This window comes from Chlorocebus sabaeus, chromosome 8, assembly GCF_047675955.1.
Source record: "Chlorocebus sabaeus isolate Y175 chromosome 8, mChlSab1.0.hap1, whole genome shotgun sequence".
In the NCBI taxonomy this organism is placed as follows: domain Eukaryota; kingdom Metazoa; phylum Chordata; class Mammalia; order Primates; family Cercopithecidae; genus Chlorocebus; species Chlorocebus sabaeus.
Window position 1 is genome coordinate 40898298 of NC_132911.1, and position 72089 is coordinate 40970386.

Here is a 72089-nt window from a genome sequence, read left to right on the forward strand (position 1 = left end):
ACAAAGTCAGCACAGTTCCACAGGGCTCCAACCACAACACAAGTGCTAGCTCCTGTGGCACTGGGAATTCCAACCGTGGATGTCTGGGACTATAACCCTGATCTCTAATAGACTACAAATTCAGCAGCATCACCCTTGCATACTCTAACATTTTATGTACATATCCTTTTATTTTTGAATTTTTAAATTTCCCTTTTTCCTCCTTAAGCCCTTCCTAATAAAGGAAGTGAAGAGGAAGAGTTTCCTTGCTTACTTCAACCATATAAACTGGATTTTTCTTTTCTTTTCTTTTTTTGAGACAAGGTCACTGTGTCACCCAGGCTAAAGCAAAGTGGCACAATCATAGCTCACCACAGCCTCAACTTTCTAGCCTCCTATCCTCCTGCCTCAGCCTTCCAAGTAGCTGGGACTACAGGCACATGCCACTGGACCTGGCCTTTTTTTTTTTTTTTTTTTTTTTTTTTTTTGTAGAAACAGTCTTGCTATGTTGCCCAGGCTGGTCTTGAACCCCTGGGCTCCAGCAATCCTTCCATCTCTGCCTCTCGAAGTACTGGGATTACAGTCAAGGGCACCACGTCCAGCCTATAAATTGGATTTCTTTTTTCCCTAAAGAAATTTGTATTGTTTTCTTCCTGCTATCTGGTGTGTTTTAATAAATAGGATGTTTGTCTTTTGTTTGCATATATTCCAAAAACTGTCAGAAACTCAGGGCTTGATAAGTATTTTGAAGAAAGGAAAAACTCCAGTTACTCTTTGAGGTCACAGCATCCTTCAGGTCTGAGCAACTATCACAGAAAACACGACTGTTCTGTTCCTGTCGAGCACAGATACCCCAGGATGAACTGGAACTAGTAGCTTTTTGTTACAAACTGTGTTCAGGCATTTTTTGCTTAGTTGAGGGTTTGTTTCTTGCTTTTGGCAGATGATCCCAATGCACAAAAATAATCCCAAAATCACTATTGTTACCTTGATCTATTATGAACTGGGCATGTTTCAAGCATCCAAAATCCAACTTTTTGAAATGATATTTCCAAATTTGTAGATCTTAAAAAATCAAAGTAAGGAGTTGTTGGACTTTAAAAAAATATTTAGTTTATATTTGTCAGGAAAATAACCCAGAGAGGGAAAGAAGGAGAAGAAAAACATAAAGGAGATAAATCATGCCTTCTCCATAGCTCTTGTTCCAAGCTTGAAAAACTATTTTAAAAATTATGAATTTGTTTTATCAAATTGAAACTAAAAGAAAAGCAATGCCTGCCCCCAAAATAATTAATGAACCGGGGGAAGAGGGTGTTGCTGAGGACATAGATGCGTGGCTTCTGCTCAGGCTCAGGTGCTGTCTACAAGGTCACAGTGACCCACTGAGACACGTTAGCTTCCTTCTAGACTCTCAGTCAGTTTCACCAGCCTGCCTGCAAAGAAATGAAGAGGCAGCACTGGCAAGAGGGTCTGCTGAATCTCAGAGGTCCAATGTCCCCATGCCCCGCAAAGTATTCCGTGATGCCAGTTTCAGAACAGACAGAAGCCCAATCTATACCAACTGCTTAAATAGTCATCCCCAGGCCCCTCTCCAGATGCTTAGAAAAGCAACTCGTTTCAGAATCTTACCAATACCAAGGATAGGTGTGAAGTTCACTGCCGATTGCATCCAGAAAGGATCCCTTCTTTCTGGAAGCTGCGACCAACAGGGCCATCTTCAGCATTCACGAACTCACGCAGAGCCCAGCAATTGCTGCCTGGTGTGGCCAGTCCTTCATTAAATCAGAACCCATGACCTCACTTTCAGGACCTTAACAAAGGAGTAGGCGTCCAAAAGCAAAAAACTTTCATTTGGAAGAAAATAAATTTTTCATGAAACTTTTTTTTTTTCTTTTTGAGACGGAATTTCACTGTTGTTGCCCAGGCTGGAGTGCAATGGCACGATCTTGACTCACTGCAACCTCCGTCTCCTGGGTTCAAGCGATTCTCCTGCCTCAGCCTCCCAAGTATCTAGGATTAAAGCCATGCACCGCCAAGACTGCCTAATTTTGTATTTTCAGTAGAGACGGGATTTCACCATGCTGGCCAGGCTGGTCTCGAACTCCTGACCTCAGGTGATCCACTGCCTCGGCATCCCAAAGTGCTGGGATTACAGGTGTGAGCCATCGCTCCTGGCCCTGAAACATTTTTTAAATGCAAAGAAAGTGCCAAAATGTTTTCAGATTTGAGGCTCAAATGTGGTTCATGAAACATACCAATGGAACTTGCAGCTCTTGTCTGGCATGTGAAGTGCTCCAGGCCTGCCCAGCAGCCCCTCTCTCTCAAGTCAGACAAGGTTCTAAAGAACGGTCCATGAATACTGTGAAGAGACCCTCGAGCCCACGAGGCTGCAAGACACTCATTAATAATAAGTCCACGGGGAAGCAAATCCACCAGGACTGTCAGGCTGCCTCACTGCTCGCCCCACCTCCCGGCCGTTACCTGGGGGTGGGGACTTATGAAGGGGCTGACAGCGTGACTCTGTTACCGTCTGACTGATTAAATCCAGGTGCTCTGTTTACTTTGGAGTGCAAAAAAACACACCAAGAGCTTAAAACTTACATTTACAGACAGGAAATGGCACTCCAGGGACACGGATGTCTGAAACCTGAAGACCAAGACAGGCCTCTTCTCAAACAGGGACTGTTTCTTCCAGGCTGGGGCCCAGGCCTGTGCCTCATGATGGAAAGGGGACCATGGCCTCCTTACATGGGGCAGTTCAAGGCTCCTTGAGTCATAAATTATGTATTTGAAATGTTCTTAGTCTGTCCTCACTCCTTCTATTTAAAAGCAGATGGTTTAAACTTAATCCCAGCCATGCTGTCTCAAAAGAGATGGTCCTTGTAAACTGGCCATTAAAATCTCTCTGAAAGCATATTCTGAATGCACAGCAAGAACAAGGGTGGTATCAGGGCAGCCAGAGAGGGTAGCTGGAAAAGGGAGGATGCGGAGACAATAACAGCCTCATTAAACCTAATCACTTTCCATTGCTTATTGAGACACCGAGATTGGAAGGGGAATTTGTGGAGGGGTTTTCTGAGTCCTTTGTACTAAAGTGATCCCCTCTCCCTTTCCCACTTCCACCCTCATGTACTCACTCACCGCATCGCCATCTCCTCACTTTCACATCAGTAACACTGAGAAGATGATGATGATGATGATGATGATGATGATGATGATGATTACTATTATTATTGAGATAGGGTCTGGCTCTGTCACTCAGGCTGGAGTATAGTCGCATGTTCTCAGCTCATTGCAACCTCTGCCTCCCAGGCTCAAGCAATCCGCCCTAGTAGCTGGGAAGCCCAGCTGGTTTTTTGTTTGTTTGGTTGGTTGGTTGGTTTTTTGTTTTTGTTTTTGTTTTTGTTTGTAGAGATGGGGGGTCCCACCATGTTGCCCAGACTAGTCTCGAACTCCTGAACTCACACAATCTTCCTGCCTCAGCCTCCCAAACTACTGGGATTACAGGCATGAGCTACTGCATCAGGCTTGGAAAGATTATTTTTCTAAAAAAATTTTTTTCTTCTTTGACATATTAGGCACCCTTATCTCTTCTATATTTCCCTTTGATGAAATGAGTCAGGAAGTAAATACAGTATCTTATGGTGTCCTTCAATAATGCCCAGTGTCTATTAAAACGTTAAGCATACAGTAAGTACATGAAGCGCCTCGCTTGCACAGCTAAATGCCTCCAGCTTGTGTACACTGGAGAGCACTCGGCATTAGCAACAAAAATCTCACCGCACAGCAAGCAAGGTGTGCAGGGTGAGTCACAGCCCTTCCAGTGGCCTTCAGTCTCCTCTGCTGTCAAGTGAGGACAGAGGATAGGGTGACCCTCAGGCCATTCCTGCTCCAGAATGACAGTTGCCAGGTCTGCCTCTGCTCACAGAGGCTGCATGCCTCCGAAGCCTTTGGTTTAAGCTCTCTCTCATAGCCCACCAAAGAATGCAAACAATAGAAAAAAAGACTAGAAGGAAACTGGCTAAAACATACCAGTGATGTGTCCATTTTAGAGCTGCTGGTTGTAAGCCCTAACAGTCTACTTTAAACAAGAAGAGTTGGCTGAACTGAATCGAAAAAAAAATGCTGATCAACAGGGTTTTTGGAAGGACAGACGCAAGGGCAGGTTTGGAGAATTTCAGGAGATGGAGCTGTGAACAGCTCCACTGTGTTGCTGATGTCTAAATGACTCATCTTCGTCTGATTTTATTCTTGATATCGTCACTACAGATTCCCATTCCTGGCAGAAAAAATCATTTGGTCCATCTGAATCATGTGCCTGCTCCTTTGGCTACATGGGCAAAGTGCAATGACTGACAGCCCAACCAGGACCACAGTGGAGCAGGGGAGGCCCCCTAAGGAAAGTGGGAAACTCTGGGTTATCATAGATTTCCCTGCATTTTTTTTTTTTTTTTTTTTTTGAGACAGACTCTTGTTCTATCACCCAGGCTGGAGTGCAGTGGCACAATCTCAGCTCACTGCAACCTCTGCCTCCCAGGTTCAAGCAATTCTCATGCCTCAGCCTCAAGAAAGTAGGATTATAGGGATGTACCACCATGTCCAGCTGATTTTTGTATTTTTAGTAGAGACGGGGTTTCACCATGTTGGCCAGGCTGGTTTTGAACTCCTGACTTCAAGTGATCCGCCTACCTCAGCCTCCCAAAGTGCTGGGATTACAGGCGTGAGCCACCACGCCTGCCCTTCCTCTGCTTTTGATGCTTTTCTGTGATGTTTAATTGTTTTAGACATTCAACTCCTACAGTTTTTGCAACTGTATGTGTATTTCTGTGCATATATATGATATACATTCACTATATAATATATAAAAATATACTACACACACGCTTGAGAATATCAACACTGAATTCTTTCACCCTTTAGTATGAGTGCATTTTAATGAAGGCTGTTTTCTAAGAACAGGAGTTCTGTCCAGCACTGAGATGCTGAGAGCCCTGTGGATGGAAATAGTATAACACATTAAAGGTAATATAGGTGTTCAATTGGTTTTGTTAAATAAAAACTGGATGAGGAAAAGCTACAGAAAGGGAAGATACAAGCCAACTACTTCACATGCTCTCCAGTACTCCATCCACCTGCAATGACCCAGGGGATCTGACAACATCCCCCTTCCCCAACTCTACTGCTCTGCCCCCTCTCTTAAGAGGAACAGCTAATAGATTCATAGATTTATTAATGCTTTGAGAATAATTTTTCTATCTTTAACCTATGGTTGCAAATAAAGCAGATACTAAGTCTCCTCCCGCTCCACATCACTGCCAATCCCTTATGCCAAAAGCCAGCCTTACTCCTGTAGGACTGGCATGTTGGACAAGCTCCACTGGTGGAATAGGATCAAAGCACACCTCTATTTTTTTCTCCCACTAACTCGTTAAAGCTTATTGAGCAGGGGAGGCTTTTCCTCTGCCCCAGATTAAAACTCATCAAGTCAATGACTTGTCTTTGTTCACTTTTAGCTTAGAGATAGTCTTGTATTCACTGAGTCACAGAGCATGTTTCTTGAGTTTGAAAAGTATCCTACCCAAAACACTAACCCACACTTCACTCTCCATTATCCTCCTTGATAAAGCCTACAGGTGGGCAGCCAGCCTTTGGGGAGGCAATAGCCACTTCCAGTCTCTTTCTCCACCAGTCTCCTCCCCCATTCACTAGCTGCTATTTGGGAGCCTGCCAAGGTTTGAAGGAGGTGGACAGGGTGGGGATTAAAGGGGAGAGGTGAAGAATAGGACAGTTCTCACCTGGGTGGATGCATCCCTGCTTTCCTGCAGGCAGCTGGTGAAAGTGGACTCTGATGGGCATCTCCATGGGTCCTTTGGGGATTCCCAAGCTGGGGTTCCCCAGATCTGAGCATCCTACTATTCAGATGTGAATGAGGCTCTCCTTCAGCAGACCACGCTACACCTAGGAGGTCCTCTTGGACAGGACTCAAAACAGATCCAGGTGACCTACATGTCAATCATAGGGGAAAGTTACAGAACCTTTGCTCCACCTTTGGATAGAGAATTCTTTCTTCACGCTACTTCTGCTCCTGTCTCCCACACAGATCACTTAATGTCCTAGCAGCAAGCCAAGCCCCAAGCCTGGAGCGCCCAGCTACAACAAACACATCCCTACCTGTGCAGGCCGTCTTGCTGAGGCAGTTCTCTCTCCCTCTCCTTCTCCTCTGTCACTCTCATTTTTTGTTTTGTTTTGTTTTGGTAGAGATTGAGTCTCACTGTGTTGCCCAGGCTGGTCTGAACCTCCTGTCCTCCAGGAATACTTCTACGCCTCCCAAAGTGCTGGGATTAGAGGTATGAGCTACTGTGCCCATCCTGAGTGAAAGAGACAGCACCAACAACCCTTGACTTTTGGAAGGCAGAGTGGGGACCCCACAGATGGCAACTGCAGAAATCCCCTCATCCTTGCCTCTCCCCCCAACATACCCCTGATCCCTTTATTTTCTCATCCTGGGGAAGGGGTTCCAGGGTCTGTGTTTTCAAGTTGGCATTTTAAAGATTTCTCCTGAGTGACATGTTCTCACACTCAATTGAGCATCTAATATTTCACATCTGGGTCAAAATTTGAATTTTAATAGCCTGTCCTTACAGCTTTTACATATGTTACCTATCAAACTGAACCTTTTCAACATTCCGATGGGGTTTTCAGCCCATTTTATAGATGAGAAAAGTGAGGGTCAGATAGTGATGCCCCATGCCTGACGTCACTCACCAGGCAGCAGGGGGAGGCCAGGTTCAAGCCCACACCCTCGCTCTCTCTTCCCTACATTGCATCAAGTTGGCCTTTGAGGAGGAAGAAACGTCTGCCCTGCTCTGCAATATGGGATTCAACCATTCCTGATGGGTCACTCTGGTCTTTGACTGTCATTCGGCCCCAGTAGAAGAAAAATACTTTCCCGTAAACAGTTATTCAGCATTGTCCAGGGGACAGAAATGAGTCATACCTGAAGCCAATCTGCAAGTGCCTCAATACTCATTCTAGAATACAGATCATACAGGTGTGGCTGGCCTTAGGTAAATTCAGAATCCACAATGATACAACAGCTGAATGACAGGATAATACTATTTCTTCTGTAATAAGATCCACCTAAACTTTCCTTCAAGCAGTGAAATTTCCTGAGCAAATTCAATGACTTGATCCCCCAAGGCCTCAGAGCCCTAAGTTCCACATCATAGAACAAGTGCTGTCTTGGGGTGACTCCCTTCCTCTCCTGCTGCCCTGGACCCCACATCCAGTGGCTCTAAAGACAATAAAAGTCTTTTTTTTTTTTTTTTGAGACAGACTTTCGCTCTTTCACCCAGGCTGGAGTAAAATGGTGCCATCTCAGCTCACTGTAACCTCCGCCCCCCCAGGTTCAAGTGATTCTCCTGCCTCAGCCTCCAAAGTAGCTGGGATTATAGGCACCCGCCACCATGCCCTGACAATTTTTGTATTTTTAATACAAACGAGGTTTGCCATGTTGGCCAGGCTGGTCTCGAACTCCTGACCTCAGATGATCCACCTGCCTCGGCCTCCCAAAGTGCTGGGATTACTGGCATGAGCCACCACACCCAGCCAAGAGTCATTCTGAGAAGAAACTGCTCACTTGGTCTAAGAAGGCAGATTCACGGCCCCCCTGGCTATACCCTGCTATGAGGAAACCCTGCACAAAATGGCCCAAAAGGTCCTATGGGTGATAGACACTGGTATATTTTTCTTGCAGGGAGTAACTGTTGCCAAAAAAATTTGAAAGTCTGGCTAGTTTTAAGGAATTTGAACTTTACTTTTTCCCCAGTCAAGGACTTAGCCAAGACAGGGATTTTATAGCAAACAACAGAAAAAGAGAGAAAGAAGATTTGAAAAAAAAAGGAAGAGAGCAAGGAGGACAGGAGGGAAAAAGGAGAAGGGGCCTCAGAACAGGAAGGACATCCTCCCCTGCCTTCAAGATGTCAGTTACCTATTCCCACGCCACCCACTTGTAGCCACACAGGCCCTGTCTTCCCTGACACATGGGCTCCAGAGCCCTCTGGGCTCAGAGCCACCCCTCAAGTCCTCTGACTTAGAACACCTTCTGCCCCCACTTCCCGCTTCAGCCCCATCTCTGCAGACCTCATCTGCTCTCCAAGGCTGCTCTGGAATCAGAGCCATGACCGGCCCAGGGAGCAACTGCTTCCCCTGAGTATGTTCTTCAAAGTCATCACTTCCTAAGGTAAGCTTGTCCAACCTGCGGCCCGTGGGCTGCATGCAGCCCAGGGCGGCTTTGAATGTGGCCCAACAAAAATTCATAAATTTTCTTAAAACGTTATGAGATTTTTGTGGTTTTGTTTGTTTGTTTGTTTTCAGTTCATCAGCTGTCGTTAGTGTTAGTGTATTTTACGTACAGCCCAAGACAATTCTTCCAATGTGGCCCAAGGAAGTTGAAAGATTGAACACCCCTGTCTTAGGTGGTGTGACAATCATTAAGGCTAGGAAGAAAATACATGGAAAAAAAGCAAGACCAGGAGACCCAGAGAGAAGTTTATCAAATACCACTGGCTTTTTCAGAGGGTTCAGCCAGACTCCAGTGGTGCAGGCCCCAACTCCTCTCCTCCATGCGGCCCTGCCCAGGCTCACGTCTCCTCCGTGCACTCCTGGCTGGCTTATCCTCTTTTGTCCCCTCTCCAGGAACACCCATGGTGCATCAGGCTGCAGCAGCACACACTACATTTATGACATCACCTTGGTGCCATTTTCCATGAATTAATCTTGAACTGCTTGCCCAGGTTCAAGAGGGCAGATTCACAGCGAATCTCAAGTGAAGTGCAGATTCACTGGGGTCAAGAGTTCTATTCTGTTCTCTGATCACCGGCCCCCGCAACACTCCTTGCCCCTCCACCTCTACCTAAGTGAGCAGATAGTGGGCCCCCTCAGATATTTTCTGGAGGATTCCATGTCCCTCTTTCTCCACACTGTACCCCGTGGACTCCAGCCCAGCAACCAATGCTTTCAGAGCAGCCCCATCAGAGCTGCGGGGCTGAAGTTAAACCTGCCAATCTGTTACAGGACAGGGATCCCAATCCAGACCCCAAGAGCAGGTTTTTGGATCTCACGCAAGAAAGAATTCTGGGGAGCCCGCAGTGCAAAGTGAAAGCTAGTTTATTAAGAAAGTAGAGGAATAAAAGAATAGCTACTCCACAGAGCAGCCCCGAGGGCCTCTGGTCACCCAATTTTATGGTTATTTCTTGATGATATACTAAACGAGGGGTGGATTATTCATGCTTCCCCATTTAGACCATATACGGTAACTTCCCGACATTGCCATGGCATCTATAAACTGTCATGGCGCTGGTGGGAGTGGAGCCGTGAGGACGACCAGAGGTCAGTCTCGTCGCCATCTTGGTTTTGGCTGGCTTCCTTACTGCAACCTGTTTTATCAGCAAGGATTTTATGACCTGTATCTTGTGCTGACTTCCTATCTCATCCTGTGACTTAGAATGCCTTAACCGTCTGGGAATCCAGCCCAGCAGGTCTCATTTTACCCAGCTCCTGTTTAAGATGGAGTTGCTGTGGTTCACAGGTCTCTGACAAAGCCACAGAGCTGGACCCGAGCTGGGGACTGCCGGGCTTAACTGTTCAGCCATGCTGTCCCTCTGTGTGTCCCCAGTTTGTTCCCTGTCTCGGCCATCAGATGGCACCACTATTCCACAGGTCACCCAGGACAGTCGGCCAGGTTTTTTGGAAGGGGTGCTCACCACCCTGCCGCTGCCCCTCCTTGCGCGGGTGGCATTCCCAGAGCCAGCTATACCCTGTGGGCTGGAGCTGGGCTGGCCCTGCCAGCAGCATGGCACATGAGGGCCCAGGCCCCTTCTGTGTGCTGAGGGCCATGAAGCAGTGGGGCAGGGACTTAGTGGGACCCCCAGTGGCTCTCAACTAGGGAGGTCGAGGAGGACAGCAGAGGAGTCTGACTTTGTCACTGAAACACTGGCTTTAAGGAAGGTTCCTGAGTCCCGATCCAGGCTTCCTTCCTCTCCATCCGCCCCACCCCCACTCCCGCTTTCCTGATTTGAGCAGGAGGTCCAAACCCCTGCTGAGTATTCCCTAATGAGGGTCATGGTAGACAAAGAGGACAATGTGCCTGGAGGACTCCCTGCCCAGGAAGCCACATTCCCCAAATCCTAGAGCATTTTCTTCCTAAGGCCAGTTCGATTAACAAGCCTTTCTAGTAACGCTCAACAAAGACACCATTCTAACATGTATTTTCCCAATAAATGTATTTTGCCAATTGGCCTTTCTCTCCTGAAGGCATAAAAATTGGATGATATTAAATAATCTTGATTTCAAACTAGTGCACCCAGGGCTATTGTCACAACACCCCAAGACTTGTCCTATGACATGAGTATCTGTTGCATTTGACCTTGGCCATGGGTCTCTGTGTACATTCCTTGTTATATAATTCTAGGGCTATAAACAACCTGCAGGGCTTCTAATGGTGAGAAAAAAGAACAAAGGAACACAGCCTTAAACAATTTGCTAATAGCTTAAAAGATACTAATATTTTAACTTAAAAGCCACATGGTCCATCTAGTATATGTGAACTGCCTGCCAACAATCACATAAAAATACAGAGCAGACAGAATGTGCTATTGTAAAATACATTTTTGTTCTTTGACCCCTGTTTCCTGGCATACAACTTCTGAAATCCTTAGAGTCTCTGGAGTGATGTCTTCTTGTATGCCAATGAACTGGTGGCTGGGGGCCCCTGGGTAGCCCTGGGTTGGGAGTTGGACACTAGAAAGAGGAAGGCAGGATTAGAGGGTTGGGAGTTTAAGCCCCACCCCCAGCCTCTTGGGAGAGAAGAGAGGCTGAAGGTTAAATTGATCGCCAATGGCCAGTGGTTTAATCAATCATGGCTATGTAATGAAGCCTCCATAAAAACCCAAAAGGTCACAGTTCTGAGAGATCTTAGGAAACTGAACACCTGGAGATTCCTGGAGGGTGGTGTCCCAGGAGGCATCTGTGCCTTTCCCCTACACCTTGCCCCGTGCATCTCTTCATCAGTGTTCTTTGTACTATCCTTTATAATAACCTGTAAATGTGATTTCCTAAGTTCTGTGAACCACTCTAGCAAATTAATTAGACCCAAAGAGGGGGTTGTGGGAACCCTGATTTATACCTGGTCAGTCAAGCACAGGTTAAAACAACCTGGGGCCTGTGATTGGCATCAAGAGTAGGGGCTGACACTCTCTCCAGGTAGATAGCATCAGAAGTGAATTGGATTGGAGGATGCCCAGCTGGTGTTCACTGCACAACTGATTGCTTACTTGCTGATGGGGAGAAACCCCCACATTTGATCCCAGAAGTCCTCTGTGTTGATTTCTATGGGGTAAGAGAATAGGAAAAGCACTTTGGTTGTTTTTTCTACTCACACAGGGGTTGATCTGTAAGTTGAGCCTTATTTTGAGTCCATGTAATCCCCAAGACAGGCTGGGCACGATGGCTCACACCTGTAATTCCAGTACTTTGGGAGGCCAAGGCGGGCAAATCACTTGAGATCAGGCATTCGAGACCAGCCCAGCCAACATGGTGAAACCCCATCTGTACTAAAAATACAAAAAGTAGCTGGGTGTGATGGCGCAGTCCTGTAATCCTGTTACTTGGGAGGCTGAGGCATAAGAATCACTTGAACCTGGGAGGCGGAGGTTGCAGTGAGCCGAGTTCATGCCGTTGTACTCCAGCCTGGGCAACAGAGAGAGATTCTGTCTCAAAAAAAAAAAAAAAAAAAAAAAAAAAAAAAAAAAAAAAAAAAAACCAACTCCAGGACAGATTGTGAATTTTAGTTTTGTGTGTGTGTGTGTGTGTGTGTATACGCACTCCCACACCCCTGTCTCCCTCTCTCCGTCTGTCCCTATACTCTCTTTTCTTTCCTTTCTCCCTCCCTCTGTCTCTGTCTCTCTCACCAGCCCACCCTTTAACCTAGAAACTAGACGCTAAGGGAAATCTTCAGGAGAGCTACTGGGGTCAGAAGCTGTCTCCGGAGACTCATGGAATATTTTTCCTAATACCAGACTCTAGAGAAAGAGGCTTAGGTAGATGTTGGCATCCCAACTGCTTAGGCTTAAAGTTGATACCTGCGGGTTGGTGCTCATGGTCGGGCACAGACACCACCACAAAACATTGAATCCATAGAAAAACTGACTCAAAGGAACCATAAAACCTCTCTTCCCTCTGGTGCTAGATCTTCCACTTGTGAAAGCCCCTGAAGCTGATGCCTTTTTCTAGCTGCCTCCCACTCCCAGAATAGCTGCAGGGAAGCTGCTGAACTTCTCAGGGCCTCAACCTCAGTCCCTTCATCTCCTGGCTTATGTCTGCTCAGCCTCAGCTGAGGAGCGCGGCTCAAGTTCATCTCTCCATCCAAGGGCAACCAGAGACATGGCACAGAGATGCTTCCCACTCACTTCTGTCTTTGAGCTCTGTATCCATAGCCTGCTCCCTTGGGGTTTCCTCTCTCAACCAAGGTCCTACATTTTCTGGGATTAAAAAATAAATACAGGCCATGTGTGGTTCACACCCGTAATGCCAGCACTTTGGGAGGTTGAGGCAGGGGGATTGCTTTAGCCCAGGAGTTTGAGACCAGCCTGGGCAACATAGTGAGACCCCATCTCTACCAAAACAATTCTGAAAAGTAAATAAAAATAAATTCATAAAAATTTGAAAATTGGTACAGAAATTCCGGAGGGGCCAAGATGGTCAATTAGAAGCAGTTGCAGTCTGTGGCGCTCACAGAGATGAAAGGGGCGAGTGAAATCAGCACCTTCAACTGAAATACCCAGGTTCTCACATTGAGAGTGACTAGGTATACAACTTGACCCTCTGAGAATGAAGAAAAGCAGGGTGGGAACCAGGCCCCACCAAGGGAAGTAGTGAATGATTGTGTTACTCCACCTGGGAAATCATATTTCTCCCACAGATCTTTGCAACCCCTCACGAGATCCCCTCATGAGCCCACACCACCATGGCCTGGGTCTGATACACAGAGCTGTGTGGAGTTTTGGCAGAGCAGCCACTCAGGCACACACAGAGAACCAGGAGTTTTACACACTCCGGCTCTAGGGTCTCCATCAAGGTGGCAGATGCATCCATACATATCCCCAGAAAGGGGGCCGAATCCAGAGAGGCAAGCAGCATTGTTCCATGGGCCCCACTTCCATGGGACCTCACAAGTTAAGACCCATGGCTTGGAATTTTTGTTAGCCAATGGCAGTAGGCTGGAGTCTGCCTGAGATGGGACCAAGTTCCTAGAGGGAGAGGCGGCCACCATCTCTGCAGTTCAATAGACTCAGCCATTCCAGCATGCCAGCTTTGGAGAATCCAAATGGTCTGGACAAGGAAGGGTCCTCCAGGGCATCACAGCTGCCTTGCCAGGTCATGGCCAGACTGCTTCTTTAAGTGGGACCCCATCCATTCTTCTTACTGGGTGAGACCTCCCTGCAGAGGCTTCAGCCACTCCAGCCAGGGTTCTACAGATAGAGCTCTTATCTCTCCCTGGAACAGAGCTCCCAGGGACAGGAGTGGCTGCAATCTCTGTGGTTTGGTTGACTCAGCCATTCCAGCCTGCCAGCTTTGGAGAATCCAAATGGTGTGGATGAGGAAGGGTTCCTCATAATGCAGCACATCTGCTCTACCAAAAAACAGCCAGACTGCTTCTTTAAGTACATCCCCAATCCTGTTCCTCCTGTCTGGGTGAGACCTCCCAATGGGGATCTCCAGTCACCTCCTATAGGTGTGCTCGGGCAGACGACGAGTCAGTATCCCCTTGGGATGGAGCTTCCAGGGGAAGGAGCAAGCTGTCATCTTTGCTATTTTGCAGACTTCACTGGTGATACCTCTGGGTACAAAAAACTCCAAGGCAACTAGGGTCTGGAGCGGACCCCCAGCAAACTGCAACAGTCCTACAGAATAGTGGCCTGACTGTTAAAAGAAAAACAAATAAACAGAAAACAACAACAACAACATTAACAAAAGAGATCCCACAAAAACCTCATTCAAAGATCAGCAGCCTCAAAGATCAAAGGTAGATAAGCCCACAAAGATGAGAAAAAATCAGCGCAAAAATGCTGAAAACCCAAAAAGCTAGAATGTCTCTTCTCCTCCAAATGACTACAACACCTCTCCAGCAAGGACACAGAAATGAGCTGAGGCTGAGATGGCTGACTTGACAGAAGTAGGCTACAGAAGGTGGATAATAACATACTTCGCTGAGTTAAAGGAGCATGTTGTAATAAAATGCAAAGAAGCTGAGAATCATGATAAAACAATACAGGAACTGATAGCCAGAATAGCCCATTTAGAGAGGAACATAACCTACCTGATGGGGCTGAAAAACACAACATAAGAACTTCTCAGGTATCAATAGCAGAATAGACCAAGCAGAGGAAAGAATCTCTGAGCTTGAAGACTATCTTTCTGAAATAAGACAGGCAACCAAGAATACAGAAAAAAGAAAGAAAAAGAATGAACAAAGTCTCCAAGAAATATGGGATTATGTAAAGAGACTGAACCTACAACTGATTAGGGTACCTGAAAGAGACAGGGAGAATGGAACCAAGTTGGAAAACATATTTCAGGATATCACCCAGGAGAACTTTCCCAATCTAAGAAGACAGACCAACATTCAAATTTGGGAAATGCAGAGAACCTCAGTAAGGTACTCCATAAGAAGATCAATCCCAAGACGCATAACCTTCAGATTCTCCAAGGTTGAAATGAAAGAAAAAATGTTAAGGGCAGTCAGAAGGAAAGGCCAGGTCACCTAGAAAGGGAAGCCCATCAGACTAACAACAGACCTCTCAGCAGAAACCCTGCAAGCCAGAAGAGATAGAAGGCCAATATTTAACATTCTTAAAGAAAAGGATTTCCAGCCCAGAATTTCATATTCAGCCAAACTAAACTTCTTAAGCGAAGGAGAAATAAGATTCTTTTTAGGCAAGCAAATGCTGAGGGAATTCATCACCACCAGGCCTGCCTTGCAAGAGCTCCTGAAGGATGCACTAAATGTGGAAAGGAAAGATCATTACTAGCCACTACAAAAACACAGTGAAGTATACAAACCAGTGAGACTATGAAGCAACTATGTAAAGAAGCTAGCATCATGATGACAAGATCAAATTCACATGTAACAATACTAACCCTACATGTAAATGGGCTAAATGCCCCAATTAAAAGACATGGAATGGCAAACTAGGTAGAGTCAAGACCCATCAGTATGCTGTCTTCAAGATACCCATCTCATGTACAAAGACACACATAGGCTCAAAATAAAGGGATGGAGAAAAATTTAACAAACAAATGGAAAACAGAAAAAAGCAAGGGTTGCAATCCTAGTTTCTGACAAACCAGACTTTAAATCAACAAAAATCAAAAAAGGCAACAAAGGGCATTGCCATGACAGTAAAGGGTTCAATTCAACAAGAAGAGCTAACTGTCTTAAATATATGTGCACCCAATACAAGAGCACCCAGTTTCATAAAGCAAGTGCTTAGAGATCTACAGAGAGACTTGAGCTCCCTCCCACAATAATAGTAGGAGAGTTTAACACCTCACCAACAATATTAGATAGATTACTGAGATGGAAAATTAACAAAGATATTCAGGACCTGAACTCAGCTCTGGATCAAGTGGACCTGATAGATATCTACAGAACTCTCCATCCAAAAACAATAGAATATACGTTCTTCTCATCACCACATGACACTTACTCTAAAATTGATCACATAATTGAAAGTAAAACTCTCCTCAGCAAATGCAAAACAACTGAACTCATAACAGTATTTCAGACCACAGCACAATCAAATTAGAACTCAAGATTAAGAAATCAACTCAAAACTACACAATGGAATTGAATAACCTGCTTCTGAATGACTCTTGGGTAAATAACTAAATTAAGGCAGAAATCAAGAAGCTATTTGAAACTAATGAGAACAAAGAGATGATGTACCAGAGTCTCTGGGATGCAGTTAAAGCAATGTTAAGAGGGAAATTTATAACACTAAATGCCCACATCAAAAAGCTGGAAAGATCCCAAGTTAACAACCTAACATCATAACTAAAAGAACTAGAGAACCAAGAGCAAACAAACCCCAAAGCTAGCAGAAGACAAGAAATAACCAAGATCAGAGCTGAACTGAAGAAGATAAAGACATGAAAAACCCATCAAAAAATGAATGAAATCCAGAAGCTGTTGTTTTGAAAAATTAATAAAATATATAGACCTCTAGCTAGACGAATAAAGAAGAAAATAGAAAAGAATCAAATAAACACAATCAGAAATGATAAGGGGGATATCACAACTGACCCCATAGAAATACAAACAACCATCAGAGAATGGTGTAAGCACCTCTATGCACATAAACTAGAAAATCTAGAAGAAATATATAAATTATTGGACACATACACCCTCCCAAGACTGAACCAGAAAGAAATTGAATCCCCAAACAGACCAATAATGAGTTCTGAAATTCAGGCAGTAAATAGCCTACCAACCAAAAATAGCCCAGGACCACAGAGATTCATACCTGAATTCCATCAGAGATAAAAAGAAGAGCTGGTACAATCTCTACTGAAACTATTCCAAAAAATTGAAAAGGAGGGACTCCTCCTTAACTCATTCTATAAGGTCAGCATCATTATGATACCAAAACCTGGCAGAGATACAACAACAAAAATTTCAGGCCAATATCATTGATGCAAAAATCCTCAAAAAAATACTGTCAAACTGAATCCAGCAGCACATCAAAAAGCTTATTGATCACCGTCACATTGGCTATCATCCCTGGGATGCAAGTTTGGTTCAACATATGCCAAACAATAAATATGATTCATCACATAAACAGAACTAAAGACAAAAACCACATGATTATCTCAATAGATGCAGAAAAGGCCTTTTCATTAAAGTCAACATCCCTTCATGTTAAAAATTCTCAATAAGCTAGGTAATGAAGGAACATACCTCAAAATAATATGAGTCATATATGAGAAACCCACAGTCAACATCATACTGAATGGGCAAAAGCTGGAAATATTCCCATTGAAAACCGGCACAAGACAAGAATGCCCTCTCTCATCACTCCTATTGAACGTAGTATTGGAAGTTCTGGTCAGGGCAATCAGGCAAGAGAAAGAAATAAAGCACATTCAAATAGGAAGAAGGAAGTCAAATTTCTTTGTTTGCAGATGACATAATCCTATATCTAGAAAACCCCATCATCTTAGCCCAAAAGCTTCTTCAGCTGATAAGCAATGTCAGCAGTCTCAGGATACAAAATCAATGTGCAAAAATTGCTAGCATTTCTATACACCAACAAAAGGCAAGCAGAGAGCCAAATCATGAATGAACTCCCTTTCACAATTGCTACAAACAGAATAAAATACCTAAGAAAATAGTCAAAAAGGGAAGTGAAGGACCTCTTCAAGGAGAACTGCAAACCACTGCTCAAAAAAGTCAAACAGGACACAAACAAATGGAGAAATATTCTATGCTCATGGATGGGATCAATCAATACTGTGAAAATGGCCATACTGCCCAAAGTAATTAATATATTAAATGTTATTCCATTAAACTACCACTGAAATTCTTCACAGAATTAGAAAAAAACTATTTTAAAATTCATACGGAACCAAAAAAGAGCCTAAATAGCCAAGACAATCCTAAGCAAAAAGAACAAAGCTGGAGTCATCCCACTACCCAACTTCAAACTATACTACAAGGCTACAGTAACCAAAACAGCATAGTACTGGTACAAGAACAGAAACATAGACCGATGGAACCAATAGAGAACTCAGAAATAAGACTGCACACCTACAACCATCTGATCTTCAAAAAACCTGACAAAAACAAGCAGTGGGGAAAGGATTCCCTATTATTATTATTATTATTATTTTAATTATTATTTTGAGTCAGAATCTCACTGTCCCCCAGGCTGGAGTGCAATGGCATGATCTCAGCTAATTGCAACTTCTGTCTCCCAAGTTCAAGCAATTCTCCTGCCTTAGCCTCCTGAGTAGCTGGGATTACTGGTGCCTGTCACCACGCCCAGCTAATTTTTGTATTTTTAGTAGAGATGGTGTTTTACCATATTGGCCATGCTGGTCTCTTCGCCAGGCTGGTCTTGAACTCCTGACCTCGTGATCCACCCACCTCGGCCTCCCTAAGTGCTGGGATTGCAAGCATGAACCACTGTGCTGGGACCAGGATTCCCTATTTAATAAATGGTCCTGGGAGAACTGGCTAGCCGTATGCGGAAAATTGAAACTGGACCTCTTCCTCACACCTTATACAAAAATTAACTCACGATGGATTACAGACTTAAATGTAAACCCCAAACTATAAAAACCCTAGAAGAAAATCTAGGCAATACCATTCAGGACATAGGCATGGGCAAAGATTTAATGATGAAAACAGCAAAAGCAATTGCAACAGAAACCACATTTGACAAATGGGATCTAAGTAAACTAAAGAGCTTCTGCACAGCAAAAGAAACTAGCATCAGAACACAAGCAACCTACAGAATGGGAGAAAATTTCTGAAATCTATCCATCAACAAAGGTCTAATATCCAGAGTGTACAAGGAACTTAAACAAATTTACAAGAATAAAGCAAACAACCCCATTAAAAAGTGGGCAAAGCACATAAGCAGACACTTCTCAAAGGAATATATACAATTAGCTGACAAATATATGAAGAAAAGTTCAACGTCAGTGACAGTTAGAGAAATGCAAATCAAAACCACAATGAGATACGATACCTTCTCATGCAAGTCAGAATAGCTATTATTTAAAAGTCAGAAAACAACAGATGCTGACAAGTCTGCAGAGAAAAATGAATACTTTTACACTATTGGTGGAAGTGTAAATTAGTTCAACCATTGTGGGAGACATTGTGGTGATTCCTCAAAGTCTAGAGGCAGAAATACCATTTGACCCAGCAATCCCTTTACTGGGTATATACACAAAGGAATATAAATCATTCTATTATAAAAACACATGCATGCATATGTTCACTACAGCACTATTCACAATAGCAAAGACATGGAATCAACCTAAATGCCCATCAATGATAGACTGGATAAAGAAAATGTGGTACATATACATCATGGAATACTATACAGCCATAAAAAGGAAAAAGATCATGTCCTTTGCAGGCACATGCATGGAACTGGAAGCCATTATCCTTGGCAAGCTAATGCAGGAACAGAAAACCAAACACTGCATATTCTCATTTATAAGTAGGAGCTAAATGATGAGAACACATGGACACAAGGAGGGGAACAACACACACTGGGGCCTATTGGGGGTGGGTGAGGAGGAAGGAGAGCATTAGGTAAAATAGCTAATGCATGCTGGGCTTAATACCTTGCTGATGGGTTGATCTGTGCAGCAAACTACCATGGCACACGTCTACCTATGTAACAAACCTGCACATCCCTACACATATATCCCTGAACTTAAAAGGTTGAACAAAAAAATTTTTTTTAATCAGAGGACTTAAAAATCCTGCACTTCCCAGTTAATTTTGATTAGCCAGAATGAGTAAGGAATTCTTGCTCTCTGCTCCTCTTGGCTTACTAAGGAGATAAGGAGGCCGGCACTGCTCATGTTTTTCACGGAATCAAAACAACCTTCGCAAGTCAGGTCACCACAGTGGTTTCCACTCTATAGCCTCTGACCATTCCCTCTAAAATTTCTCCTTCTCCCCATCTCACTGCAGCCTCCTGCCAACCCTTCCTCTACTGTTTTGTATTTCACTGTACTCGCCTCCACCTGAATCATATGAGGTATTTGTTCATTTACCTGATTGTGCTCTGTCTTCTCCACTAGAATGTGAGCTGCTTGAGGGCAAAGACTGCCTCACTTGCTGCTATAGCTGCAAGCATGGAGGAGAGCCCAGAGTGCAACAGTAATTCAGTCAATGTTTTCTGAATGAATGAATGAATGAATGAATGAACAAACGAACGAACAGATGAACGGATGAAAGAATGGAGGATTGCTCCCCTGCCTCTGTTTCTCCAGCTCCCACTCCTCTCTCGCCCTCATGTGCCTGGGCCACTCTGGTCTTCTTTTTCTTTTAGAGACAGAGTCACACTGTCGCCCAGGCTGGAATGCAGTGGTGCGATCTTGGCTCACTGCAACATCTGCCTCCAGGGTTCAAGCAATTCTCTGCCTCAGCCTACCAAGTAGCTGGGACTAGAGGCACCCACCACCATGCCCAGCTAATTTTTGTATTTTTAGTAGAGACGGGGTTTCACCATCTTGGCCAGGCTGGTCTTGAACTCCTGACCTCGTGATCCGCCCATTTCGGCCACCCAAAGGGCTGGGATTACATCTGGTCTACTTTTTGTTCCTCTAATCACCTTTCTGTCCTCAGGTTCCTCACACCCGTAAGGTCCCTCCAACTCTCTAATGCCCACTCCTTCCAGATCTCAACCCCAGCATCTCCTCCCCATCACTCACCTCCCCAGCTGGCCTTGGGCCCCATCACACACCTCCCACCTCCCTGGACTCTTTCCACAGAATATTATCACGGTTTGCAATGTGGCATTTATTTGAGAGATTATTTACTCCATGGCTTAGTCAATAACTGCCTTCTTACCATCGTATTCCCAGTTCGCAGCTGTGTTTGGCACACAATCGGTGCTTAATAAATATTTACCTTTAATATTTATTATTATTAAATGAACACAAGTTTCCTCAAAATCCTTGAGTTTTTGGATAAAGGGTACAATTTACAAACATAGAGTTTGTAAATGTCCCAGTTTTTAAAGACTTTCTGGGCAGGCTTCCCCAAACTTTCCTACTTGCAGAAGCCAAGTCACATAGGATTAGACCTACCGTTTTTCGGCTATATGCTAGCCATGATTTTCTCAACTGGGTGCTCAGAAGAATGGAGAGGTGAGGTCAGGGGTGAGGAGTGGGGTGGGGAATAACAGGGGAACAGGAGGGTTTGCTCAAGTAAGAGGTGAAGGTTACTGGGTGATTCAGAGTTTGGGCCTTCCTTAATATTGATGACCTTCTCACCTCCCACTATCATATTAGAAAAAGACAAAACATAAGCTGTTATCACAGAAAAAAACCTCAGTGGTTAATATTGTGAATATATATCTGCTTTTACTTATTGCCAACAGATTAGCAAGACGCCCTTGATCCAATTTTACAGCATTTTGGAACTGGTAGGTATCTAGGGACTTATGCAATCTGGCCCTCTAATTTTACAGACAAAGGCACTGAGGTCCATATGTTACCCAAGTTCACCAAGCAAAAATTATAATTCAGTCCCATCTCTTAGAACCCTATTCCTTTATCTTTGCTGCAAGTTTTTTTTTTTTTTTAATTTGCTAAATTTTCTTATGTTGCTTGTTGTAGCGGAGTATGGTTAGTAACACAAGCAGATGATTGCTGACAAGCACAACATGTGCTTATTAGCTGCATGTCATGGCTTCACTGGGGTTTCCCCAGAGCACACTCAGAGACAAATTGATGGGGAGGTGAACTCAGGAAGCAAAGGAGGGAATGGGGAAGGAAGACAAGGGAGGGAAGAAAGCCCCCAAGGTGGAGCTAATGGGCAGTTTTCTGGGTGGGCCAATGGGGCTTTATCCAACTGGGGAAATCTCAGATTTGTCCCATGGAGAGTGAGGCAGCGGCGTCAGTTACTCGCCAGCTTTTGTGCTGTATCACTGGAGGGCTGCTGTGGTTCCTTAGCTGTGGCATCCCAAAACAGAAGGGCCATGAGGGAAGCTGGGGTATGTGCAAACTGTCTGCAAGGCCGCCTCCAAGTTAGGTCTAAGGGCATCTACAGACTTTCCTTCTGCCACTCTCCTGGAGCATGTGAAATGTGAAGCCTGATAAGGCATAATGCCTGATCTCAGATCCCACAACCAGGAGGGCCCTAGAAATCATCTAGGCCAGAGGTCGGCAAAGATTTTCTGCAAAGGGCCAGAGAGTAAATATTTTAAGTTTCATGGATGGTCTGGCCTCTGCTGGTAAAACCAACTCTGCCATTGTAGTATGAAAGTAGCCACAGACAAGATGTAAAACATTGAGCATTGTTGTGCTCCAATCAAAGTTTATTTACAAAAACAGGGTGAGGTGTTGGATTTGGCCCCAAGACCATAGTTTGCTGACCCCTTATTAGACAACTCTTTTTATTTTAGCATGAAGAAAATTGAGACCCACAGATCTTCTCAGGGTCATGGTTCGGGACTTTGCAGTGGCGTCAGAGCTGGGAGTATCAAATCAAGTCTGACTTCCAGTCCAGAGCACTTTCCACTCTGCCACACTCATCCCCATCCAGTGTTCTCCCAGTAGGGGCTTTTCTTTGACCCCTACCAACCCTGCACTGACCTCCTGGACATACAGAGGTTGGACAGCCAGAGGAGTGTGCAGGAGCCCCTGCTTTAGAGGCTGTGCATTTTGGATCTCCCAGATCTTACCATCTGCAGAGATACTCCCTGGCCCAGACCTCTTATTCCACCTGGATCCCTTTCTGCCTCCCCTGTGCCCATTTTCCGCCTCTTCTAAGTTAAAATCCCAGCACTTTGGGAGGCCTAGGTGGGCAGGTCACTTGAGGTCAGGAGTTCTAAGTGAAAATCAACCTGGTATTGACCTATGAAAGTTTTCAGAAAACTCAGAAGGCCACCATGGATTCATCCATGCCAGTGATGCTGTGTATAAAGCCAGGTTCACAACACATGTGAGACCCACCACTTCTCTCTTACAACATATATTACTGAAAGGTTCTTTCAGAATTCTAGCCAAGCATTTATGGTCGGGACAAGGAAATAATTAGAAATAGTACGCTTACTTTCTTCTCCTCTTTTTTTCTGATGCTGTGCACCCAACACATACACAGACACACACACACACACATACACACACATGTGCATGCATGCACATGTATGAGTAGAGGAACCAAACAGAAAGGAATATAGAACAGAACAGAGTGTTCTCCTCAGACCGAGTGGAATTAACTCTAATGTAAATAACTTCGTAGAGTCAGGAGAGCAGGGTCTGAACCCACACTTTTCCTTGTGTTTGCTATTTAACACTGAGCAAATGACCTAACTGCCCTGATTCCCCCAGTCTTCTTTTTTCAAACTCGGTAACACTGCATGCCTCATGGGTTTGTTGTGCAATAAATGTGAAATCACACGATCTCCAGGAGCCTGTTACCAGGCCAAGTCCATAGCAGGCACTCCACGAACAATGGGTTGCTCTCCCTGACCACAAGGAGGATGTGATCCCATGTGTTCCCTGCTTCTACCCTGCCTAAAACTCCTGCCTAGTTCTCTCTCTCTCTCTCTCTTTCTCTCTCTTTCTCTTTCTCTCTCTCTCTCTCTCTCTCTCTCTCTCACACACACACACACACACACACACACACGAGGTCTTTGTCATGCTCACTTATTTCTGGCCTCTATCCAGTGGTTGCATACCCTCCCAACATTGCAAACCTTGGAGACGCCAACCAGGATGTGCTGCCACCCACTCTGTTCCCTGTGCAGGGTAGCAGGAAAGGTTGACCTGGGCACCTGAGCTCAGCATGTCTGTGCATGGGGGGAGTAGGACAGCACAGGACAGGGCAAGGGGCACCATCTTTTTTTCCTCCTCTGGAATCACTGGAAGTAAATTTCAAATTTTTATCTTAACAATATCCCGAGAGCCCTGTGATTAATGCTGAGCATGCTTTTGAGATGGCCTTGCTTGAGTCAGTTCAGGTGTTACATGGGTAGGGTTTCAGTCTGAAAGGACTCAGGACTCTTTCCTGGTTTCAAGTTGCTGTTTCAACCAATGGAGCCAACCAGAACTTACATCTTGCGATCCCAAACCCTGGGGAGTGAGAGCCGCACAGGGCAGGCTCTCTGTTTCTTTTTGTTGCTATAAAGAAATAACTGAAGTTGGGTAATTCAAAAAGGCAGAAGGTTTATTTGCTCATGATGATGCTGGCTGGAAGACTGGGCATCTGGGGAGGGCCTCAGGCTGCTTCCACTCCTGGTGGAAGGGGGAGGGGAGCAGGCACATGCAGAGATCACAGGGCAAGAGAGGAAGCAGGAGAGGAGAGGGGGCCCAGTCCTTCCTAACAAACAGCTCTTGCAGGAACTAGAACAAAAATACACTCATCCACCAGGAAGGGGATTAATCTATTCATGAGTGATCTGCCCCCTGACCAAAATGCTTTGCACTAGGCCCCAGCTTCAACATGGGGATTAAATTTCAACAGAGGTGTGAGGGGACAAACATCCAAACGACACAAACCTCTGAACCACAGCACTGCACCACAGCCTGTCTCGTTAGTGGAGGGGAGGTGAGTTACCTACAATAGGAAAGGCCTGTGAAAACCTCCTCTGAAAACACAATGTAAGCTTTTTTAAAAATTATTATATTTTATTTAGAGACAGGGTCTCACTTTGTTGCCCAGGCTGCAGTGCAGTGGCACAATCACAGCTCACTGCAGCCTTGACTTCTTGAACCCAAGAGATCCTCCTACCTCAGCCTCCTGAGTAGCTGGGACTACAAGTGCACATCACCACACCTGGCTAAATTTTGCTTATTTTTTGTAGAGACATGACCTCACTATGTTTCCCAGGCTGGTCTCAAATTCCTGGGCTTGAGCGACTCTCCTACCTCAGCCTCTCAAAGTGCTGGGATTACAGGTGTGAAACACCGTGCCCAGCCAGTGTACACGGTTTGATGCACATGCTCTGCTGGATCTCTTCTGCTTTACCCTCTAGATGGAATTTCTATCTTCCTCTCTGCCATGAGCCCCTGGAGACTGGACATGTGCACAACAGCAAGCCCACATAACTTCTGGCTTCCTGCTGAGTTCAGCCCATGAAAGATGGGGAAGTCTACTTCCTTCCGCCCCTCCCAGGGGGGACGGCTACAAGCTGGCTGCGAGTCCTGTTGGGCTGGTTCTGATACTGTCCCCAGCCCTTGTTCCTTAAGCCCAGTGGGGGGTAAGACCTCCCCAGTGCCAGTCCTGCGTTCTTCACTATACTTCGTGGCCAGCCTATACTCTTCCCACACCTTTGTAAAAAGGCCTTGTGTTAAACACCTTCTCAAATCGCCCGGTTCCAGTGTGCCAACTATTTCCCGCAGAGACACTGGCTGATCAGGTACAGCACATGGAAGAGGAATGTTCACAACTGGAGGTCTGTGGGGAACGGACCATCTCCTGGCAGGTTGAAGAGGGGATGCTGCATCAGGCCCAGAGGACAGGGTCTGAAGAGGCTAGAAGAAGGGGATGAAGAGGCCACATCTGGAGGCACAGAGGACAGTGGTGTGGTAGGGGTGGGGAGTGGCCTCTTCAAATCGTCTGCCCCAACATTAGCAAGAGGGAGAAGCTCAGGACATCAGTCCAGGTTCTCGGAGAGTGCCAGGGACACCTGCAATCCAAATGGGGAAAGTGTCGCCCCCACTGGCCAGCTGTCACCACAGAGCCAAATGCGGAAATTAATCAGGATTATGATTATGGAATACATGTCGGTGGTGCTCTAAAAAGAGCCCCCAGCGCTCATGACAGTCTTCCAGTAAATCTGAACACCAGTAGAACAACCAGCAAAAGGTTGCAGTTCTTCCCAAGAGGATGTGGGGTCAGATTCAGAGCCTGGCACCACTCACAAGTCCTGCCCTGCCTTTGGGGCCAGATCCAAAGGCCCTAGGACAAGAGCCAGAGGCTGAAGAAACTCGAAAGAAACAGCTGCCTGGCCTCAGGAAGAGGGCCCTTTTCTCTTGGTGGGTTGTCTGGGAAGAAATCAATGTTTTGATTGCAGGCAAGCAGGGCACCAAAACCACATCCCTTGTCCCTTCCCTAGCACAAACAGAGAAACCTTGGAAAAGGAAGCCAGACACACAGCCAGTCTCCAAGCGGGGCACACCATCTCCAAATGGATTACATGGCCCATTGAGCAGCCTTCACCGTGGATTATTTAGGCACTGTTAAGAGTCAGGGCTCTATAAATTGGATATAAAATGCATGTGGGTTTCCTGTAGTTTATCAAGCTGGTAACTCCCTAAAACCATAATACAGAGCATGAATATGCCAAAGAGCTGAAGAAGGAGGGGATGAAAACCTTCTAAACTTAACACCGGATTCAGAACCCAAGATTTAGCACGCTGCTCACTCAGCCCACGGGTATTCTGGGGAGGGCCCACTTGACCTTGGCCTCAAAGGCAGGAGATGTTGCCCCTGGTTATTTTTTATGGATTCATCATGCACAATTTACTTGTTTCCGCAGAGATTTATATTTTTAATCTGGACTGACTCTTGCGCTCTCTAAATTTACTACCTTGGAAACAACAGTACTTCCTTTTGTTTATTCTACATTGTACTTCTTTCAAGCTGTGAGGAGTGTTCCTGAACCTGGTGTTCTGGAAAAGCTCCCTCTGGCTATTCCCACTCATCAGTTTAGTAGGCTTTGGTCATATTTGCTTTGAGTTTCATCCATCCAGCCCACCTGTACTTATTAAGCACTTACTATGTGCCCTGAATTGGGCATCTCTGCCTCCACTCCACTCTTTTTTTTTTTTTTTTTTTTTTTTGGTTCTTTTGATTGTTCTTCACTCTTTTCTTTCTTGACTTATCCATCTAAATAATTTCACTGGGCCAGGTACAGTAGCTCATGCCTGTAATCTCAGCACCTTGGGAGGCCAGGGTGGGAGAATCACTTGAAGCCATGAAATTGAGACCAGGCCGAGTAAGAAAATGAGATGACTTCTCTACAAAAAAAAAAAAAAAAAAAAAATGAAAAAATGAAAAAATTAGCTAGGCATAGTGGTGCGCTGGTAGTCACAGCTACTTGGGAGGCTTATGTGGAAGAATCGCATGAGCCTGGGAGATCAAGATTGCAGTGAGCTGTGATCACGCCTCTGCACTCCAGCCTGGGTGGCACAGCGAGACTGTGTCTCTAATAGTTATCGTGATGATAGTAGCTTTACTGACTTGCAAAAATTAAATAGGCATATCACCGTTTTCTTCTCACAAAAGAGGGAACCATGATGCAGAGATATTTCATTCTCAAGAACTACTGCAAGGCTGCAGTCTCATCTGAAGGAGATGAGCATTGAGGTTTGCAGACTTGGGTTCAAATTCTGGCTCTACTGCTTACCTGCCAGGTGACCTTGGGAATGTTGAAGAACTATCCTAGCCTTAATCTCCTAATCTGTAGAATGGACATCATATCACTTCTCTCAAAAGATTGTTGAAGAATTAAATAAGAAAACATTTGTATGTGACATAGGAGCAGTTCTTCATATGAATCCAGGCCCCTTGCTTGCAGAAACACGAGCCTTCCACTACAAGAAGGCATAAGACTGCAGAGACAGGACACGGATAGGAAGGCAAGAGTTAGATTCATTGATTTCCTGACATCATGCACATCATGAGGAGGAAACAAAATTAACCAACTGCCAAGCACAGCTTTCCCCTAAAGTGGGAGTGTCAGCATCCTCTCTCTCCCTGACCAACGTCTTCCTTCAGAGGGATGTCATGCAAAGAACAGGGAACCAGAGTCACGAACGGGCCAGGCCCTTGTTTCAAGTCATAAGTTAATGCCACCTTTGGCTGGTTGCCATTTTGTGAAATTGTAGGAAGATGTGTCAGTCTTTCAGTGGTTGATTGCCCTCTGACCTAAGAAAGAATTTCCCTCCAGACCTGGACATGAATGTGAAGGCTGGGGGCATATTTGGTACCCAACTGAGAATAGAACCCTTGCTAAGCAAGAAAGACTCAAAGCCCTTGAGGAAGATTCATGGCAAGGGCTGTGCAGAGGAAATCGACTGTTTAAGGACACCTTCCAAGTGTTTGTGGGTCCAGGTTAGGGGCCCCAGAGAGGCAGACCCCCGAGGTGATCAGAGCACACAATTGTGCCAAGGGAGGGCATGTGGTCCCTTCTGTGCCCCATAGGTGGGATCAGTAGTGACCAACCTGGGGCCCATACTTGTTCTCCTCAGGCTTTCTAGCAGATGGCTTGTGTTGTGTCCTCCCCTCAGTGCCATCCTTTTAACAGGAATCACAGAATTGAAACTTTCAAGGGTCTCTGGGAGCTGTACTAGAGTGGAAGTGAGAGGCATGAGATCACCCTGGGAGGGCTTCTCCCATCCATGCTCCTCCCCTGTCCTGTGAGGGACTAGATGAGCACTTTCCTCAAAGTCTGCTGCCTGGACCATCTGTTTCAAATGACCAACGTCCATGGTAATGGTGTGGACTCCTGGCCCACTCAAGCTGACTGGGTGATTCTATTAACTTTGAGAACCCCAAGACACAATAATCAGTAACTCTCTTCCAGACCTAACAACACAGAACTGCGTGACCACACAGAGACAAAAACACCTCCAGCACCTCACCTTGCCACCTTTGAAAAGACTGGGCCCTGCGTATTAGAGTCTGATTAAAGCACCACCCCTACCGCCTTCATTTCTTTCGCCTAGGGCTCCAGCCCTCATTGAAATCAAGTCTCATGCAGTAAATTGTTATCAGTCGTTTATACCCCCGGGAGCCCGAGCTTCAAATAATTTGCTGAGGACAGATGTGAGCCCAGAGAAAAACCAGGAGGGTAGGGTGAGGAGCTGGGCAGGAGAGGGGAAGGTTTGGGGAGAGAGTCCAGGGACCTAGGAATTTCTGAGATAAACATTGGCCCACGCACAATTTCAACTATGACTACTGCCGAATAAGAACGAATCTTCCCAAAGAGGCACATACCTAGTGGGACTCGCCCATCCTACTTTGAGAGTTTGTTCCTGACCTTGATACTTGTTTGAAGCTTAGCACATCCTGACCAAAGCCTTAGCCCCTGCTTCCAGCAGAATTTGAACTGGAAACTAGTGTTTGCCCAAGTCTTTCCTGCTCAAAAATAATATTTGTGGAAGGACAGAGCTAGCTCAGAAGTTCTGAGCAGATCCAGAAGCTTCTCTCTCACAGGCTGTGTCTGTGTAACCAGCCACTCCTCATCCCCAACTCCATTCATCTCTCATGTTTTGGCACTTCTGGGGGACATTTTGGCTCCCTCAGACCCTCCAAAGGGGATCAGGAAACAATAGACAGGGCTTTTTTTGCAGAGCTATGACTACCCTCACTCGGAAAGGGTCAGGGCAGGTACCAAGCTGTCTTATCCAGAATTTAGTGCTGTTTTTGCTTGCTCTTTGAAGCTACTTAGGCTGCCCTTTGCACTCCTGTGGCTCTTTAGAAGAGTCCAATTCCTCCTTATTTATTTTTTTCACGCTGTCTTCTAAGCTCCCCAACACCCAGTGAGCCCCCTCTGCCCCCAGACACATCTCCGTCCCATCCTCCCCTCTCACTGCGCCTGTACTTGGGGGCTCACTCAGCCCTTTCTCAGATCTGCCAGAGGTGCTCTGCTCCTTTAAGGGACTCCTCACAGCAGGATGTGGGACCACAGCCTGCAGGACCGCCCAGCCATTCTGACAGGTGAGAGCCTGGATCCCTGCTCTCCAGAACCTCAAGAAGCTCAGAGCCTAAACGTGCTGACATAAGGGGCTCCCTCTCTCATGAGGATACTGTGTGCCAGATGCATTGTGTAGAGTACCTCCACCATGACCAGGTGATTTAGGCATCCTTGTGTTTCCCGCAGATAAGGTGAGGGGGACTCCTGGAGGTGACCTAGCTTGCCCAAGGTCCCGCCCAGGCACATGGAGAGCTGTGATTCTAAGTCGATGCCTCCAACTCAAAGCCCAGTGCCCTTCCCATCTGATAGGGACAAGACAGCAGTACCAGGAGGGACCTGCAGGTGGAGCGGTGACATGATGGAAGCAGTAGCTTCTGGAAGAGCGTCTGGAATCCATGTGTGAGATGGACTGGGAGGAAGATGAGTAAAGATCGGCTGCATCGAGGAGGCGGTGAGAAGCATCAAAATGATTAGGTGACTTCGTGGATGTAAATCCTCTTCCAGGACAAAGCTAAAAACAACCCTTTGTGACTGGAAGGGGTTAACTCTCTCAAGAGAGCTTGATGGCTACCCACTCTCAGAGCCCCTGGTGTGCTCAGGCAGAAAATGGGCAGGAGTAGCTCAAGGAATGCTTTATTGAATATTGATTGGCCTTACAAGAAACTGCAGTTTGTGGAGGGCAACAAGCAGCCCAGACTGTGATAGTTGAAGCCGGTTAGAGCTGCATAACTCTAAACAGCAGAGTTTCATCAGTCCTTCAGCTCCTGTGCCCTCCCAGCTCCAGACGTCCACCTCAGGATTTCCCATGGTGCACAGAAGACTTGTCCTGATTTGGGATAATGGAGACAGTGTGTCCGTAGTGGTAGTCAGGAGTGGGAACTGTTCCCTGAACCCAGCCTGAAGCAATTACAAAGGGCAGGGCCACCCAGGGCCCAGGGTCTGCAGCTGATTAGAAAAAACCATCTCTGATGAGGTCTCAAGGTTTGGCTCTTTTTCTCTCCACTGATTTCTCCCAGACAGACCAGATGGATTTGGTTCCAGGTCGGTGTGTTCTCTTACCCCCTCAGCTCAGCAATCATCTATTTCTCTCGTCTACCTCTCCTAACTCTCTGCAGTAATAAAATCCTACCTTGAACAGTACATTCTGATTTACAAAGCTCCCTCACATGCACAATCTCATTTGGTCTTCTTAACAGTACTAAGGTAGAGGTGTTTTTTCCCATTTCACAGATAAAAACCTGAAGCTCAGAAGCTTTCACTTGCCCAAGGCCATAAAAACTGAGCCCAGGCAGGGCACAGTGGCACCTATAATCCCAGCACTTTGGGAGGCTAAGGTGGGCAGATCATCTGAGGCCAGGAGATCAAGACCAACCTGACCAACATGGTGAAACTCTATCTCTACTAAAATACAAAAATTAGCCAAGTGTGGTGGCACATGCCTCCAGCTACTCTTGGGAGGCTGAGGCAGGAGAATTGCTTGAACCCAGTAGCCAAAGGTTTCAGAACCAAGATCACATCATTGTACCCCAGCCTGGTCAACAAGAACAAAAACTCCATCTCAAAAAAAAAAAGAAAAAGAAAAAAAAAAAAAACTCCAGGTAAGCTCTTCCTCCAATTCCCTCCATGTTAATGATCAAATTCACCAACTACCCAATGATTCATGCCAGAAACCTGAGAGACAGACACTTTTGACACTGCATCTTCTCTGAACTTCCTCTCAGCAGTTACCAAATTCCATCATTTTTTTCTCCTAAATATGTCTTTCCATCTCCACACTAGACTGTTGCCTTCCTCACTGTGATGCCTCCCCAGGGCCAAAAAGGCAGCCTCTTCTCTGGTCTTCCAACACTACTCTTGCCATATTTGTGCCATTCTCATACCATGCTGAGTGTTGTTTCAGAATTGAAAACCTGCCCATTTCATTCCTTAAGTTAAAACTCATGCGAAGTCCCCATTATTTCTAGAAGAAGAGAGGGAGGAGGAGGTGGAAGAAGAAAAAAATACTTAACATGACTCCCAAGCACTTCATGGTCAATCCCTGTCTATGTCTTTATCTTTACCTTCATCACACCTAACTCTTCCCCCCATCCCCCTGAGCTCCAGCCACATTAGCCTTTCTTTAGCTCTTCAAATGTGCTAAACACTTCCTGCCTCAAGACCTTGTACCTGCTATTCCCTCTGCCTGGAATATTCTTTCTTTCACTCCAACCTCGTTTTGCTTAGTTAAGTTCTTACTCAGGGTCTCAACTTCAACATCATTTCTTCAGAAAAACTTCTTTTGTCCCCCCAAAAAGGTTGAGTTACTCAGTTCTATACTCTCATATCTTCTTATTTCTCCTTCATGACAGGTGTCACAATTGTAATTAATTATTTACGTGATTGTAACAATTGGCTGTGGGCACAAAAATACTGCATAACAAACTGCTTCAAAACCCAGTGACTTGTAACCATATTCTCAGGTTCTCATGGGCTGGACATGACAGGTCTAGTTCAGGCTCGGATGGTGGCTTCACTTCAGGATGCAGTGGCTGGGTGGCCACTCTGCCTCTCACTGAGGTTGGTGAGCCATTGGGACCAGCCTCTGCTCCACACATCTCTCACTCTCTTCAGGCCAGCTGACTGCAGCGAGTTCTTCTCATGGTGATGGTAGGGGCAGAAGAGGGCAAATAAACGTGTGCAAAGTCTAGGCTTAGAATAGGCACATGGTCATGTCTGCACCATTTCATTGGCTAAAACCAAAGTCAAAGGGTAAGAAAAATATGCTCCATTCCTTTAGCAGGACAAACTCTAAAGTCACATTGCAAAGAACAAGGACAGAGAAAGGACATGAAATATTAGGACAAAGAATGCAATCTACCCCAGTAATTATTGAACTGTGTTGAACTCCATTTTTTCATTTAAATTGTAAAATCCATGAATACGCAGTTTTCTAAAGTGCATAACAAATTACCACAAATTTAGTGACCTGAATAACAAGTGTTTATTATTTCACAGTTTCTATGAGTCAGGAATTCAATCATGGCTTAGCTGGATTTTTGGTTCACAATCTCATAATGCTGCAATCAGTGTGTTGACTGGATTGTGTTCTCATCTGAAGGTGTAAGTGGGAAGAGAGCCACTTGAAAGCTCCCTTAGGTTGTTGGCAGAATTCATCATGTTTCTGCAGGACTGAGGGTCCTGTCTTCTTGCTGGCTGTTGGCTTAGGGCTGCTCTCATCTCGTTAGCACACAACCCTTTCCTTGGATTGTTCACCACATGGCTGTTTGCTCCTTCAAGGCCACCAAGAGAGCCAGATCAAGTCTTCCCAGAGTAATCTCAGGAGTGATATGCCATCACCTCTCCCATATTGTTACAACTAAAAGCAATTCAGAAATCCCACCTATATTCATGCAGCTGGTACTACACAGGTTGTAATATCAGGGAGTGGAGATAATGGGGACCACCTTAGAATTCTGCCTACACATTGTGATGATAGAAAGAGATGGACTTCATCTGTCCTGGTATTTCAGTATTTCTATGCTTTACACAATACCACAAAGATAGTTTGTGCTCAGTAAATATTTGTTGAAGGGATTAATGAATGAAAAAACACAAATGATGATAGTGGAATAGGACTTAGGTCTAGGTCTTTCAACTCTGACTCTAAAATTCTTCCATTATCCCAGCTACCTTCTCAGCCCACTTTTCTGCTCAGTCCCTCCCTCTCACATCAGGTCTTCATTCCCACATTCCCAGTGCTTCCTAAGTTTTAACTCAACCACATTGTCTTATCTCTATTTTTTTTATTTTTATTTTTTTGAGACAGAGTCTCGTTCTGTCACCCAGACTGGAGTGCACTGGTATGATCTCAGCTCACTGCAACCTCTGCCTCCCAGGTTCAAGCAATTCTCCTGCCTCAGCCTCCCAAGTAGCTGGGATTACAGGTGCCTGCCACCATACCTGACTAATTTTTGAATTTTTAGTAGAGACGGGTTCTCACCATGTTGGCCAGGCTGGTCTTGAACTCCTGACCTCAGGTGGTCTACCCACCTCAGCCTTGGTGGGTGAGCCATTGCACCCAGCCCCACATTGTCTTATTTTATCTATCATTCTCTTCCTCTGTTTCATTCATGCCACCACTATTCCTTTTCTCTCTGTCTTCTCCTCACTTCCAGGCCCACTTCCCACACTTTATATGCTTCCCAGAGCACCAAACTCTTTTAAAGACAGTGGGAGAAAGAACAAAATACCTTCCCTATCAGCATAGAGCAAGCACTCAAATAATATGTTTAAATGAGTGAGTGATTGAAAGAATGAATGGAAAATATATTTCCAGAAAGAGAAAGACATCTTATTGTCTTAAATGTGTCTGTCTTTTGATGGACTTGAAGATGGAAATGCCAAATATGAGCAGGGACACCTGGAATGGATCTGTGGTGACCTAATGGAATAGGAAAGCCATCTGTTTCATTTAAATCTTGGGGATTGTGTGTCTGTCTGTCTATCTGTTGGGACAAAGAGTTAGATAGAATAATAGGAGTTTAATTCACACATATTTGAAAATACAGAGCTCTATTCCTCTGAGTCTCTTAATTTTACATTCTAATTTATGTTCAGTGTTTTGCACAAAATGTAGATGTTACATTCAGAAACTACGCACTTTTCCACCCCCCACTTCCACATACCCCATGCTCTTTCCTGACACCCTCCCAAGAGAATAAGACAATCCACTGTAGTGGTTAGTTTTACGTGTCCACTTGATAGAGCCATAGGGTCCCCTGATATTTGGTCAAACATTATTCTGGGTGTTTCTGCTAAGGTGTTTTGAGATTAATGTTTACATCAGGAGACTGAGTAAAGTAGATTGCTCTCCCTAATGTGAGTGATGGGGGCATTATTCAATCAGTTGAAAACCTGAATAGAACAAAATTACTGACCCTTGAGTAAGAGAGAATTCTTCCTGCCTACCAGCCTTTGAACTGGAACTACACCACTGGCTGTTCTAGTTCTCAGGCCTTAGGACTTACTGGAGTTAAACCATTGTCTCTCCTGGATCTCCAGCTGGCCTCCTGCAGATTTTGGGACTTGCCAGCCTCCATAATCATGTAAGCCCATTTTTTTTTTTTTTTTTTTTTTTTTTTTGAGATGGAGTTTCACCTCGTCATCCAGGTTGGAGTGCAATGGCGCAATCTTGGCTCACTGCAACCTCTGCCTCCTGGGTTCAAGCAATTCTCCTGCCTCAGCCCCCCAAGTAACTGGGATTACAGGTGCCTGCCACCACAGCTGGCTAATTTTTTGTATTTTTAGCAGAAATGGAGTTTCACCATGTTGGCCAGGTTGGTCTCAAATTCCTGACCTCAGGTGATCCACCCACCTCACCCTCCCGAAGTGCTGGGATTACAGGTATGAGCCACTGTGCCTGGACTGATTCTTTATAATAAATCTCTCTCTCTCTCTCTTCTCTTTTTTTTTTCCTCTCTCTCCACACACAAACACACACCCCCCCACACACACCATTGCTTCTGCATTTCTGGAGAATGCTAATACAGTGACCTTCTGAACCTGTGGTGAGTCAGGGTGTGGAATGTATGAAATGTGTAAGATGAATGACTGGCTTTGTGAGTCACATCCCAGGTCAAGGACTCAGCATGATGGGCAGGTCATCACCATCACAAGTCTCACCCTGTCCAGTCTGTTTGTACTGCCATCAAGGCAAACAAAAATCAGAGGTTCCGACCACTGGGTTGAGCTAAGCACACTGGACACGGGTGAAGTTTACTGGGGGCCAACCTGCTGGATCTCCTATCATCAGCTTTTCTCTGCATATGCAAACTAAAGCTTTATGAAGGAAAAGAGTTCTGGAAGACAGAAAAGCCCTGAGGATCTAAATAAATAATATCTAGGCATATAATTGGCACCGTGGCACACTCATTGACTGAGAACAAGCTGGGGAAGGGGTGTCTTCCTCCCAGCGGTCTCCAGCTGGCCCCCTGAGGCTGTGGCTGCCCCTGAGCCACAGAGGAATACACTCAACCTTACAGCTGGAAGGACCTGGCCCTAATAAAAATGTGCCAAAGGCTTGTAGAAGCAAGACCTTTCCCCAGGCTGCAGTTTTCAGAAAGGGCAATGATTTACCTGAGCTTCTGATCAAACCCACGACAATCTGGAGTCCTCAACTGATTCGAAATGAAACTCTATTTCCTTCCTTTGGCTTCATTTCCTTCTGGTCAATATTTGTTCCACCATTTCCAGGCTGAAGATTATTCTTTTTAGTGGAAAAGACATGGTAACTAGGATTTGATGGGCTCTGTGTTCTCTGAGTCAGAAGGTAGAATAGAAAGAGTCATTATACTCACAACAGTTGACATGGGTTCTGGTGCCACTCATCAATAACTTATCAGAGTATTAAATGCCTGTGGGTATCTTTCTCTCTTCTGAAAAATGAGACCTTTAGATTGTGTGCTGATTAAGGTTTACAGGCTACAGTGTTGTAACAAAGACAAGCCAAAATACAGTGGCTTAAATAAGAAGTTTATGCCTCTTTTTCACCAAACTTTCAAGTATTCGGTTGGTGCAAAAGTAACTGTGATTTTTGCCATTAAAAGTGGTTCAGGGATGGTGGGTTAGCTCTACTCAAAAAGGTCCAGGGAGCCAGGCTAGGGGGTCAACATGTGACTTTTGCCTCTGGATCCAAGGCAGCAGAAACAGGGAGAAGGAAGGTCCAGGGATTTCTATTTTAACTAGAAATGCACACATCATTCTGCTCATATCCCACTGGCCAGTGTCATTGCCACGTTGCCACCTAGCTGCGAAAAAAGGCGGAAAAATTCAGTTTGTAATTGAGCGGTCATGTATCCAGCTAAAGCTGGGAATGGGGCAAGGGGGAAGAGAGCTCTATTAGTAAACAAGAAAAGAGAAAAATAAATATGGGGAGCGACTCTACCACTGACAACGTGATCTTGAAAGTTCTTTTGGCTCATAAGACAAAAAAGGCTAGGTTCTTCAGCAATTACACAATCTTTCCCCAGCATTGGCTTTATTCTGATGTCATTTCCTTTTTCCAAATAGTCCATTTTCTTGTTTGACACATTTCACAATCCACCGCTCACTGTGGCCCTGAGTCTCCCTGACCTCATCCACGTGAGCTGGCCTTAGCTTCCATCTTTCACAGGATCACTCTTAAAATCTGAACTTATTAGCAGGCCTTGCCGGCAGTTCTGTTGATTCTTAGATGCCTTAGTCTCTTCCTTGCTACTATTCCTGGTTATTAGTTGAATCTTGGAATCTCCTGGGTTATTTTCAGATTTTTTCTCCCAGTAATCTTTCTGAAAGAGGAGACACGTAGGTGGCACTTATCGGTAATGCCCAGATAAATTTCCCTGAGGTTCCTGTACCATAGAGTGCCCAACCCTGGTGGACAGAACCAAGCCTGGGGGAGCAGCCCCCTATATCATTTACCACTACTTTCAGAAGCTGAAAGAGATTAAGGCAAGTCAATATCCACAAGGCTTGATTTTCAGTAGACAAACTATTGCCCCATTACTGCTTCCTTGGTCTAGAGTGAAATTTCGACACCAGTATTTCACCTGAAAATGACCATGGCAAGCTCTTCATGTCCCAGTTTTCTTGCCGATGTTTCTCTCTGCTGACCACATCCTCTGTGCACTCTTTAGCATTGTCCAGCCTCCTCTGGCCAAAACATCAGACAGAACTGACAATGCCCTTGACTGTGGTCCTCCAGTGCACTGCCCTGACCCTTGAGCGACCTTCTTCTATTCCTTATTCTGGATTTTGGTTTCTCATGAAGACTCTCATTGTCTAAAGAACAGGAACCTTGCCTGGATGGAAGAAGAGAGAAAACAAAGTGTGCAGAGCTAAGGGAAGAGCGAGGGAGCCAAGGAGAAGACTGAAAAAGAGCAGAGCTTGGCAGGAGCTCCTTCCCCAGGGGCCATGGCTGACAAATTCCCTGAGCCGCAAGCAATGGTAGCCAAGGAAGTGGGTACAGCCAGCTGGCTACGCAGCTCTAGAAAGCCAGAAACTCCGGACTGATGGGTCCTCAAGAGTGCGCTTTGGAAAAGGAAAATGAGATTCCATCAGCAAGACCTAATGAAAAGGCCGCAGCCTCTGGTGAGCAGATGGAGCAGAGAGGAGGAGCTCTGACATTCATCTCTAGAGTGTGGGCGATGTGGGTGAAGAGCACAGCCAGCCACAGGGGCACAGAGTAGGTCAGAACCACAGGACCCCCTGTGCAGGGCTTGGCAAGCTGCCTTTTGGTGGAGAGGGGGCTGGAGAGACCCAGCCAGCCTTGTGGACTTCACAGAGGTAGCTGTTGGTGTGAATCTTTGCCCGGCAACATTTGCTGCTGACCATCCACCTTTTCCAGGTGAGGTAAGGGGGAGATTAGAGCAAAAACAGAAAAGGGGGTGCAGAGGGGATCTTCTTTTTCTCTGTATCAGAGGCTCAAAATGAATAATAATGATGGGTGGACTGAATCTAAAGTCACCCTGGTTTGAGTTTTGCTCAGTCCAAGAAGAAATGATTGTAACAGTTTACATCAGGACATAGAATTGAAATTACTGCTCCCTCTTTCAAATATCAAACCACCCACAGAATCAGTTCCAGGTTTAGCAGGGGAAGGAGAGAGGCAGGACAGCAGTAATCTGGATTGAATGCAGGTGTTATCTTCGCAGAAAGAATAAGCTCTTCTCTTACAGAGCCTTTCATTTAAAGTGCTCTTAAGAGCTGATGAGAATCGAGGTCATCGTAGAACCTCCTCTGTACTCAAGAAAAAGGAGAGGCAGAAATCTCATTCTCCTCCAGTTGACGTGTGAGGGAATAGAAGGACCCAGCTGCAAATTGCCCAGAAGGACTGGGACTTAGGGAGAAAGGCTTGGGGACAAGAAGGACATTTAGAAGCACAGTTCTCAGAAGGGCTACCTTCCCAGGCTCTGCGCCTCAGACGCTCAGAGTTAGGCAAGTTCCATTTTCCAATATTATAGAACTTTAAACTTTTCTCACTGATTCCAGGGCTCCTCAACACCCTGGAGAAGCCCCATGACACAAATCTATGTCTTTGGGGATCAGAGATATTACCAGGTTTCCCAGAAGTCAAGATGGATCTCAAGACCGGGCACAGTGGCTCACGCCTGTAATCCCAACACTTTGGGAGGATGGATCACCCAGACACGTGGATCACTTAAGGTCAGGAGTTCAAGACCGGCCCATCCCTATTAAAAATACAAAAATTAGCCAGGCGTGGTGGTGCACGCCCGTAGTCCCAGCTACTAGGGAGCCTGAAGCAGGAGAATTGCTTGAACCCAGGAGGCGGAGGTTGCAGTGTGCCAAGATCACACCACACTGCACTCCAGCCTGCATGACAGAGAGGGACTCCATTTTCAAAAAAAAGAAAGATGGGTCTCAAGACATATAAGCAGATTCCACAGTGAGCTTTCCTGCCTACAACCCCGCCTCTACCACAAACATTTTACAGGTGAAGCCAGACTACAATTTAGTTTTAAATTGGCTGCCTTGAAGAAGAAATATTTTCCAAACGGAAAGTCCAACCAATGTTATGTTTGGGGGAATCACAGATGAAGACAAGAAGTTGTCTTCCACGTGTGTGTCTTGGGGTGACAGCTGGGGAGGGGTTATGGGCTGACCGGATATGAATTTTAAGCCTTTGGTGGAACTTGGTAAACAGTATGAATTTAGTCCATAAATCTGGGGCACAAGAAACAACCCATTTCTTTGTTTTTCTAAATGAGCTTAAACCTGGCTCAGCTTCTTAAGTCACTTTTAATTTCTTTTGGGTCATAAAAAACATCCTGGGGTTTACGCAATCCAGGAACCTTGGGGAAGGGCCGCCTTTCTTCAATACCTTTTACTCATTACTTTGATGCTCAATGAGAAGACTCTGTGGCTTCAAGTATCCTCCTTCCAAGCCAAGAAGGGAGGTAGTGGTTCCTGTTCAAGCCACAGACATCTCCACACTCATCCTATCCAAGGTCCTGCAACCTCCAGCCCATTGTACAGAGGCAGAGTACACACAGATCTCCACTCACAAAGAGCCCGGCACCACTTCAGCCTCCTGTGCAGGCATCTCACTCTTTCTCAGGTTGGATCTCCCTTCTCCTTCAACCTGAAAGTCCTCCAGCTTTTGGATAAACCAGCTCCTCCCCCAAACAAGCCTATACTTGTTTCTCCCCTGGGGCAAGGGAAGTCCAGCTCTTGGAACACAGAGTCCTGGCTGTCCTTGAGAGGAGGTGGGAAATGCTGCTCATTCCTTCAGAAGGCTTAAAGTTTGGAAAACGAGAGAGAATGAATTCCTCAGTCAGGATCTACTGTATGGGGGAGCCACTCAGCCAACCCTCACCCCCATCAGTGATTTCGTAGCTGGACCAGACCAATCTGGTTCAATTTTTATGCAACAAAGTTCCGAGCTGTTTTTTTTTTCAGTTGCCATGGACCCTAACCTGAGCGTGCCCAGATGAACCAAGCAGGCAGCCACCCGGGGAACCTAAGTCCTGGAGTTGGGGAATGGGGACTGAATTGAGGCGTGAATCCAACATGGCAGGATCCAGGATCCAATCAGATTGAGCTCTGGTGTCACCCCATGGCAGGATCTAGTCAGATCAGGCCTCCTGGCATCACCTCATTGCAAGATCCAATCAGATCACACCTCATTACGCTATGCTTATAAAACCTGACCCAGCCCTCAACTGGAGAGACACTGCTTTGGGAACCATACCTGGGGTTCTCCTTACTTGTTATAAGTAATAACATCTCCTTGCTAAATCTTCCTTGGTTGTGGTCATTGGGTTGACACCCACCAAGCAACTGAACCCATCCGTTGTGTGGATGATAATTTCCCAGACTTCTGTGTAATGATCAGGGAGGAGGAAGCCCAGGATCCAGGCTCTATTCTCTTTCCTAGATTCTCTGCATAAAGGTACCTGACCAAATGGAGGTTGAACATGGGTTCCTGACCAAGTGGGGCTGATCAGGGCTCCTCTCCCAAGTCCTGTGTCCTGCTGTGAACCTGTTGACTTGGAGGAGGCACCTTTTGCTAATTCATGCAAAGGCACCACATGGCCTAGGGGTGGCCTTGTACCTATAAATCTGCATGCCCCTCAGGCATCAGTACAACCTGGAAGTACCACTCTGTCCTGTGAGATTCACATTTAGCCCAAGAGTACCATGATGAAGGGAGAAAATGGGAAGTGGCCTGCCCCACACTGGGAACCACTGCCCAGCCATGTGACAGGGTGGAAGATCACCCAGCATGCTTGAGGGATGTGACCCAGCTCAGCTTACCTCTGTGGTAGGTCATGCCAGGCCGAAGCAAAAAAATTCTTCCTTGGGACAGGCTCTTCCTGGAAACCCTCTCCTCCAGCTGGGGAAACATGCTCAGCCTACTGGAAAAAAATGCAACAGGAGCTGGGAAACATGGATTGTTATTCCTTTAAATCATCTTGTGAAAATGATTTATCTTCTCTGGTCCTTGGTTTCCCCATCACCAGGATACCAGATCCTGCATAGGGTGGTTAGAGGATCACATTAAATCAAAGGATAAAACTGATAGGAAAAGCACAAAGAGCTCCACAAATACAAAATAGAGAGGAGTGGGAGTACTGCCATATGCAGGGGACCTTTCCTTCTCTTTCAAATCAGATCCGTGCTCCTGTATCAGACCCTGAACAAACATAGAGTGTAGGAGTCCATAAGGAAGTCAGGACGTCATAGAAACATTTTTTGATACAGAACGAAATGTCTCCTATGTCAGAAGAGGACACATGACCTTCCTCAGTCTTTCCAAACTCCCAACCACAGTCTCCAGGAGCTGAAAAAGAATTTCCCTACCCTAGTTTGGGTCAGGTGATGTTCCTTGTCCCACCCCTCTAAGCCACGCAGAGACAGCAGCCCACCGGGGGCTGATTCTCTTGAAAACTTCATCCTTTCCTAGTCATGTCCAGCCATGCACCCAGCTCTGGGAAAGAAAAGGGATGGGGGTGGCATTGGCACAAGAGGTCTGGAGGCAGGAGGAGGGGACAGTGAACCCTCAGTCCCCTTGCCAGAGCAGACTTGGACCCTAAAAATAGTTTCATGATGTCAACCAGAACAAAGCCTTCTTTGGCTCCAGGAGTAAAACTTCTCAGTCTGGAATTCAACCGAAGGCTTTGTTACAAATACTTTACATGACAGAACCTATTAATATCTCCAGCTAATTGCTCCCAGTTTTGTAATCTCTGTGGTGAAAATTCCAGGCAGGTCAATGAAAGGGAGTGGATTTGTTTGACTGGGGGCCTCCCAAGTTCATATAAACTAAGTCATGTTGGCATTTTAGCCACCTGAGAAGCCCCTTGCTGTGACTTGGTCTTAAGTCTCTGTTCCCTCAGCACCCTAAGGGATTCTGCAGGCTCCTGATGTTAGGGTGTGACAAGAGAGAATTAAAGAGAAGACATAGAGAGAAATGCGTTTTACTAAGGCTTAAAATGAGGCAGAATCTCAGCGAGCACGTTTTGGTGACTTTGCTTTTGGCTGGATGCAAGAAGGAGCTGCTGAAAGCTCTAGCCTTGTGTTTTATAAATTGGATCAATCAAAATCTCCCCTCTGGCTTGTATTAGTGAAGCTCCAGGCTCCCCTCACTCCCCGGGGAGGGGGGCTAGTCAGGTTCTCTGTTCTCCTGTAAGAAGACCCAAGATTCCCCTGAGCAGAAATGATGGAAATTGAGAATTCAAAAATTAGTGGCAACAGTGCTTGTTCCATGGCTGTGACCCAAGAGAAGACTGTAGAGAGAAAATAGCTTCAAATTGTATTTAAATGTAAACACGTTATCACAATAAATGTAAGTCATTTCTTCCATGCACCCCAGAAGGAGCTAGGTGACTGAGAATCACTTAATGCCTGTTCCCCCAGCAATCATGTGAAACAGCTCAGATCAGTGAAGGCAAATCACATTAAAATGTAGTAGTATTCCCAAACTCATGCGGGAACCAGACCATTCCCAACCATACACAGACTCAGTGGCAAGTTACATACACAAAGAGCAGAGTAAATACTCAACCTGGCAAGGAAGTTTGTTTGAGTCTTCCACCATGTGAGGACACAAGAAGATGCCATCATTGAGAAGGCTGGTCTCATCATTGAGAAGGCTGGTCTCATCACTGAGAAGACTCATCAAGTCTACCATTGCCTTGATCTTGGGCTTCCCAGGCTCCAGAACTGTAAAAAATACATTTCTGTTGTTTATAAGCCACCCAGTATGATATTTTGTTACAGCAGCCAGAACGAACAAAGACGTTGGAAAGGAGGATACAGTAGAGCCTCAGGGAGTCCCAGGAGACTTGGAACTGGTGCATGGTACTTCATTTTGTTTGAGGGTTTGACTTTTTATGTTATTTTGGAGGATTGGCATCTGAAAATAGGGTCTGGGGGTTTAGTTCTTTGAAATATGATTTTTACTTGTTTCGTCCTTAATAAATGACATCTTGGACTCTAACTAAAAGCTCCTTTTGGCTGAAACTACTCTAATGATCTATCCTGAATTGTTTGGAAATGTCAGGAAGACGATGAGCATACAAGCTGCTGTCACCCATTCAAGCCAGAGTGCAAGAGTAACCCGCAAGTGACCTCTGATGCTGCAGACCACATGCCTTGATCTCTTACTTGCCAGGCTCTGCAGTGGCCCCTGTGGGGCGTTTACTTTTGAGTGACCATCCTAGATAGATGTCTCTTCTTGTGAGTGATGACATTTTCCTGGGGTTGGAGCTGCATCCTAGCACCTCACACCCGGAGTTCAGATCTAGAATGGAAGCAACTGGGAGGGAAGGTCTGCACAGAGCCCCTTCCAAAATGCTGTAGTTAATAAAGTACAGTCAAGTCCTCATAAGTTGTGGCAACTGAAGCCCACATGAATACTCATCCCCAGGTTTTCTAACCAACCTGGCAAACAGCTGCTTCAGAGACAGCCCTGCCCTATGTAGGCTCTTGAGGTTACAGCTAAGAAGACCTCTCAATTAAAGCCACCGTTAGCAACAGCCCTCCTTCCCTTCACCCACCAGAAGTCTTTCCTCTAGACCTTCTAATATGCATCCCCCTTGAATCTCAGAAACCAACTTCAGGTGAGGCTGGAAAGAGTAGGTGCCTGAAGGAGCCAGGTGGGAGAATATGAATGTGGGGAGGGCAGGAGAGTTGACCAGATCCTCAGTTTCCAGTCCACAGTGCTGTCCACCCTCCACCTCCTAGACACCTGGACGTGGCTTTCCTGTTTACCTTCTGATGAACATCAGTTCCAAGCATAGAATTGGCAGGGTTCCTAAAAGCTGTTAGTACTCATCCTTCACCAATTTATAAATCTTCTCTGACGTGTCCCCTTTCTAAAGCCAAGCAGGAAAATGTTACATTCCTCTCTCCTTCCTTTTTTTTCCTTCCTTTCTTTCCTTCTTCTTTCTTGCCTCCCTCTCCCCACAGCAAGGGGGGTGTGAAGGGGCACAGGGGTCCCAGACTTTGTTTATGCGGAGGAATTATTCTCAAGGCAACCATTTTCCCAGCAACAATGTAATTATAAAATATTACTCAAACACACTGGGTATTATTGAATGTGCCATTTCTGGATCCCAGCCAAGAGCTTTGGCAGAAAAGAGACTCAAAGGAGGAAAAGAGGGAGAAAAGTTATGAACATGTTTCCCCGTCACTCCTGCTGTTGAAATAAACCACATGTAAGTTTTCTAGAAGAGCAGGGCAGAAAGAAACAGCTCTGAAGCACATGTTTCAGAGCAGAGGTCTTGTTTGGGGGATTTCGAAAATTAGCAGCTGAAACAATATAACGTGAAGTCGAGGGGCATGTGGAAGCGATTAAGTACCCTTGCAATATACAGTAAGAGTTATTAACCAGCATCTTACTACTGGCTACTTGGAGACAGGATGTGAATAAACACAAAGCTGTGCTCAGTAACTACACCAGGGGTCGTGAGGACCCTGGTCGTCTGAGGAAACATGTATATTTGGAAAGGAGTTGGAATTAACAACATGACAGTTCTTTACTAAAACAAACCCTAGAGGGAAGGTGGTGCAGAAATCTCATCCACGAGGTTGTAATGATCTCTGCCTGCCTCTAACACCAAGTCATCACCAAGAAGCACTCAAAGGTAGGATGTGTTCAGTCCTTCACTTATTTATTTAATTATTTATTTTGAGACAGAGTCTCACTCTATCACCCAGGCTGGAATGAAATGGTGCCATCTCAGCTCACTGCAACCTCTGCCTCCCAGGTTCAAGCGATTCGCCTGCCTCAACCTCCCAAGTAGCTGGGATTACAGGTGCCTGCCACTGTGCCAGGCTAATTTTTTGTATTTTTAGTAGAGATAGGGTTTCACTATGTTGGCCAGGCTGGGCTCAAACTCCTGACCTCAGGGGATCCACCTGCCTTGGCCTCCCAAAGTGCTGGGATTACAGGTGTGAGCCACCACGCCCGGCCTCATTTGTTCATTTATGAATTTACACCCAAGTATATTCAATCAGTATTAATTAAGCAACTACTATAAACACATACTTTGGACAATATAAAGACTATAAAAGGATCTGAAAAAAAGTACTATCTAATGAAAACAGAAAACCTACACTTATAACAAGTGCAATTAACAACACAAGACATGACACAGGCAGCATACATATTTACAGAAATGGTAAAGGAATAATGCAGACGAGAAACCTCGAACCACTTTGGGGAGGAAGCTGAGATCACCATGGTCCAGGGTAACCTGGAAAGGATGAGATTTGAGTTGAGCTCTGGATGACTGGAAAGGAAGAGAAGAGGCATTCCAGGTGAGCTAGAACAGCATCATCATGGTGGGAAAATCCTTCCTCTTTTGCTCCATTCCTGTGTAAGGGCCATGCAAGAACTCTGCCATCAAGAACAGGCTGATTAGATGAGCTTCACATAGATGAAAGCTGCCAGAAAGGACAGGTGGGACTCAGTGTCCCTTCATATAGTCAGAAAACAAGTTCCAAACTGGTCATTTTGTCCCCTGCCCCAAGGAAGTTCCCGCCAACCTCCAGAGTGACCAAGGTCTTTACTTTTTTTTCTGTTTTTTGTTTGCTTGTTTGTTTGTGTTTGTCTGTTTATTTTTGAGACAGAGCCTCGCTCTCGTTGCCCAGTCTGGAGTGCAACTGTGCGATCTCAACTCACTGCAACCTCTACCTCCCGGGTTCAGTGATTCTCCTGGCTCAGCCTCCAAAGTAGCTGGGATTATAGGCACCCACCACCATACCCAGCTAATCTTTTGTATTTTTAGTAGAGAGAGGGTTTCACCATGTTTGCCAGGCTGGTATCGAACTCCTGACCTCAGGTGATCCACCTGCTTTGGCTCCCAAAGTGCTGGGATTACAGGCATGAGCCACCATGCCCAGCTTGACCAAGGCCTTTTTGTTTCACCCAACAAAAAGGGTAGGGTCCTGAGCCTCCCTGCATGGGCTCCACCACCAATGGCACTGTAGCCCAAGACGTAGACACTTTGTCACTTGGCCTGTGCCTAACCTTCAGACAAGGACAACAGTCAAGGGGACCCATCTCCTCTTTCTCCAGCTGGACTGGTCTGCAGCTGCACTCCTGGCCCACTCTGACAAGGTGTCGAGTGCCCTCCATTCACTTGGGAAGTAAGGGGAATAGTACTGCCCTGAAGCTGGCTACTACACAGGCCAACTTCAGTGGGAAACCCATAACCACACAACTCAGGGCTGATGAAAAAATCTGGAGTTGTGCCCTCTAGTCTAGTCAGCCCAGCTTCCTGTCCCACGCAGTGATGCAAGATTTCACTGTCACTGCCCAAATGTCTGGGTTGCCCCATGGGTGTATTCTCTCTTTTACTCCCCTAAATGCCTGCTTCTTTTCTTTTCTTTTGTTTGTTTGTTTTTGAGATGGAGTTTCACTCTATCGCCCAGGCTGGAGTGCAGTGGCATGATCTCGGCTCACTGCAACCTCCACCTCCCAGCAATTCTCATGCCTCAGCCTCCTGAGTAGCTGGGATTACAGGTACCCGCCACCACACCCAGCTAATTTTTGTATTTTCAGTAGAGATGGGGTTTCGCCATGTTGGCCAGGCTGGTCTCGAATTCCTGACCTCAAGTGATCTGTCTGCCTGGGTCTCCCAAAATGCTGGGATTACAGGCATGAGCCACTGCGCCTGGCCACCTTCTTTTCTTAATGTTCTTTTAAGTTCCTCTCCAGTTTCTCAGGCTACTCATTCCTCAAAATTGAGCAAGTCCCAAGTTATCAGCTCCACCTGCCCAGTTCCACCCCTGCATAGAAAACAGAGGTGAACTGATTCCCGAGTATAGCAGAGGCTCGATGGAGGAAGCACATTAGAAAAAACCTCATCTCTGCATTACAGTTAGATCTTTCTTTCTCTTTCTTTTCTTTTCTTTCTTCTTTCTTTCTTTCTTCTTCTTCCTTCCTTCCTTTCTTTCTTCTTTCTTTCTTTCCTTGTTTCTCTTTCTTTCCTTCCTTCTTTCTTTTCTTTTTTCCCCCCCACAAAATATCTAAAAGCAATCAAAGCCACCTTTCACTGCAAGGCTTAGATTCCCACTAAAAGCTTTCATTAGGTCTGTACACAAATTCCAATCTTCCCTGTGACTTGGACATTGTTATGCTGACAGCGCATCCATTTCCCTTCCTGATCTTGGATAATGTTACAAAGCCCTCTTCCACCAAATGACTTCCTGTGCAATGCGCCCGAAGCCAGGGTTTCTCCTGTTGGCTGCAGAGGGTGAGGAGGTGCAAGCAGTGTAGGAGTTCATCCCCACCAGAGGTGCTAGTGTGCTCTTGGCACCACCTCATCCACACACTCCTTCTTTCTTCACTCTTTCACATGTGAAGGTAATTCTGCATTCTGTAAAGACAAGACTCTGTTCCATTCATCTCATCAGCACCACAGCCTCTTGTATCTAGAAAGTCTCAAAAAGTGGGTTATTATCTACCTCATTTCTTTAGGAGCCCCATTGAAAGATTTGTTATTTCAAAATTTTTTCCATATGAGTCTTGGCTATTTTTTGTTGGAGTTATACCAAGGTACCTTATTTTTGGCTCTGATTCTTAAATTAGTTGACTTTTTTTTTTTTTGGAAGGAGTCTCGCTCTGTCACCAGCCTGGAGTGCTGTGGCGTGATCTCAGCTCACTGCAACCTCCAACTCCCTGGTTCAAGCAATCCTTCTACCTCAGCCTCCTGAGTAGCTGGGACTACAGGCGCCCACCACCACGCCCAGCTAATTTTTGTATTTTTAGTAGAAATTGGGTTTCACCATGTTGGCCAGGATGGTCTCAATCTCCTGACCTCGTGATCTGCCTGCTTCTGTCCCAAAGTGCTAGGATTACAGGCGTGAGCCACTGTGCCCAGCCAAATTAGTTGACTTTTTAATTGACAAATTACAAGCACATATAACAAGTATTTATGGGGTACAAAGTGATGCCTTTTTTTCTTTTTTTTCAGATGGAGTTTCACTCTCGTCACCCAGGTTGGAGTGCAATGGCATTATCTCGGCTCCCTGCAACCTCCACCTCCCCAGTTCAAGCAATTCGCCTGTCTCAGTCTCCTGAGTAGCTGGGATTACAGGTGCCCGCCACTGTGCCTAGCTAATTTTTGTATTTTTAGTAGAGACAGGGTTTCACCATGTTGGCCACGCTGGTCTCAAACTCCTGACCTCAGATGATCCACCTGCCTCAGCCTCCCAAAGTGCTGGGATTACAGGCGTGAGCTACCGCACCTGGCCTGATTTTTATTTTTTTAATTTTTTTTTAATTTTTTTTTTAAGAAATGAACATCTCTCTATGTTGCTTGGGCTGACCTTGAACTTCTAGGCTCAAGTGATCCTCCTACCTCAGCCTCCCGAGTAGCTGGGACTACAGGCAGATAGGCAGGTGCCACTGCATCCAGCTGAAGTGTTTTGATTTTTAATCAAACAAATGTTTCTTTCTTTATTTTTTTTAGAGACAGGGTCTTGCTTTGTCACTCAGGCTGGAATGCAATGGCAAAGTAATTGCACACTGCATCCTCAAACTCCTGGCCTCAAGAGAGTTTCCTGTCTCAACCTCCCAACTAGTTGGAACTACAGGTATACACTGTGCCTGGTTCATTCTAATTTTTAAATTTTTTTTTGCAGAGATTGGATCTTACTGTCTAGCCCAGGCTGGTTTTGAACTCTTGGGCTCAAGCAGTCTTCCCATCTTGGCCTCCCAAGTGCTGAGAGTACAGGTGTGAACCAACACACCCAGCCTCAAATACATTTTTAATGATAATTTCCTGCTGTTTGTTACTGATATACAGAGATGCAGTTGATTTTATATAGAATAATCTTCTCTTATTAATTCTGATAATCTGTAAATTCTGAGTTTCCTATCTAGAAAATCATATTTTTAGTGGAAAAGGACTATTTTTTTTCTTCCTTTGCTAGTCATATTTTTAAGAAAAATGTGTTTTTCTTGTCTTCTCTGCTAGCTTGGACCTGCAGTAAGCATAGACTAGTGACAAACCGAAGTAGCTATAGTTGGCATCCTTGTCTAACTTTAAAAGGCATTTTCCCAGTAAGTTTCTGGCAGATATCCTTTATCAGGTTAAGAAAGTTCATTCTGTTGCTAGTTTACAAAATACTTTTATCTGTCTTTTAAATAATAATTAAGTATTGCATTTAACCAAGGATTTTTTTTGTCTATTGAGATATTCATATGGACTGAATTGTGTTCCCCCAAAATTCCCAGGGTGAAGCCCTAACTCCCGATACTCCAGGATGTGGCTGTACATGGAGACGGGGCCTTTAAAGAGATGCCTGAATTGAAAGCAGGTCATTAGGATGGGTTTTAACCCACCCTGGATGGTATCGTTATAAGAAAAGGCGATCAGGATTTGCAGGGGACAGTGGGGGCGTACGTGCACACAAGGATGCTTATGTGAATAGGCTGTGAGAAGGCGGCCGTCTGCAGGCCAAGAAGAGAGTCCTTAAGAGAAGACAAATCTGCTGACACCTTCCCTTTAAGCCTCCAGACTCCAGAACTGTGAGGAAATAAGTTTCTGTTGCTGATGCCATCCAGTCTGTGGTCTTTTGTTGCAGCCTGAGCACATAACTTTGCTTATTTCATCTGTTCATGTAAATTACACTAAGAGATTTGAAAATGTTCATCCATCCCTGCACCCTAGGATAGACAAGTCATTTAAGACATATTTTTAATACATTTTACTTAGAAGTTTTACATCTATATTGCCAAGTGAGGTTGGCCACAATTTTCTTTCTTATATTGTTATCTTGTTTTGGTATTGTAGGGGCTCAGAAAAGAAAAACAGCTCACAGCTGTATGAGTTATACGAGGCTGGCAAAATATATCAGGCCCAGAAAGACGAGTCCAGAGGGACTGCAGGTATACCCTAGCCCCCATTACTGCACTCGTGGCCAGACAGAAGCAACTGTTCAAAGGCATTTTGTTCCTAACTGGCTGTCTCATCCATTATCTTCATATTCTTGAAATTTGTGATACAAAGAACAATATACGGCCAGCCAATAGCTTATTTTATTTTAATGTAAATTCTTGGTAAATGACTTAGGAACTGCCTCTTCTTTTCCTATAAAAACCTACTTATAACTGCTGCTGATGGGAACATACATTCAGGGCAACTTGAATCTACATTCCTGAGTTGCAGTCCTCAAACCTCACCCAAATAAATTTGCTATACATACTAAGCTTGTCTTGATGTTTTCCTTTAGGTCAACAGGGTCAAGGGAAAACTTTCCCTTTGTGCTCTGAAGTTTCAATGAAAAATCAACTGACAAAAAGGAGATTAGTAAGAAAGAAGGCATATAACTTTTTTCTTTTTTAAAGAGAGTATTGCTCTGTGAGTGAGATTATAGCTCACTGCGGCCTCAAACTCCTAGGCTCAAGCAATCCTCCCACCTCAGCTTCCCGAGTAGCCGGCACCTCAGGCATGTGCCACCACACCCAACTAATTTTTAAATTATCTGTAGAGACAGTGTGTTCCTGTGTTATCAAGCTGGTCTCGAACTCCTGGGCTCAAGCAATCCCACCGCCTCAGCCTCCCAACGTGCTGGGATTACAGGCACTGTGCCGGCTGGTATACAAATTTATTAATGTGTACAGGAGAGAAACACAGAGTAGTTACCCCCAACCTCTCAATGGGGTACAGAAGCTTCTAGTAAGTGATTATTAGGGAGAATGAATGAACCAGAGAAACAGAAATTAACTCGTAAAGTATTCCCTTTGGGGTACATGCAGAACAAATGACCCCTATTGATTCTGTTTCTCTAGAGAACCAAGACTAATACATAGACTTTGCACAATTAACCCAAAGAGTCACTAAACAAACAACAATAACAAACAACAGCAGCAGCAAAATGTTAGAAGGGGAGTGAGTTTGATTTCCACAGTCACCACATTATATTATTTAAAATACCCAGTTCTCAATAACAAAGTACAAAAAATGCAAATAAATACGAAAATATGACCCATACACAAAGGAAAGAAAGCAGTCAATAGAAAACTGTTCCTGGCTAGGCGCAGTGGCTCACACCTGTCATCCCAGCACTTTGGGAGGCTGAGGTGGGTGGATCATGTGAGGTCAGGAGTTCGAGATCAGCCTGGCCAACATGATGAAAATCTGTCTCCACTAAAAATACAAAAATTAGCCGGGCATGGTGGTACGCCTGTAATCCCAACTGCTCGGGAAGCTGAGACAGGAGAATTGCTTGAACCCGGGAGGGGGAGGTTACAGTGAGCCCAGATCGTAACACTGCACTCCAGCCTGGGCAACAAGAGTGAGACTCTGTCTCCAAAAAGAGAGAAAGAAAGAAACTGTTCTATTCCTGAGGAACATCAGAAATGGCACTTATTAGTCAAAGACTTTAGGCTGGGTGCAGTGGCTCACGGCTGTAATCCCAGCATTTTGGGAAACTGAAGCGGGCAGGTCACTTGAGGTCAGGAGTTCGAGACCAGTCTGGTCAACATGATGAAACCTTGTCTCTACTAAAAATACAAAAAAAAATTAGCCGGTCACAGTGGCACACATGTGTAATCCCAGGTACTCGGGAGATTAAGCACGAGAATAGCTTGAACTTGGAAGGTGGAAGTTGCAGTGAGCTGAGATTATGCAACTGCACTCCAGTCTAGGCGACAGAGCAAGACTCCATCTCAAAAAGAAAAGTCCAAGGCTTTAAATCAGACATTATAAATATGTCCAAAGAACTAAAGGAAACAGTGTCTAAAGAATTAAAGGACCAGCACTTTGGGAAGCCGAGGCGGACCGATCACAAGGTCAGGAGTTCGAGACCATCCTGGCTAACATGGTAAAACCCCATTTCTACTGAAAATACAAAAATTAGCCGGCGTAGAGGCATGTGTCTGTAGTCCCAGCTACTCAGGAGGCTGAGGCAGGAGAATGGTGTGAACCTAGGAGGCGGAGGTTGCAGTGAGTGGAGATCACACCACTGCACTCCAGCCTGGGTGACAGAGCGAGACTCCATCTCAAAAAAAATAAAAATTAAAAGAAAGTATGAGAATGATCAATTCTCATTGATCTCAGAGATCATCAATAAAGAGATGGAAATTTTTGAAAGAACCAAATAGAAGTTCCGACGTCAAAAAGTAAAATAACGGCATAACTGAAATGGAAAATTCATTACAGGGGTTCAACAGCAGATTTGATCTGGCAGAAGAAAGAATCAGCTAACTTGAAGATAAGTCAGTAGAGAGAATCCACTCTGAGGAATAATAAGAGAAAAGAATGAAGACAAATTAACAGAGTCTCATATCTGTGGGACACCATCAAGTGTACCAACATACATATCATGGGAATCCTAGAAGGAGAGAGAGGAAGGGGTAGAAAACATACTTGAAGAAATAAATCCAAAAGAAGCCATTCATAAGTGATCAACATCAGTTGTCTGGCTACAAAGGACACTCTGAAGAATCACGTTGATATTAAGAAGGCTTGGCTCTGCTGTATGTAGCTTACCTCGGAATCCTTCACATGGAAAAGTTGGCTAGAAGCTCTGTCTGGTGGCTGGGAATTAATCCTGAAATCCAGAAGAAGGTGGAAGAGTGGAGCATATGCTAAGCGAGCCAAGGGAAGTGATCGATCGAGAAGCCTGGGGGCAATCACTAATTTCTCTCTCAGGGGTCATAGCTGGGGAAGAATATCCTAGTTTTGTTCTGCCTCTTCTCCAGATGGCTCTGATCAGCATTGATTACAACTCCTGCTGTGTCCATTAATTGCAAATCACTGATAACCAGACATCAGGGTTTCTCAAGGTGAATATGCATTTAGCTCATTCATGTATCTCTAAATTGTCACCATTGTTTCTTAAAAGTCTTACTCAAATAGTCTTACTTCAGAAGTACTGCAGATATTCTTAAATGAATTGTTGAAAGAGATGAGCCAAGAAACATTTACTGCTGTCTCATTTCAGATTTAACTGGAGTCATGCTTGTTCAATGACTGAAGAGGAAGTATCCCGAATCTTGCCTTTTATTTCCAGCCAGACTTTGCGGTGACCTCAAAACATAATCAGGACTATATCCTCAGTGTTTCTTAGTGATGCCCTCTGCACTTACTTGATTCTTATTTTTACCACCAAAGAGGGTGTTGTTGGAATCATGGGATTTGAGTCAAAATATGGGTTCCTGCTACCAAAATTATATCAGAGCAACATGCAAAATCCAGACTCAGGCAGACCAATGCAGCAACATCATAATAAAAAGTATTTATGAAGTACCTGAGCACCCACTGTTTATTAGATATTTTAGATAATTTACCTCTAATCCACACATCACTGCAAGATAGTATCTTCATTCACAGTTTTACAGGCAAAGAAATAAGCTCAGAAAAATTAAAGAACTTACCCAAGGTCACACAGTTACAAAGTGAAAGAACTGTCATCCCCTAAAACCCATTGCACTAAGCAGATCATTTCCCAAATCTTCTATGTGCTGCCCTACTTTGACCCGTGTGTTGGTGCCTCTGGCCAAGCTGGCTGGAGTTAGGGTGAACTCCTGCCCCAAGGTTGGGGCAACCCTGTAGGTTCAACCTATGACGTACCTCATGGCCAAAGGGCAGAAAACCTAGTGATGATTCACCCCAACCAATCAAATTCTCTTTCTATTGAACTTAAACAGAAGATACAGGAAAAAAGAGTCAAGAGCTAATTTTGGGAGTGGGAGCCAAACAGTACTGAAAATCACACAGAAGGAAGAGCAGCCATGAAGGCCCAAAAGTAGGTAGACTCCATGAGTAAGCCAAGGATCATAGCAACAGAACAAAACATATGCAAAGGATGGAGAATGAGATCACCAGCGGGTTGTGTCCTGAGTGCCAGAAGTAGAAACTGAGACATTCTGAATCACCATAATTGTAAGGGGCCAATAAATGCCGAGGCTGGGGCAGAGGGAGTCAGAGAACCTAGTGACTTGAGTTGTGTCTTTAAGTTCCCAAGCTATGCTCCCACATCTCTGAGCCCAGCTCCATGGCTCTTTTTGAGGATACTGTGACATCTTGTTCCCTTCTTGGACATGTATCCTTGATCTAAATCTCCATTCCTCCAAGTCACTGAGTAACAGGAGGCAAACTAACACAGGCTCCCTCTCTCTTTTACCTCTTGCTCCTCTCAGTGTGGACAACTGCAAAGTTGTTTCTCTTTCTTTCTTTCCTTCTTTTTTGTTGAGATGGAGTTTCACACTATCATCCAGGTTGGAGTGCAGTGGTGTGATCTGGGCTTACTGCAACCTCCGCCTCCCAGGTTCAAGCGATTCTTCTGCCTCAGGCTCCCGAGTAGCTGAGATTACAGGCGCCAGCCACCACGCCCTGTAATTTTTTGTATTTTTAGTAGAGATGGGGTTTCACTATGTTGGCCAGGCTAGTCTTGAACTCCTGACCTCCTGATCCTCCTGGCTCAGCCTCCGAAAGTGCTGATATTACAGGCATGAGCCACCACGCCCAGCCAAAGTTGTTTCTTGCTCCCACTGTGTGTCTGGCGGAAAAGGTAGCTGAAGCAGCTCTCCTGAAGCCAACTAGTCCTCAGTCCTCACCAGCACTCAAGAGAAGACCTCTAGTCACAACAGCTGAGATGCAGACCCCTGGCATTTCCTACACACAGAGACAGTCTCACAACTAATTAAAATATTTCATTAAGGGAAAAGGGAGGGGTGATTCCCTGATCTGCTTTTGTTTCTTTCTGAGATTGAGGACCTCTGTTCCTCTCAGCTCCCTGAAGCTGTAAGCTGCAGAGAGGTATGCCCAGCATGGCCTTGGGAGCTTGGCCTGAATGCATGACTGTTCTCGAAGTACTCTGTTTGCCCCCTAAGCACTCCTTGCTGCTCTTGTGTAGCCAAAATTACAGAAGGAATTTTCTGGTCAGAAAGAAGGTTGAGAGAATGGAGACATGCAAGGGTCAGAAATTTCAGATGAGACCCAGAAAAATAAAAAGGAAATCTATTAAAGAACGTGCTCATCCAGCTCCTAATGACTGTGGGATCTGCCTCAGAAAGAGATGAGGAATCCTCCTCTGTCCCAACTTGATTCAGAAGAGCCTGCCAACAGCACGCTCCGGCTCAGAAGACCAGGCGAGGCATTCAGACTTTCTTTGAACATCAAAGAGCCCACGTCCTTCTGGCGACCTTGAGGAGTGAAAGGGAAGCAGGGAAGCTCTGAGCCCCTTGTTGATGGTACAAAGAACAAACGGGACCCAATAGAACTAATGCTTCCCTTTATCTCTTGACTCCAGAAGTCTTCAAATTGCCCGCCATGCCCTGAAGCTGGAGATTCAGAGGGGAATTGAGATGTCTTTCTTCATCTGGGAAAAGAAAACAATGTACAAATTATAATTCATCCCAAGGAAAACCTCTCAGAGCTGTTCACTTTCACTGCTCTACAGACGGCGTTTTCTTCTGTGAAGCCTCGTTGGCCACACCCCACCTCACTCACATGATACCCTTGGCACCCTTCTCCACCCCAGGCGCCGCAGCCTCTCTCACTGCAAGTCTCTTGCGATTCAACACCCAGCACAGTGCCTGCCTGGAAATGGCACTAAGTATTTATAGAATAAAAATGAAATAAAGGCTAGGTTTGGTGTCTCATGCCTGTAATCCCAGTGCTTTGGGAGGCCGAGGTGGGAGGAGTCCAGGAGTTCAAGATCAGCCTGGGCAACACAGTGAAATCCCGTCTATATTAGGCAGTTCTTAAATTGCTATCGAGAAATACCTGAGAGTGGGTAATTTATAAGAAAAAAGGTCTAGTGGCTCAGGGTTCTGCAGGCTACCCAGGAGACATAGTGCCAGCATCTGCTTCTCGGGAGACCTCAGGAAGCTTTTGCTAGCGGCAGAAGGTGAAGTGGGAGCAGGCATGTTACGTGACAAAAGCAGGAGCAGGCCGGGCACGGTGGCTCACACCTGTCATCCCAGCACTTTGGGAGACCGAGGCGGATGGATCACGAGGTCAGGAGTTCGAGACCAGCCTGGCCTATATGGTGAAACCCTGTCTCTACTAAAACTACAAAAATGAACTAGGTGTGGTGACAGGTACCTATAATCCCAGCTACTCAGGAGGCTGAGGCAGGAGAATTGCTTGAAGCCAGGAGGCAGAGGTTGCAGTAAGCAGAGATCATGCCACTGCACTCCAGCCTGGGCTACAGAGCAAGACTCCACTTAAAAAAAAAAAAAAAAATCAGGAGCATGTGAGAGAAAGTGGTGTGAGGTGAGCTGCCACACACTTTTAAATGACCAGATCTCAAAAGAGCTTGCTATCACGAAGACAGAGCCAAGCCAGGAGGGATCCAACCCCATGACCCAAACACCTCCCACCAGGCCCCACCTCCAGCACTGGAGATTACAGTTCAACATGAGATTTAGGCAGGGACAAATATCCAAACTATATCACCATCTCTACAAAAAAAGTTTTTTTCTTTTTTTAGATGGAATTTTGCTTTGCCACCCAGGCTGGAGTGTAATGGCATGATCTCAGCTCACTGCAACCTCCATCTCCCAGGTTCAACCAATCCTCCTGCCTTTGCCTCCTGTGTAGCTGGGATTACAGGCATGCACCACCATGCCCCTCTAATTTTTGTATTTTTAGTAGAGAAGGGGTTTCGCCATGTTGGCCAGGCTGGTCTCCAACGTCTGACCTCAGGTGATCTACCTGCCTCAGCCTCCCACATTGCTGGGATTACAGGCGTGAGTCATTCTGCCCAATCCAAAAAACTATTTTTAAATTAACCATAGATGGTGGCATGCACCTATAGTCCCAACTACCATGGAGGTTGATGTGGGAGGAGGGCTTGAACCCAGGAGGTTGAGGCTGCGTGAGCTGTGATCACACCACTGCACTCCAGCCTGAGAGACAGAATGGGACCCTGTCTCAAAAAAGAAATAAAGAAACGAATAAGTATCTAAATGTTTCACTGTTGGAAGGAGCAGTTTTAACCACAATCATTCTGTTTTCAGCATTTCCTCTTTTGCTCAGCTTCCATAAATAGACACCCTGTACGGACTGTGTGCTTGCACTTGTAGGAGAGATAAGAGAGGCTTTAGAGGCAGCACCTACACTCAGGGGCCTTCATTTTACCTAAAGAGATGACATATGGACCTAATTATTATGGAAATGTGTGTAGATTCTTCAGCTACCACCTAGGGATCACCAGTTAAAAATGCAAGTCTCCCGAACCCACTCATCAGGGGTCCTGATTCAGATAGGTGTTAAAACCGAAATTTTGAGCCAGCTCTCATATGACTTAAAGGCTGATATATACTAGTCCACTCTTGGAGAAACACTGGTTTGCAGGGAATAACAGACTCAACAGGCAAGCACTGAAGGCCTTGCCTGATCTGTTCTGTGATCTTCCCTGTTAGGCCTGTAAATCTTCCCACCTCCTCCTGGCCCCCATTCTATCTCCCATTGGTGACTCACAGCTCTGGGTCTCACCGTTGCATGGATGGCCCCCTTGGGTCTCAGGGCAGGTGTTTCCAGCAAATTAGTGAGACCTTTGCCAGAAGCTAAGTAACATCCTGGGAGAGCCAAACCTGTCCCTCCCTCTCACCCCTGCTATGGGTCCCACAGGCTGTCCTGAGGTTAGAAGGAACCAGCACCATGCGCTGGGCTGTCAGAAGTGAGGGGCACAGGCAACTGGACTTCTTCCCCACTGGATTCCTGATCTCGTGGAGGGTAGGGAGTCAATAAGGGACAACACAAAGAACCATTTTATGGTTGGTAAGCTTGGTAATCATTAGGGAGCAGGCAGAACTCCTTCAGCACACTTAACACCAAAGAGAAGGAAAAGACTTTCACCCTCCACTCTGTCTTGGCCGCAGCACAACAGCTGGGGGTGGTAGAAGCACCGGGCAGGACATGGGGGATCTAGGTGGGAGGTGGACACCCAGTCACAAGCTTTTTTTTTTTTTTTTTTGAGACAGAGTCTCGCTCTGTTGCCCAGACTGGAGTGCAGTGGCGCGATCTCAGCTCACTGCAAGCTCCGCCTCCAGGGTTTATGCCATTCTCCTGCCTCAGCCTCCTGAGCAGCTGGGACTACAGGCGCCCACCACCTCGCCGGGCTAGTTTTTTGTATTTTTTAGTAGAGACAGGGTTTCACCATGTTAGCCAGGATGGTCTCGATTTCCTGACCTCGTGATCCGCCCATCTCGGCCTCCCAAAGTGCTGGGATTACAGGCTTGAGCCACCGCGCCCGGCCAAGTTTTTCTTTTTTTGAGACGGAGTCTCGCTTTCTCGCCCAGGCTGGAATACATTGGCGCAATCTCCGCTCAGTGCAAGCTCCACCTCCCGGGTTCACCCCATTCTCCTGCTTCAGCCTCCCGAATAGCTGGGACTACAGACTCCCGCCACCACATCCAGCTAATATTTTGTATTTTTAGTAGAGACAGGGTTTCACCATGTTAGCCAGGATGGTCTCGATCTCCTGACCTCACTCACGAGCATTTTCAAGACAACTCTGAGACTCCTGGGAACACCTGGGAGGGGGAGGTATAAGGTTACACAGTGTATTAGTCAGGGTTCTCCAGAGAGACAGAACCAATAGGAGAGAGATAAGTGATGGATATGTAATAGATCAATAGATAATACACAGATAGATGATAGATCAATAATAGATGATAGATCTATCAAGAGATGGTAGATACATACATACATACATACATACATGAATGGGGATTTATTAGGAGAATTGGCTTTTGAATTTATGGAGGCTGAGAAGTCCCATGACAGACCATCTGCAAGCTGGAGACCCTGAGATGCTGGGCGCATGGTTCAGTCCAAATCTAAAGCTTCAGAGCCAAGAGAAGCTGATGGTGTCACTCTGTCTGAGACCAAAGGCCTGACAGGCCACAGAACTGCTGGTGCAACTCATGGAGAACCTGGAGTTCTGATGTTCAAGAGCAGGAGGAGGAGAGTGTCCAGTTCCAGGAGAGAGGGAGGAAATCTTTTTCTGTCTTTTTTTGTGCTCTTGAGGCCCCCAGCTGATAAGCACTCAGTCCACCACCTCACACACCAGCCTCCTCTGGAAACACCCCACAGATACACTCAGAAGTGCTGCTTTACCAGCTTTCTAGGTATTCCTTAATCCAGTCAAACTGACACCTAAAATTAGCCATCACACAGCACTAGAAGTAGAGCTACAGCCAGTAAATGTGCGTTGTTACTTTTTGTAATCCCCAGATGAACAAAATTCTAAAATACCTCTCAAACGCACCTACACTTCTGTCTTATAGGAGGGCTTCATGGCTTCTTTTCATGACTATTGAAACAATGTCATATCTGTTCTCCCACTGTTTTATTCTCCTTTTTACTCACTGTACTGCAGCCATCGGTATTTTTTTTTAAATTGTAAGTCTGATCATTTTACTTCCCTTCTTAAAACTATTCAAGTTCCCTGTAACCCATACTGTAAAGTCCACTTTCCTCCAGACCTTTCAAAACTTGATTCAAGCATAAAATCCTCCAAGGAACTGCCCTGAATTCCTTGAGTAGAATGGGCAACTTCTTCCTTTGCCTCTGTTACGTTTAGTTATAGAACTCATTACAGTTTACGGCATTTATTCATTTACCTGATTATCTGATTCTTCTCCCAGACTGGAACTTCCTTGAGGGCAATCCTATACTCTTACTCATCTCTACCATTAGTACCTAGCCAAGTGCTGGTGTGCACTATGAGTTTAATCAATATTCATTCATTTATTAATACCATCACATAGCTCCTATCTTGGACTACTTCCTTCTTGCCCCTTAACATGTTCTCATCCCCATCATTGATTCTTTGCCTCTCTTCCTCCCCTTCCCTGAAATATCCTCTAAACTTTTTCATTTTCCCTTTTATTTCTTTAAACATTTTTGTAACCAAATCATTACAATGCCCACAATCCTTGAAAGAATAATTCTGCCATTTGTTGTTTCTACTGACTCTTGCTCCTGGTGGCTTATTCCCTTTTGTGGTATGTGATTTTGGATTATGAACTCATGTTTGCTAAGGTCCCCTGAGGCACTACCACTTAAATAACCTCTTTAAGTTAATTTCATAGCTTGAAATTTCCTGTACAGTGCAGTTAGTACACATCCAAACCTCAAGCATGTGTGAGCGTAAGTGTCTTGGTTTTTCTGTGCTGCTACAACAAATATCTGAGACTGGGTGATGTATAACAAATAGATGATTATTCCTCATAGTTCTGGAGGTTGGAAAGTCCAAAATCCAGGTGCCAGCTGGTTTGATTGTCTGGTGAGGCTGCATCCTCCAGAAGACTGGCACACTGTCCTCACGTGGCAGAAGAGCTGGAGGACTAGTCAACCAAATGCCACATGAAGCTTTTATTTTAAACAGCCTTGATCCCATTCACGAGGCAGAAGCCCGCATGGTCTAATTGTTTAATGAGGCAGAAGCCCGCATGGTCTAATTGTTTAATCACCTCTCAAAGGTTCCATCACTTAATACTATCACATTGACAACATTTGAATTTTGGAGGGGACACATTCAAGCCATAGCAGTAGGCCTACCTATAGTAACAAATTCAAATTTCTTTTTTTCACCAGAGTTGAACTTCAGAAAGCAAGTTTCCCTACCTGTCTTCCCTTTCCAGGGGCCTCATTCCTCTAGTCCACACTGGCCCTGGGAATCCTGTTTTATGCATGTGAGGGTTGTATCAGTTCAATCTTCTCACCTTATGTGGGCCCCAAATCAGAAGATCCATAAAAGGCATTAAAACCCAAGACCCTAGACCAGAGATCAGCAAAGCATAACTCATGGGCCAAACTGAGCTCACAGCTAGGCAAGTCCTGCCACGCCCTTTTGCTTATGCATTGTCTGTGGCTGCATTTATGCCACAGAGGCAGAGATGAGTCATTTGAACAGAGAGCACCTGGGCTCGTAAAGCCAAAAATATTTACTATCTGGCCCTACAAAGAAAATGATTGCCAACCCTTGCTCTGGACATCTAGGACCACCAAAAGCACTAGGAACTCTTTTTGTTTTTAGCCCTTGGGAAATACTCTCACCTTTTTGCAAACTCAATGACGCATTTCAAATGAATTTTGTATTCTGCAAGTTTAGCCATATTGAGTGGAGAGTTTTTCTAGGATATCTAGTCCACCACATGGCCAGAAGGCAAAGCCAGCCTCTTCTTTCTTTTGTACTCTCAAAATTCTAATCACCTTATGAGGTCTAAAACACAAATTCTTTCCATCAGAAAGCCTTCCCCAGTGATTTTGGCTTATTGTACCATGTGACTACATGTACTTTAAATGTCCTTATCATCTCTAATCCATGGTCTAGTAATTCATCATAAGAGTGTGTGTGTGTGTGTGTGTGTGTGTGTGTGTAACTGCTCTTCAGTTGCATTGAGCAGGTAATTATTCACTTCTGTACGGTTATCAGAATCTTAAGAACAGTGTTGATCATTTAGATCAATACCTAGTATTATGGGATTTGAGAGTTGACACAACCCAGAGATGCTATGGAGCTCTACATCTGGTAGTTTAGAAGAGAAACCTTGGCTTCACCATGGCAACGGAGAATGTAGCAAGGGGAAGTAGTAAGTGTTCAGGCCTTGGGTTTACACAGAACTGGGTTCAAATCCCAGTTCTAGCTAATTGCATACTAGCCGTATGACCTTAGGCAATTAACCCTTCTGAGTTCAGGTTGCTTCATCTATAAAAATATAAAGAATGTCATACCTACCTTGGACAATTGAGAGACTTAGAAAGAACATATATGCACAGTTTATGGCATAAGGAGGCAATTAGTGGGCTACTATCATGTTATGGAAACAACTTGTTTGTTAATGATCTTGAGACCACACTTGAAGGTTTTTACTGTTCCAATACTCCATGCATCCAAGCTAGAATTCGATCTGTTATGTGTATCCAAGTTTGTGAAAACTGGACAAGAAGCCTAGGAAATACAGAAAGGAATTGGCAAGGATGCATGCCTAGACCTTACAAGAGAGCAGATTTCCAGCATTTTATGTCTGGCTGCAGAAATTTTGCAGGGCTAGAATAGGTCAAATGGCCTAACCAATCTAATCAACAAGAACGTGTATTACAATGTTAATAGCTATCAAAAATTGCTGGTTGACTGCAGCTGCCATAGATAATGCATCTTGGCGTTGTCTTTGGCATTGGTTTCCTTGATAACTCTATCAGTATCTTATCCCACCATGCCCAGCAGGCCTGAGCTTCGCCAGCTAGTCTTGTTCTTTAAGGGAAAACAAATTTGTTTGGTTTTCTTTCCTCTCTTTTCTGGCATTTGTAACAGAAAAATGGAGCTCTAAGCAGGAACTGAAGAGGGAGATGGGGTGACCTGAAGTTGCACCACCTCCCTCTAGGCTGACTTAGAACTATGTCTTTGGTGCTCGTTCAAGGGTGCTGGAAGCCTCATTCAGGTGTCCTGGGCAATGGGTTGGACATGGGATAGCAAGAGAAGTCACAGATGTATTTATGACCCTAGCCACAGAGGAGGCTATGGGAGTTTATTGGTGAGAAGGCCAGCTCATCTAGGCCTTGACTCCTTTGATAGCACTGGGCTCATACTTGCTGACTTGACCTCTCTAAGCCTTTGCCTGGTGGCCTGCACACTTCTTAGGTCACTGCACTGCCTCTTTTCTTTTTCCCCATAGGACTTCTGGACATGCCTGCTTCATGCAGCATTCTCCTGCAGGCAAAGGGGTTCCCACTCCCATCCTCACTCTGTCCAAACACATGTGCCCACACCCTCTCTCCACTTTCCATCATTTTATTGATCCATCACTGTTTTTTTTTTTTTTTTTTTAAAGACAATGTCTCACTCTGGCTCAGGCTAAAGTGCAGTGGTATGGTCACAGCTAACTGCAGCCTCAAACTCCTGGGCCCAAGCCATCCTTCCACTTTAGCTTCCCAAGTAGCTAGGACTACAGGTGGGCACCCCACACCTCACTAATTTTCTTAAAATTATTTTTGTAAAGATGAGGTCTTGTTATGTTGCCCAGGCTAGTCTAGAACTCCTGGAGTTAAGTGATCCTCCTGCCTCAGCCTTCCAAAGTGCTGGGATTACAGGCATGAGCCAGGCCTCCATAACTTCTGACTTACTCAGTGATAGATTTTGAAATATACTTGTTTGTGTTACTCACAGCACCAAAGGCTGTGTTCAGTGTTTCCTGACTATTTCAATTCTTATTCATTAGGATGCTCTGCATCTGAAGACAGAAGATTCAGTAACAGTAAACCTTTAATTTGCACAGCATTCTTTTTCAATATACGATTTTATACTTTTTAAGTAAACAAAGCATCTAAACTCAGTCAATACTATGTTGCACTAAGTTATTCAAAATGACCTATGAAAACAATAAATTGATGGAAAAATGTGCAATTCAGATTTCCCTAGCATACAAATAACACTGCAAAATTAAGAGATCAAACACCAACAGAAAAATGGGAAAGGACATAAACAAGACAGCTCACAGAAATGAAATTAAAAATGGATTACAACATAGGCCAGTGTACTCAACCTTATTCATAATAAGAGAAAAGCTAACTTAAAATTATATTATCTACTCTTTTTCACCTTTAAGATAGGTAAAGATTAATTAATGCAACTTCTCTAAAGTGTAATTTGGCAATATTCATACAAACTGCAATAGTACACACCTTTGACCCAGCAATCCTACTTGCAAGAAATTGCCAAACAAATGCATTCTCACATATATGTGGATGATATACATACGAAGTTGTTCATGGTAGCATTATTTACAATAGCAAGGTATGGGGAAACACCTAAATGTTTACTAGTAGGGGATACTGCTTAAACAAGTCATGGGACATCCATAAAATGGAATACTATGCAACTGTAAAGAATAAAGTGGTGGGCCAGGCACGGTGGCTTATGCCTGTAATCCCAGCACTTTGGGAGGCCGAAGTGGGTGGATCACAAGGTCAAGAGATCGAGATCATCTTGGCCAACATGGTGAAACCCCATCTCTACTAAAAATACAAAAATTAGCTGGGTGTGGTGGCACACGCCTGTAGCCCAGCTACTTGGGAGGCTGAGGCTGGAGAATTGCTTGAACCAGGGAGGTGGAGGTTGCAGTGAGCCGAGATCGCACCACTGCCCTCCAGCCTGGTGACAGAGTGAGACTCTGTCTCAAAAATAAATAAACAAATAAAAATTTAAAAATAAAGTGAGGGATGGGATAGTCTGGGATGGATGGATTTGATGCAGACTGTTAAGGATATATTGTAAAGTGAAAAAGCAAAGTGCAGGACAGCATGCATCCCATGTTGTCATCTGTACTAGAAAGGTCAGGGGAGAAGAGAATATCTAAATGTAAATATACTTTTTTTGGTCCTTAGAGACAGGTTCTTGCACCCTCACTCACGCTGGAGTGCAGTGGTATGATCATAGCTAACTGCAGCCTCGCCTTCCTGAGCTCAAGTGACCCTCTTGCCTCAGAGTAGCTGGGACTACAGGCACACACCACCATGCCCAACTAATTAAAAAAAAATTTTTTTGTAGAGACAGAGTCTCACTATGTTTCCCAGGATGGTCTTGAGCTCCCGGCCTCAAGCATTCTTCCCCACTCTACCTTCCAAAGCACTGGGATGACAGGTGTGAGCCACCACACCCAGCCACATACATATACTTTTAGGTGGATAGAATATCTCTAAAGATACATAGAAAATATAACCCTGATTGCCTGTAGAGAGGAAACAATGTCTAGGAAGGAGGGATTAGGTGCAGACTTTTCACTGTCTACACTTTGTTCCCTTTCAATTTTGATCATCAAAATAAATAAAACATTCTAATCGAGTGTCCCAATTATTGGCAGTAAGTGGTATTTTTCTTGTGCCACTGAGCCTCATCAAATTTCTTTTGGAAATCAGATGGCACCCAGGCATTTGTCAGCTCCACAGTTACCACCCAAGCAGAAACAGAGCTTCTGTGCCCCAACGTGGCCCTGCAGGTTCTGGGAGCTCTAAAGGGAGCTTCTTAGATGCCCCCAATCCAGTCTGTATCTGTGCAACCTCTGCCTCTTCACTGGGCTCTCATTCACACCGCCACCTGCTCATGCTACCCTCATGAAGGTCTCTTGGAATAGCCTCACTACAGCCCTATCTGTTGCCTCTGCTACAGTGGTCTTCAAATGCTCCCAACATTTCCTTTCCCTGGAAGCCTGGTTCCTGGCAGGCCAGTAGAAGAGGGAGCAACCCTGCTCTAGGCTGCATTTATCTCCCCAGCCTTAAGCAACTCTGCCTGGACACAGAGTATCAGAGTCTTTTCGCAATGTTTCTCTTAGCAATAGTATCAACCTCCAGGCCCCTGTCTATAAAGATCATCCTGACTCCATAGGCTCAAGGGAAGGAGACTCCTTAACACCCACTCATCTTCTGCTTTTTCTGGGAGAGGGTAAAAGGAATTGCTTCCCCCTCCATAACTTCCTCACTCCTCTCTCAAAAACAAAACAAATGTGGGTGGAGGTGGATAGAGGAGAACAGGTGTTACCTGTGATGCCTGCAGTCAATCAAGAATGCCTGATAACTGCTACAACTATAAAAACCCAATTCTAGACAATTCCTTTCTCTCGAGGATTATCACGTTAAGTTCTTCCTTGAGGTATTCCATTGCAATGATTCTGACACTTAACCCAAATCCATGGTGGCTACTGTCCTGCAATTGTCATCAGCCCATTCTGGCTCCAACCTGCACCCTTACGCCCTATTAGCCTTCCTGAAACACTCTCGAATGAGACCCTGGTGGCAGCATTGAGTTCCCGAGTTTCCAAAGAACCCTTGAAAGTTGGTCCCTGTGCCAAGGAGGCTGGCTGGGTTGAGCGGCCTGGAAGGCGTGTTGTGCACTCAGAGAAGCGTTGTTTCTCACGGACACACTGAGCTAAGTAATGGGTGGGAGAGCGGGATCCGTAAGTTACAGTATTGAATTTCAAGAAGCCAACAAACAAGCAGAGAATATGAAACTCTCACACAAAGTGGCTGCCATATAGAATATAACGTGACACATGACAGAATATGTAACAGCAACATACCAACATACCACGGAAGATACTGAGAGAGGAATCATCCTGTTGGAGGAATCAAGGAAGGTTTCATAAAAGCAGTAAGATATGAGTTGAGTGGTGGGGGTGTTGACCTTAAAGGAAGAAACTGAGGGACAAAATGTGATTTAAAGCATTTCCTTGGCCAGGCACAGTGGTTCATGCCTATAATCCCAACACTTTGGGAGCCTGAGGTGGGAGGATCGCTTCAGCCCAGTTCAAGACCAACCTGGGCAACATAGTAATACCCTGTCTCTGCGAAAATTACAAAAATTAGCCTGGAGTGGTAGCACATAACTGTAGTGTCCCATTTACTTAGGAGGCTGAGGCCAGGAGAATCGTCTGACCCTGGGAGGCAGAGGTTGCAGTGAGCTGAGATTGCACCATTACACTCTAACCTGGGAGAGAGAGCAAGACTCTGTCTCAAAAAAAAAACAAAACAAAACAAAAACAAAAAACAAAACAACAACAACAACAAAAACAAAGTTTCCTTGAGCTAAAGCTAGTCCTTGAACAAAAGTTAGGACAACTGCCCGGAAGACTCAGACCCAAGTAACCTTGGATATGAGCTCTATTTGCCCTTTGTTACAAGCAGGTTTTTAAAGACAAGGGACCGGGAGTGGCCGGTAGAAAGTTGTCTGTAGAGAATTTTCATTGGTTAATAGAAGTAGCACTGATTAGTGATTGGCTGTACACTGTGAAGCTCTCAGTGTGGGTTAGCGTGTCCCCTGCAGTGTTACTGGTTAGTTTCTAGACACTTGTGGCAGCAGCAGGTAGCTTCAATAGAGGAACGTGCAGCTGGGGGTGAAGGAGGACGCCAGGGCTGGTTCACTTCAATGTCTCTCTGGAGCTGATCATTTAACAGGACTTAAATTCCTCGGTTAAATGTTCTTTGCTTTTCTCAAGGGAAAGGTAGAATTTGCCCAGGTGCGGTGGCTCACGCCTGTAATCGCAGCACTTTGGGAGGCAGAGGTGGGCGGATCACCTGAGGTCAAGAGTTTGAGACCAGCCTGGCCAACATGGTGAAACTCCGTCTCTACTAAAATTACAAAAATTAGCTGGGCGTGTTGCGCATGCCTGTAATCCCAGCTACTCAGGAGGCTGAGACAGGAGAATCGCTTGAACCCAGAAGATGGAGGTTGCAGTGAGCCGAGACCACGACATTGCACTCCAGCCTGGGCAACAAGAGTGAAACTCCATCAAAGAAAGAAAGAAAGAGAGAAGGAGAGAAAGAGAGAGAGAGAGACAGAGAGAGACAGGGGGAGAGAGAGAAAAAAAAAAAGAGAGAGAGAGAAGAAGAAGAAGAAGAAGAAGAAGAAGAAGAAGAAGAAGAAGCAGCAGCAGCAGCAGCAGAAGCTGCAACAGCAGCAGCAGCAGCAGTGGCGGGAAGAGGAGCAGGAGGAGGAGGGAGAAAGAAAAGAAAGGAAGAAAGAAAGAAGGAAGGAAGGAAGGAAGGAAGGAAGGAAGGAAGGAAGGAAGGAAGGAAGGAAGGAAGGAAGGAGAAAGAGAAGAGGAGAATTTGGGCACAGAGCTGGAAGGGAACAGCTGAGCCAAGGCAAGAGGAATGTCCGCTGGTCTGGCTACCGCCATTTGCATGGCCCTTATAATTTAGGGCACTCTTTCCAGTACACTGCCATTTGACCTTCATGATGACTTTGTTACTTACACATTTTTAGAAAAAAAAAAAAACTAGAGCTCAAAGAGAGTTGGATGCAATTCACCCAAGGTTATTCGGTGGCAAACATCAGTTTTAACTTGGGAAAATACAGAATCCTTTGCAGGAAAAGGCACTAAAGTACCATAGATATGTGTTGATGGGCCCCTAGTTGCCTGGGGCTAATTTTAAAAGTTTGTTCTCTTACATACTTTTAACATTTCCTCTGAGTAAATTATTTTCCAATATTAATTTGCATTGTAAGTAATGTCTTTGGGTTAAATTTCTTCAGGTAACTGCCAAGTTAAACACCAGACTTGACCCTCTTCAAATTACCTAAATTCTGAGTTACTGGTGGGTGAATGAATGAGGTTTCACTGTGTATTTCTTAACACCAGCTCAGCTGTGTCAGTGTTTTCAAGACTGGTAATTTGCACAGCTACTTTTTAACTGGTTCTGTGAAGCCCTTAGACTTCCCAGTCCCAGAACCTGGGAAGTCTAGAGTGAACAGGGACACCCTTTGTCTTTCTCTCTCTCTTTGTTATCACTGTTTTGTTTTTAATGAGGATTGAAAGGATGAAGGTAACACAGAAACACATTTATGAGAGAAGTGAATGGACTGCTTTATTACTTTTTTTTCCTAGTCTAATCCATAATGCTTTATTACCTATATGCTGACATTCCTCCCAAAATGTCCACCGACATTGATGGCATTGAATTGGCCCAATAGCAACTGTTGTTTCCTGTGAGATGCCCATTATTAGGCAGTGGTTAGCTTTTATTGTTTTCTGTTTCTTTGTTTGTGTTTTCATTTGTTTTATTTTGTTTTCACACTGTTTGGAGCCAGTGAATAAATCACTGCAGAAAAGGAGCTCATGGTCTCTCAATTCTCGGGGAAGACCCTACCCCACAGTGGCATAGCCCTCCCTAATGTCATGGGTGTTCTAAAGATGTTTGCTAAAGGGGAGAAGTAATCTTCACAGGTGTAGACCTAGAGTTTTCCAGAGCTCCTCTCTACAGGACATCCTTCATTTTGTGACATAGGGAGAGACAGGTGAGGGCAGGAACACCAATCCGTTCATCACCATTCCCCTCACTAGGCCTGGGTGAAAAAATATAAACAATTCTCATTACTGGAGATAGTGATGTTCCATAAACTTTCTGGGAATGCTGGAATGGTGAATACTGAACCATTGCTCCTAGGGGAAACAGAGGGTTATGCTCCTATGAGCCTCCGGTCACAACATCTTCATCAGCTGACTGATTCATAACCTCGTTTTTTTTTTACAAGAAAGGGGTCCCAGTCCAGACCCCAAGAGAGGGTTCTTGGATCTCACACAAGACAGAATTCGAGCCAGTCCACAGAGTAAAACAAAAGCAAGTTTATTAGAGAAGTAAAGAAACAAAAGAATGTCTACTCCACAGCCAGAGCAGTGGCAGAGGCTGCTCGACTAAGTAAACTTATGGTTATTTTTTGATTATACCCTAAACAAGGGGTGGATTATTCATGAGTTTTCCAGGAATGGGAGAGGAATTCCCATAACTGAGGGTTCCTCACCCATTAGACCACATAGGGTAGCTTCCAGACTTTGACATGGCATTTGTAAGCTGTCATGCCACTGGTGAGAGCGACTTTTAGCATGCTAATGTATTATTATTATTATTACTATTTATTATTATTTGAGACAGGGTCTCACTCTGTCACCCAGGTTAGAGTGCAGTGGTGCAGTTTCAGCTCACTGCAAACTCTGCCCCCCAGGCTCAAATGGTCCTCCCATCTCAGCCTCCCTAAAAGCTGGGACGCCAGGCATGTGCTACCACACCCAGCTAACTTTTGTAGAGACAGGGTCTTTCCATGTTGCCCAAGCTAGTCTTGAACTCCTGGGCTCAAGCCATCTGCCTGCCTCAACCTCCCAAAGTGCTGGGATTACACAGGTGAGCTGCTGCATCCAGCCTGCTAATGTATTACAATTAGCATATAATGAGCAGTGAGGATGACCAGAGGTCGCTTTTGTCACCATCTTGGTTTTGATGGGTTTTGACTGGCTTCTTTACGGACTTCTGTTTTATCAGCAGGGTCTTTGTGACCTGTATCTTGTGATATCAGTCCTGTTGACCTCTTGTTTCATCCTGTGACTAAGAATGCCTAACCTCCTAGGAATGCAGCCCAGCAGGCATCAGCCTTGTTTTACCCAGCCCCTATTCAAGATGGAGTCACTCTAGTTTGAACGCCTCTGACAGTTTTATTTCTGTTTCTGTTTAAGGACACTTCCTATGATATGTGTTGCTGATTCATTAGTACACTGAACTCATGGCCACCTGCACTGTGACATACATAAGCAGAGCTTACCTAATGCACATATTTTCTCTGGAAGGCACATCACATCCTTCCCGGGCTATGCAATACTAATAGCACTTCAGTGTTACCCTTGGGGACCATTTTAAATGACAAAATCACCAACAAAAAGCACAAAAATGCGAAAAACATGGCACTACATAAAATATGAAAAGGACTCTTATTTAGAGTAACAAAAAAAGAGAGCAGGGCAGAGCATTGCCCTGTTTGATCTCAGCTGTAAACATACACATTCGGAGACCCCAAATTTTTGCCACTCTGCAAATGTCTGCAAATGACCATGAGCATGTCGTTGAGTATGGATTTGGGGGTAGAGATAAATTTTAGCAACTAGGCAAATTTGCAAATATGGAGCCAGTGAAAAATGAAGAGTGACTGAATATTGAAAGCGTGTGTGTGGGTGGGGGAATGGGTGTGGGTGCTTGTGGAAAGAATGAGGGATTCTGTGGTTGGGTAATGTGAGTGAGGGCTGTGTGCAGCCAGATCAGGGCCACTAGTCTCTATGATACTGTCATGTGAATTTTTTTTTTTTTTTTTTTTTTTTTTTTTTTTGAGACGGAATCTCATTCTGTCTGTCGCCCAGGCTGGAGTGTAGTGGCACGATGTCAGCTCATTGCAACCTCCACCTCCTGGGTTCAAGTGATTCTCCTGCCTCAGCCTCCTGAGTAGCTGGGATTACAGGCACATGCCACCACACCCGGCTAACTTTTGTATTTTTAGTGGAGACGGAGTTTCACCATGTTGGTCAGGCTGGTCCTGAACTCCTGACCACAAGTGATCCACCCATCTCAGCCTCCCAAAGTGCTGGGATTACAGCCATGAATCACTGTGTCTGGCCCCGTCATGTGAACTAGATGGCGGTAGCCCCTCTGCGCAGCCTCACTCCCCCAGCACACAGCTTGAGGAACAGACAGGATAGTTAGCACCTTCAAGCCAAGAAAAGGAAACCCTTTTCTCCAGAGGAATGAGGCTTTGTACCACCAGCACACTTGGCTCAGTGGAGAGAGACAGACAGGATTTCCAGTCCCTTCTCTCCCCCTGGGAGTGCAAACTGCAGAGCCAATGTAGTGGCCTAATAAAGAATAGAAGTTCATCCTTCAAACAAGTCCCGTCAAGGCATTTCCAATGGGACTTCTGTGTCCACATTTCCATTCTCTGACCCATGTTTTGCCTCAGGCCTTGGATTCCTTTAAGGACCCCTGATTGGTTTCCTAGGGTTGTTGTAACAAACGAATACAAATGCTATGGCTTAAAGCAACAGCAGTGTATTCCTCACAGTTCTGGAGGCTACAACTCCGAGGTGTCGGCAGAACCAAGCTCCCTGCAGGCTCCAGGGGAGACTTTGCCCTTGCTCTCCCAGCCTCTGGTGGCTTCTGGCCATCCTCGGTGCCCCTTGGCTTGTCGCTACATCACTCTCTGCCTCCACCTTCACAGGCCCTCTTCCCCTGTGTGTGTGTCTCTGTGCCCTCTCCTTTGGATTTAGGGCCCACCCTTAATCTAGCATGATCTCATCTTAACTAATATAGCTGCAAAGACTCTATTTCCAAATCAGGTCACATTCTGAGGTTCTAGGCAGATATGAATTCTGGGGGGACAATATTCAACCCACCACCACTCCCACAAATGAAGCCTGGGGAAGTGTAATAACAGGGACCTGGACCATTGTCTGACCATCTTTGGCCAGAGCTCTGGCTTGCTCTCAATGCCTCCATTATTGCATGCCTCCCAGTTATGGGGTCCCCCTTTGCTCCTATGTCCTTTCCAGGCTTAAGGGGTTTGAATCAATTGTAGTAAGTAAAAAGATAGAGAAAGAAAAACAAATGCCAGCCACAAGAAAAACCCTGAAATATTTCACCTTGAAAGTTTATGCAAATATGCACAACCTCATTAATAATAACTTGAAGTTTGCTGTGACCCAAGGGCACATTCCAGGGGACACCAATGGTCTGGGCATTAGAACTGCACCCAGAATAACACACGAGGTTAGACATTAATGACCCCTTCAGCCACAACATTTCCCCTGGTCTCAGGAGACCCGCACTGCGAAGCCTCCCTTCGTGACAGCCTGTCCTCTGACACGCTCTGGAAAAGAACATGGGCTGTAGTCCA

General features: G+C 45.2%; 1 long non-coding RNA gene across 2 annotated transcripts; it reads right to left on the reverse strand.

Annotated features, from left to right (window-relative positions):
- Positions 1-4893: 4893 nt before the first annotated feature.
- On the reverse strand, positions 4894-41081 carry LOC119618898 (uncharacterized). 2 transcript variants are annotated; one of them, XR_012093832.1, is made up of 4 exons: positions 40728-41081; positions 6151-6347; positions 5775-5981; positions 4894-4970 (listed from the first exon to the last, which is right to left on the reverse strand). It is a non-coding gene; the product is annotated as an uncharacterized lncRNA (long non-coding RNA). The 2 variants fall into 2 exon arrangements; XR_005235239.2 differs by lacking the exon at positions 6151-6347.
- Between the last annotated feature and the right edge of the window lie 31008 nt (positions 41082-72089).